Below are 72,089 nucleotides of genomic sequence, written 5' to 3'. Positions count from 1 at the left end.
TATGAAACTATTTCTATCGACATAGTACCTTTTTGCTAACTTAGCATAGTACTTTTGGTGTCCCGTAGGATTCTTGCTTGTCGTGTGCCTTAGTCGAGCCTTGGGAAATTTGAGTAATACCCAATCATTTTCTTTAAAGGCTTGGACTCCTCTGTGCTTGTCAGCAGCAACCTTTTGCCTTTGCTGTGAGATAGAGATAGCATCCTTAATCTTTTGGAAAGATTCTTGTAGGTCTCGACTATACTCATCTCCAACGAAGATCTTCCCGTGTACCTTAAGTAGCAAGGGACTTTTTTATCTTCCCTCAATTACCTCAAAATGTGCCTTTCCCGTGGAAGTATGTACAATGTTATTGTAAGCATACTCCACTAAGGGTAAGTACTTCTCCCATTGGGATCTTTGATCTACTTCCGTTACATAGGCTTTTAGTAGATCGAGAATTGTTAGGTTAGCTATTTCACTTTGGCCATCCGTTTGCGGGTGATAGGCCAAAGAGAAGTTTATCCTTGTTCCTAAATTCTCAAAGATACCCTTCCAGAAGTTACTGGTCATTCTAGGATCTCTATCTGACACTATGGAAATTGGCAAGCTATGGTACTTGTCGATTTGTGAAATGAAGATGGTTGCCATTTGATAGGCTTTGATAGTATTTTTGACAGGTATAAAATGAGCTTGTTTACTGAATCTATCTACTATCATCCATATTCTCGTAATCCCATGGATAGACTTAGGCAATTCAAAGATAAAATCCATGGATATGCTCTCCCATGGTGAATTAGGGATTGGAAAAGGTTGAATCAATCCAAGTTTCTTCCCTCTATCAAACTTCGTCTTTTGGCATACCACACATGCAAACATACTCTTGTATGTTTGATTTCATGGTAGGCCAATAGAAATATGTTTCAATCCCCTTTAGGGTAGACTAAATCCCTCTATGTCCTACATAAGGAGGAGCATGAGATTCATACATTACTTTCTCACATAGTGAGCTAGTAACACATAGTCTATTTCCATATAGAAGATAACCATCTTATAAAGTAAATGGTTCCTCTTTCTTCCCTAGTGCAAGCGATGAAATCACATCTTTAAAATCGGGATCAATAGCATACTCATCTATCATAGAAGATAGATCATTGTGAGTTGCTATGGAAACCACATTCACTCTCGGCCGTCTTGAGAGTGCATTGGCTACTTGATTATGCTTGCCAGTAATGTGAGAAATATGAAAATGAAATTGCAAAAGAAAATTTGCCCACCTCATTTGTTTGTCAGAGAGCTTGGTCTACGTCATGAAGTACTTAAGACTTTGGTGATCCGTTCGAAGAATGAAAGGAGTCCCCAATAAATAGTGCTTCCATGAGTCTAAGGCATGTTGAACTGCAAGGAGTTCCTTTTCATATATTCCTAGAGCTTGCTCAACAGGGTCGAGCCTTCAACTTTCATAGCCTATGGCGTTCCCTTCTTCAAGCAAAACAGCTCCAAGGCAATCACCACAAGCATCACATTGGACCTCAAATGGCTTTGAGAGATCCGGTAGTGTAAGCACAGGTTGAGATATAAGCTTTTGAAAGCATTGTTCTCCTTGGTAGACCATGTGTACCTAACATTTTTTTTTGTTAGTTCATGTAATGGTCCTGCTATTAGTGAGAACTTTTCTATGAAGCATCTATAGTATGCACACATACCTATAAAGCTTCTTAATTCATGAAGATTCCTTGGTTTAGGCCATACTTTTATTACCTCTAACTTTGATGGATCCATTTGGATGCCATCTTGAGAGATAGTGTGACCTAAATAATGTATCTCTGGTAAGAAAAATTCACTTTTGTTTTGATTAACATAAAGTGTATTCTCTCTTAGAACTTGAAATGTTACCTGGAGGTGTTGCTTGTGTTCATCTAATGAATTAGAGTAGATGATGGTATCATCAAATAAAACTCTAGTAAAGGTTCGATGAGGCCTAAAGAGCTTCTCCATCAAGTGGTTGAATGTGGCTAGTGCATTGGTTAAGCCAAAAATCATGACAATGTATTCGTAAAGACCAAACGTAGTGCAAAATGCGGTCTTTACAATGTCTTGATCAACTATCCTTATTTGATGATAACCACTTTTTAGGTCAATTCTACTGAAGTAGGTAGACCCTTGTAGCTTATCAAATAGGTCTTCTACTCGTGGAACGGGAAACCTATTCTTGATAGTGATCCTATGTAGTGCTCTATAGTCGACACACATACGATATGTGTTGTCTTTCTTTTGCACTAGTAGCACAGGAGAACAAAATGGAGATGAGCTAGGCCTAACCATGCCCTTCTCAACTAACTCATGCACTTTCCACATAATCTCCTCTTGTTGAGCTTGAGAAACTCTATAAGGAGGTTTGTTAGGCGGTGAACTTCCTGGAAGAAGTTCAATTGCATGGTCATCATTGCCTCGTTTAGGAGGTAGATCACAAGGGATGTCGTCAATAAATACATCTTGAAACATATCTTTTTCCCTGAACTTAAAGGAGATTCTCCTTTCAGGGAATTTAACATTGGCAGCCATGCAATCAAACCATGGTGCCCCTAGGATTACATCCTCATGCTTGAGAGGAGAGATAAAGAAGTCCTCTTTGTCCACATAGCTTTGGACATGGAGCCTCAATTTCACAATTAAGGGAGTGACTGAAGCTTCTTGCCCCTTGAAAGCACCATCTGCGGGTAGGACATCTCCCATCTCGTAGGTTTGTATGCCTAGCTTGGTGGCCAACTCTATAGATATAAAATTATGAGTAGAACCGGGATCAAAGAGAATAAAAGCATCATGTTCTCTTACCTTTCCCCAAGCATGGCATAGAGGAGATCCTTTGTTGTGAGTTTCCTCCTCTTGGATTTCGACCAAGGTAGCTCTAGGAGGATCGTGTCGGTTGTTCTTTTGGGGACAAGTACGGTACGCATGCCCTTGTTCGTCGCACTTGAAACACCGGTTATCCTTGCGATAACTCTCAAGCTCTTCAGGAGACAATTTATTTTTGCCTTTGTAAACTCCCTTCTCCTTAGCTTTGTTGGAATTTCCCTTAGGAGACTTTTGGACATTGTCCTTCCCCTTAGGCTCATTGGAACCCTTGTTTTCAGGGGGCTTAGAATTCCTCTTAGCCCCTGTTTGGAAATTGATTTGAGAGGCCACCATAGTATGATGTATTACCGCCGATATGGTGTGTGGCCTTTGGGAGTTGACATACTCCACCATTTCTTTGGTTAAGCCCGCACAAAATTGCTGCTTTTTCTCTCCAAAATCCAACTTTTTGAAGACAGTGGCTTTGAGTTGTAGGTCCAAAACTTGTCTACATATTTGTGGATGGATTCATAGGGAGAGAACTTCAAGCTTCGCCATTCGGTGAGTACTTTTTCTTTGGCATCGGTGGCCAAAAACTGCTTCATAATGGAAGATCTTAAAGCTTTCCATGTTCGTGGAGCTTCATCGTTGGCCCGTAGGCTAGACCACCATTGTATGGTGGACTTTTGAAAGTTCATAGATACATGGTGTAGCTTAGAGGACTCCGTAAAGCCCTCATCTCGGAACTCCGCATCAAATTGTTGAGACTTTGCCTGTAGCACCAAAAGTGCCATCATAGGTAAGGAAAGAGATGCTCTTCCCTCCCTCTTTGAATTTCTTGAGCTTGGACGACCTCTTCCATGCGGCATAGGATTTCGTATAGCCTCTTCTTTTTTATGGTGCAACTTTCTTCAAAAGATGAAGAATTTGAGGAAGATGGAGAAGGGGGTGACCTCCTTCTCGCCTTTTTCTTTCCTTGATCTTCTTTGTCTTCACCATCACTTTCATAAGAGGAAGAGGATGAAGAAGATGGAGAAGAGGGTGTCCTCTTTCTCTCCTTTTTCTTCTCTTGCTTTTTATCATCCCTCTTTGAAGTATGGTGTCAAGAATTATTCGATGGTCTTCTCTGTTCTGGAGGTGATGGAAAGCGTTTAGCCCACCGTCTTTGTGGAGCCATCTCCTCCGAGGTGGTGGGAGACTCACTTCTTTCTCGTTCCTACGGTGGAGGCTCTTAAATTCTCCTTTGAGAAGGAGATGCATCATCAAGGAGCAAATTTCTGAGCCCTTCATAGGGATCCTCTTCTTCTTCCCGAATCGGAGAGAGACCTCTTTTGGAAGTCTCACAAGGAGGATTTCTAGGTGTTGTCTCTTCATGGTGGGGAGCTTGAAGAATCCCATGAGCACGAAGCTGCCGTTGCACTTCACTTTGGACGGATGGATTGCCTATGGCTTGTTGAAGCCTAGAAACAAGATAGTTAACAAGCATCGGGGCATCATTAGTATCTTGCTCATTAGCAAAATCAAAGTTATTAACATTAATTTCACTCTCTTTACTATTGTGATCCATTCTAACAACTTTTAGGTGTACTTTGGCACTCCAAGCCCTAGTTGCTACTCCTCTTTACCCTTTTAAAAAAGCACTCAAGCTACTATACCCGTGGCTCGAATACCATTAATTGCAAGGAATAGAATAGAGGGTCGTTCAACACCGAAACGGCATCAGCTCCTATCACGCTTCTAATAGCTCAATAGTGGTTAATCCTTAGGAAAGCCCCGTAGGACTCCACTATTAAGACCATAGCTCTCGACGGTGATGCCCCATTAACTACACAAAGGCAGGCACACTGCAAGGCTGAAAAATCCCTATTCTACTTACTCACATGCAATTAATAGTACCAACCATTTATAGCTAGCTTGAGGACCTCCCTTCTTGAGCAAGAAAAGAGGAACCTTGTGCTCTGATACCAATGTAACATTTAATGGCCTAGTAACTTGTGTGTAGCGAAAAATAGCATGAACATAGTGAGCATTTCATAGAATAGATTCCTAATGAGATTAACAAGAGTGCTTGGGTGGAGAGAGCAACAAAAATCATAACACCTAGTTAGATAGCATGAACAATACTTCAAAAGAGAGAGAAATTAAGCAATTGACAATGGTTGGGGATTGGATTTGCATGGAGCCAGTTCCCCCTCCAATAGGATTTGTATTATGGTTTCTCCCATCAAGAGAGACATTTTACAATACAATTTCTTGTGTTCCTTCAATACTATCTAGTGCAATGAAGATGGAAACTTCATGCACTACGCAAAACACTTCTCAAACACTACATCAATTCCCTCACGGTCTCAAACCCAAGACCTCACACACCTTTGAAGATGGTGAGAGCTAGCGGGGTATGAGAGTAGATTGAGAGGAAGAAGGAGTATTCTTACGAGAAAGATGTACATCTCCTCACATTATCACTCATATTAGCATATCTTATCTTAGTAATTAGCATGGTAGAGGAGATGAGCATGCATTGAAGCTGGGCTCTTGGTTGGATTTGCATCACAAAGCCAAGAGTTGTTGGTGTAGGCCTTCCTTCTCACAAGCTTGGAGTAGGTGATAAGCTTTTCATTAAAGCTTGAGAAGGAGAGAGATTCTTCTTACTCAACACATGAGCTAGTGTGAGTGTGTAGGTGATAATGCCTTTGAAAAATCAGCCCCCTCTCTCTCTTGGTCGACCCCTCTTGCTAGCATCCTATTGGACCTCCCCATGCTTAGCCAATGGTAATTAAGCAGCATAAGTGATAGCCTTTTTACATGTGTCCCCCTTTCCCCTTTTGTGAGAGCTTTAGGTAATCAATAAATGCAACTAAACCCTCATTGGACCCCTTTGCCTCCTAGCCAATAGGAATCAGGCAAGCCATTGGGTGCTCAATGCTAATTGGACCCCTTGGGAGACTGTCCAATAGTCTTCTAGAGAGCTTAATTCCCATTGGTTATTTTATTAAGTGTTTTTAAATTAATTAAACTAGATTTACTCTAGCCTAATTCTCATTGGTCCACCTCCAAGGCCATCCAATAGGAATTGGGTAGACCTTGTGGGCATCTGGGCTAGGGAGCTGACATGTGTCCTTCATTCCCTTTCTGTAAAGGGAGCTTGTGTGTGTGTGTGTGTGTGTGTGTTTCTCTCTCATCCCGTACTTGCTAGGCTTGCCACCTCCTATGTAGGGATTGATAAAGACTTTTGGGACACACACAAAGCATGCAATTCCCCCAATGTTTGACCTTTGGACACAACCTTAGCATTTTGGAAGTCTTAATGGGCTTAACCTTAGGGTCTTTTAAGCCCATTGTTGCACATGTCTCTTTCACAAATGGCCCCCCCTTTGGATCCCTATTTTTCTTCCTTTGGATCTCTACTGTGGCCAGTCTGCTAGCTTAACCAATTTCTAGCTTTTTCTCCCCTGGCACTTCCCCATATTAAATGATCAGTTTAACATGAGAAAATCATTTAGGAGATTTAGATATTGATTATTATGATACACTTTACAGGACAAACGCACCCACACTACTCAACTCACCCTCTCCGACTCACAAGACACCCCAATTTTGCCCTCTTGGTAACACCCTTCAAGCTGCAGGAAAACCCTCTACAAGCATTGGCAAGTACACAAAGAGCGAGAGAAAAGGACGGGGATGGGGAGAAGCAACACAAGAAGTAGGGGCAAAGGTTTGGTAGTATTGCATAGGGAGATAGTAAATTCAAGTATGAAGCTCCAATGGCAAGCTTACAATACACACGCTTGAAAAACTCCAATCACTCACTTTGGCAAAAAAACCCTCTTGGTCCAAAGATCCCAAAAAATGAACGTCTACCTCCTTTTATAATGCTTGGCTAAGGCTAAAAAGGAAAAAAACAAAGAGCTATCTAGCTCGTGCAATCAACTGAAGCTTCATTTAGAATTTTTTTGCATTGCCACCACTTGACACACTTGGTATTTTGGTATCTGCATGGCCCACATATATGTCCATTATCTGCCCCAGCTCGGCCGCCCGGCTAGACTTGCCCTCTCCGGCATCTTCCTCTTGATTTACCATGGGATGGCCCCCCTTTTCATTAGCCCTGGAAGCCTTTGACCTCCCTCTATCACTTGCTCCATTGTTTGCTTTGCATTGGGCCCTTGGCCACCTTGGACTTGCCTCCTCTCTCTCTCTCTCTCTCTCTCTCTCTCTTCATTGCACTACCATGGGACACCCCTCCCAGGCAATAGAGACATCGCTATTGGGGGGGGGGCCTAACCCTCAAAAAACTTGGCCTCATGGGCACGCGCACTGACCCTTACGGGCTTCCACATCCTCATACCAACGAAGGCAGCGCCGCTGTCGATCGTCGGTCATCAATGCCAGCGTGCGCCACCGACCACCGTCATCCCTGCACCATCAGGCCCAAAACAGCACCGCCCCGCCATAGCCAGGGAGCTCTCAAGCGCACAGCTTGCTTCTCATACCTCAAGAGGGTGCTAGACTTTCGGTGATATAGCTTGCAATCTATGGGGCATGTTGCGCATATGGGATTGATTTGCTTGCCACATGGCAACCCAGGCTAAAACGGCCTCCATGCCCTCTTAAAACACTTTACAAAACCCCATTTTTTTCCCCACACTTCACCAACCTGCAGGATCCCAGTCCACGGTCAGATTTTGAAGCCGCAAAAACCCGACAATAATTCATCATGTCTACTTGGACATACCCGGCTCAAGCTGCTCCTCACAATTTCTCAAGCCCCCAAATCGAGATCGCAAAAATTGAGCAAAGCATCTGTAATCAACTCGGGATAAGTGCACCCAATCTTTCGGCTTCATTACCTTTCCACTCCGGGCTCCGTTTGATGTGCAATCAATTCCTGCTAGCTCCGTATGACACATATCTTACTCTAGAACCTTGCCACAACTCAAAAGATGCCAGATCGTACGATTCCCCATGTGGTCAGTAGGCACCAACCTAGCCCCCGGTAAACTTTCAACAGGCCATAACTTGCAATCCGTGGCTCCTATCTCCAACCTGAAAAGATGGGTAGGCTCCATAATTTGAGCACTACACACTTGTATTCTAACTTCCACTTGGACCATTTGTGCCCCAGCTACCCTGTCCCACAAGAATCTGCAACACACTAAACCTTCAACTTGCAATAACTTGGGCTCCGTAGCTCTGTTTGACGAGCTGCTTGGACCTGCTCCTTTAGCACTTCTACCTCTACATTCTTGGACCCAAAATTTGCACTTTGCATCTCCTTCACTTGCTCCCCAAATTAGCCCCTTATGGAGCCTTCCTTGGCCTATAAACCGCATCAGTCATACACCTCGCTGCTACCTGTCATCCCATGATCCTCCTAGCTGCTCCAGCCTTTTGCCAAGCTACGACTATCCTGCACATGTCTGTCCATGCCATCTTCTATGGTCGACACACTTTGGATGTACCAACGTGTGAAGATAGATAGAGTGTATTGTAGGTCACCGTTTCTTGTCATGTATGGTCCTAACATGTAGCTCTACTCACCGTGATCCCATCGTACAAAGAAATCACAAATAGACACATGGCTAGCAAGAAAACTCACTCAGTAATGCTTTCTATGAATAATGGATGTCCTTTTTTTGAAGCATTGTTTCTAATGTCCAAGATCTACTCGAGATCGTTGGTATAGAGATCGTTTGTATAGAGGATGCTCATGCCATTGACCCTACTGAGAAATATTCTATCAATATCCATGTCAACCAAAGAGTTTTTGAAGAATATGACAAGAATCTACAATTTTTTGAAGGTCAATCACTTTAAAGGTTGGAGATAAATTTAAAGAGTAATCCAATGGAAGAAGACAGTGAAAGTTCCAGAACATGTGCAAGGCAGGAAGAAGAATCCAGTAAAAATATTTTAGTAGCCTAAGATTTGGGAGTTGGATTGCATGGCAATACAATGGAAGTAGAAGGCAATGCAAGTTCCAGAACATGTGCAACGCCACAAGGAGAATCCAACACAAATATTTTTGCCCCCCTAGGATTTCCAAATCAAAGTGCATGGTGAGCCAGACCTTCCATCCACCAATAGATCGATGCATTTGTGAATTAAAGTACTTAAAATTTTGATTTAAATGTTTGAATGTTATGTCGACATTTGGAGGCAAAGACCCCTTCAACTGTGCGCAAAGCAACAACTGTATGATGTATGATAATGATTCAATTTTGTATATTGGATTGCGTATTTACCACAATATTAACTCACACTATTTAATAAGATCGTAAATACATTGAGATTTTATAAAAAAACACTTGGATTTTTTCATGACTATTTTATTATGAAAACTTTTAATAATGTGTATTCATCCTTGAAAATTATGTCAAAAAGTATATCACCTATATAGATGGTATTTAAGATCACTAAAAGAACTTGACTTTTTTATTGAAATTACTATATCAGAAAGAATGCTATGTGCTTTAATGACATAGTAATCAAAATACGTTTGTGAATGTACCTATGTACCTTGGCCACCCTATGTCCCTTGGGCCATATGATAAGAACTTAGAGCATATAGTGTTGCTTATTAGCATTGAAGACACCCTTTGGCCCATAGGCCAACTTAGAGCATGGAGGATTTCCTTTTAGCATACAGGGCACCTTGTGGTCCTGGGGCCGTAGGGCGCCAACATAAATAAGAGAGGGCACATTGTGGCCTTGGACCCATAAGGTGTCAGCATAAAGGATATAGAGTTTCTTTCTAGCATAGAGGGCACCTTGTGGCCCTGGGGCCATAGTGTGCCAGCATAAAGCATATAGAGATTTTTGCTAGCATAGAGGGCACCTTCTGGCCCGAAGGTCATAGGGTACCAGCATAAAGCATATATAAACTCTTGCTAACATGAAAGGCACCCTATGGCCCCAAGAGTGCTAGCAAAGATTATAGGATCTCTTACTAGCATAGAGAGCACTCTTTGACCCTAGGGACATAGGGCTCTAACACAGAGTCTCTAAAGAGGCACATAAGCCACTCAATATCCATAGAGTACAAACTTAGAGTCTCTAAAGGTACACTTAGGTCACTCAATGGTCTTCGGGCCATAAAGTATTCTATATGTATGTAGTTAGGAACACTCTTCAAGGACACCTTGGCCACCGTATGGTCTTAGGGCCATAGGGTCTCAACATAGACAATACAGTGGTTTCTTATGATAGCACCCTATGGCCCTACGGACACAGGGCTCCAACAAAGAGCATATGGTGTTTCTTACTAGCATATAGGGAACCCTAGGTCCATAGGGTGTGAACATAGAGCACACAAGGTTTCTTCCTAGCATAGACAACACCTTGTGGTACTAGCACCATAGGGTGAAAACATGAAACATTACGGGTTTAGCTCTAGGGCCATAGGTTTCCAGCATAAATCATATTGAGGTTCTTATTAGCATAGAGGGACCCTATGGCCCTGGGGCCATTGGGTGCCTATATAGAGCGTGGAGGGCTACCTTACCACCCTGGGGTTATAAGGTGCCAGCATCAGGCATAGAGGGTTGTCTAGCATAGAGGACACCCTATTGCCCTAGGACCATAGAGTTGAAAAAGAGAGCATATATGGTTTCTTACTAGCATAGAGAGCACCCTACGGCCCTGGGGCCATAGGGTGTCAACATAGTCCCATGGGGTGCAAACATAGAGCAAATAGGGTTTCTTACTATCATGGAGGACACCTTAAGTCCTCGGTGCCATAGGGTTTAAACATACAACATGGAGGGTTTCTTGCTATCATAGAGAGCACCCTATGGCCTTGTGGCCATACGATTTTAACAAAGAGCATAAAGGGTATTTTGCTAGCATAGAGGATATCTTGTTTGCATGGGGCCATAGGATACCAAAACGGAAGAGTCTTAAGAAGGGTACATAGGCCACTAAACCACCTTAGGGCCATAAGGTGGTCTTTGTGAGAAATTCTCTTGAAGGGCTCCTTGGACACCCTATGGCCTTTGGGCCAGAAGTTACCAACATAGAATCTAGATGGTTTCTTACCAGCATAGAGTGCACCTTGTGGCCTACGATCTTTAGATGCTAATATAGAGATTCAATGGTCTCTTACTAGGCATAGGGGGCACCCTATGGCCCTGGGGCCAAAGGGTGTCAATGTAGAACGCAAAGGTTTTCTTTCTAGCATCGAGGGCACCTTGCAGCCTAGGAGCCATTTGATGCACCCTATGGCCCAAGGGCTGTAGGTTGCCAATGTAGAGCGTAGAGGTTTTTTTTTCTAGCATAGAGGGCACCTTGTGGCATAGGGGCCATTTGATTCTTGCAATGTAAAGCATACGTGGTTTCTTAGTAGCATTATAAATTTAACTCTGTGGCCCTCAAGTTGCCACAGGGTGCCAACATAGAGCATAGAGGGTTTTTCTTACTACCATAGAGGACACCCTATGGCCTTGGGGCTATAGGGTTTCCATATTGAGCATAGAGGATTTCTTACTAGCATAGAGGGTACCTTGTGTCCCTAGGTCCATAGGGTGAAAACATAGAGCATAGAGGATTTCTTACTAGCATAGAGGGTACCTTGTGTCCCTAGGTCCATAGGGTGAAAACATAGAGCATAGAGGATTTCTTACTATTATAGAGGGTACCTTGTGGCCCTAGGTCCATAGGGGGCAAACATAGAGGATAGAGGATTTCTTAGTAGCAGAGAGGCACCCTATGGCCCAAGGGCCATAGAGTGACAACATATAACATAAAGGGTTTCTTACTAGCATAAGAGGCACACCTTGTGGCCCTCGGGCCATAGGGTGCCAATAGAGCTCATAGAGGGCATCTTGTGGTCCTATGACAACCTATGGCCTTAGGCCCATAGGGTGGCACATAAATAAAGTACCATATGGATTTGAAGCCATAGGTCTATTTATATGTTGGGGCCTACTAACAATCCTAACCCTTTGGCCTTGAGGCCATTAAGAGAAATATTTTGGATTATCTTAAAGTCATAGAGATATCTACGAAGATCACCCTATGGCTTGAAGGCCATAGGAAACTTAATAAAAAGTTTTTAAGGAAATCATCCAATGCAAGAAGATAGTGCAATAGAAATAGGGACTTGTGTTCTAGAGCTTAAAGGCATAAATGTTTCTCCAAGTATACTTCTAGTCACCACCATCATGGACAAAGAACTAATGTAGCTAGATAAAGATTAGGAATCTGTAGACAATGAGGAGCATAAAAATAGATTTATTGTAGATGTCCTGTCATTTAGTAAATTTGTTATTTGCGATTAGTTTTTTCTAAGAGTGTGACAGAAAATATTTATGAAAATTGAAGATACTTTGGAATCTAGAAACAGGTCTGCTTTAAACTTGCAGTCCTTCAACAAGATATTGTGGTTGGCAAAGTTTTACTTGAGATCATTGGTATAGAGGATGCTCATGCCATTGACCCTACTGAGAAATATTATATCGATCTCCATGTCAACCAAAGAGTTTCTGAAGAAGATGACAAGAATCTACAAATTTCTGAAGGTCAACCACTACAAAGATTGGAGATAAATTTAAAGAGTAATCCAATGAAAGAAGACAGTGAAAGTTCTAGAACATGTGCAATGCAAGAAGAAAAATCCAATAAAAATATTTTAGTAGCCCAAGATTTGGGAATTGGATTGCATGGAAATACAATGGAAGTAGTAGGCAATGCAAGTTCCAGAACATGTGCAACGCTAGAAGGAGAATCCAACACAAATATTTCAGTACCCCAAGATTTGGAAATTGAACTGCATGGTGAGTCGAACCTTTCTTCCACCAATAGACCAATGCTGACTATAATAGTGAGATTGTGTGGATTTTTCCTGAGGAGATGCTGCCAAAAGTCCAAGAAAATGAAGAGCTTAAATTTTGGACATGACCATATTGTTCTTTGGCTAGGATGCATTGAGTTTCTAAAGGCTCTACTTAGCAATTTCAATGTAGGGATATGGTGAGCTGCTAATGACATGCATGTTGTGGACATCATCAAGATTTTAGAACAGGAATCTAAAGCAAAATTTCCATTCTTTATGATTTGGGGGGAAAATCCAATGTCAAGCATGCGTAGAATCAAGGATCACTCGCTTAGATAATCCAGGAGTAGAAGCACTTTTCAAATCATTGCCTATTACATCATCAAAATTTGGTATTGATGCAAGAAGATTGCTTCTTGTAGATGATGAACCATTAAAGGGATGCGTGAATCTTGCATTGAATTGTATTTTTCCACCATCATTTAATGTCGATGATGAGGAGGATAATATCCTCTTTGGGGAGCTGCTACTATATATCAAAGCTCTCAATCATGTTAATGACATTCGCACAATTACATGGTCTCATTTATATGGACAAGCACCCATAGTTCAAGGTCATGAGCTTTATAACCGTATACACAAGGTTCTTGCAGAGTGGGAGGAGAGAAATCTAATTTTTCTAGGAAAAACCTACTCCATGGGTAGGCTATCAAAAGTTTCTTGTCCTCTTCACGATGAGAAAGCTGCAATATCTAGCACTAGTGGAATGTCCACTTGAAGTCAAGACAAGAAACTTTCAGCACATGATCGAGAAAAAGTAAGGGTCTTAAAGAATATCAAATTGTTATCAGCCTTGAATGGTACAAAAGTAATTATGCTTGCCCAAAAATTGGGATACAAGGAGTGTGTGATCAAAGTACATGAAGCCAAGAATTATATAAAGAATCTAGAAATTCAATATGATCTCAAATAGCCCTACATCAAGAAATGATGGAGCAATGTTTTGTAACATTTTGTCATTTACAAAGATCTTTATGTACTCAGAGACTTTGTTAGAGTGCTTAGGGTCTCAAGATATATGAAGATGTAAATGATTAATAGTTTTTTAATTTGTCTTTCAATGCTATAAGTTACTTTTGAGTTTCATGTGTCAAATGAGTTTTTCTTTAAAAAGGTTTTATAGTTTTTTGCTTTGAAATTTGAGTTTATTGGGCCATCAAGGACAATCTACATGGTCATAAGGTCAAATCTTGCTCTATGACCTTAGGGGATTTTCACTTTATGGTCTCAATAGGTCATAAGTTGGCATGTGTTCTTTCATAAGACTTACCGAGTGTAACCACAAATTAGCACCCTATGTCCCTAAGGTCTTCAACACAATTAAGATATCTATATTAACCTTTTTTTTAAAACATTTCAGGGCTTCTAAGATTATTGTTTTTTCTATTAGATGTTCACAAAATTGAGGAGCTCCCTCTCATATTACATCAAATATCGCATTCAAATCAACAGCAACGGTTTCATTATCTACTAGCATCTTTCAAACAGGATAAAAAAATGCTTATCCTGGATTTAGAGGGTGTGCTTCTTGCAACATTTGAGCTTCACTCAAGGCCAACCTTGACCAAGTACATGTGCATTGTAAAAGATAACAATGAGATGCCATCAATGAACTCAAATTTTTCTTTGAAATTTTTCATTGTGCCATCAAGGACAATCTACATGGTCATAAGGTCAAATCTTGCTCTATGACCTTAGGGGATTTTCACTTTATGTTCTCAATACCCTATGCTCTAAGGCCATAGGGTCATAGGTTGGCATGTGTTCTTGAACATTTTAGGGCTTCTAAGAAAAAATGTTTTTCTATTAGATGATCACAAAATTGAGGAGCTCGCTCTCATATTACATCAAATATCACATTCAAACCAAGAGCAATGCTTTCATTATCTACCAGTATCTTTCAAACAGGATTAAAAAATGCTTATCTTGGATTTAAAGGGTGTGCTTCTTGCAACATTTGAGCTTCACTCAAGGCCAACCTCGACCAAGTACATGTGCATTGTAGAAGATACCAATGAGGTGCCATCAGTGAACTCAAATTTTGCTTTGAAATTTGTATTCATTGTGCCATCAAGGACAATTTACATGGTCAAAAGGTCAAATCTTTCTCTATGACCTTAGGGGATTTTCACTTTATGGTCTCAATACCCTATGACTCCAAGGCCATAGGGTCATAGTTTGGCATGTGTTTTTGCATAAGAATTACTAATGTGTAACCACAAATTAGATGTGCGGTGCATCCAGATGCAGAGTATTTCTTAAGATTTTGCTTCTTTGAGGTTTTGATTTGGAGCTGCCATTGTTTACAAAATGCTAAGCACATAATCAAGACTTGTTTTCCTACACAAAGTCACAAATTCAAGATGATTATAAATAACAGTTGCTGCCAAAATTCAAATTTCATGATCGGTTACAAAAGAGCCTATCACAAAAATCTTTCGACCATATGGAAGCTATTTGATTATTTAGATGGGGGAAAAACTATAATATTTGATGATAGTCCATAGCGAGTGATGTGGAATATGCAAGGAACTTTTATGATTTTTCCAAAGTTTTGGAACCAACCTACTCAATTGCTTCAAAAAAATTTAAAAGATGGAATTGTTCCATGGTTATGTGGGTGGTTGTATGCTAAAGACCAGAGAGACTATTCCCTAAGAAATTTTGTAATGTTCCTTTCAGAGCCTGAGACTCGCTATGTAATGCAATGCTATATGTCTGAAAGGATTCAAAATCCTAAGAGAAGGAAGCTATCTTAAGTGTACTAGCTAAGTATTCTAAATAGCATCTACCAAGTATTTGGCATTGTGTAATTTTCAAATTTTAAACGTGATGGAAAGTTGTGCAATAGCTTGAAAAATCTTTAAAATATTTTTTTATGAAGTGCATCCTATTGTGAGGAGACTTCTCTCATTCAAGTTTTTTGGTTTCATTGTTTGATGCTTCTATGGTATTCGTAACTTTTTCTTCTTAGTAATTGTCTTTATTAAGAGATGCAAACAATCAGAATGTTCTTGACATTTGGTAGTGTTACAAAACGGTGTTTTCTAAACACCCTCAACCTTGGAGATATCATACTCTTTCTAATTAATACTTTGTTGTACATGTGATGAAGACCATCATTTTTATGAAACTGTCAAGTTGTTGGTGGTAATATTTGTGTCTATACTTTATACTATTTTTATTGGGGTTGCCACGGGCTATGGAGGAGGATGCCGAAGGCTTGTCATGGCGTGCTTGGACGTGCAGAGGATGAGAGAGAGAGAGAGAGAGAGAGAGAGAGAGAGAGAGAGAGAGAGAGAGAGAGAGAGAGAGAGAGAGAGGGACTCATACACAGTAAAAGTGATACGCTATTCTCTTTTTTTTATTGTAAAACCTTACATTTATATAAAGCTAAAAGAGGCCATGCAAACTGGACTTGTAACTAAAAATGAAATGCATGCTATAGGCGGGGTTCCCGCGAGCTTGACACCGGACACTAGATATTCCCACAATTGAGCTTGTATACCCAACAACCCCCCCTCAAGCCCCAACCACTGACAATGGACTCGAGACAGACAAACCATGGTAGACTTCATTCACCTCAAACCATAAGTAGAAGTCCCCCCCTTGACTATAGCATAGGTGTGTGTTTGTGTACTTTCCTCAAACAACCATCAGTGTGAGACAGACCAGAACCCGACCAAACAACAAAGGGTGGTCTTACCACTTGTATTTTTTGGCAGTGTCTATAACCCATACAAAAGTTTGGCATGATAGTAACCGACTATCGAGAGGCTAAAACAAGGCTTTGAAATTGATATTGACAAAACAAGACTATAACACAAAAGTGGTAAAATAATTTGTGAAAGTTTGTACTATAGTCGTGAAGTAGTTCTTCATGTATCGGTCTTTGACTTCTTGAAGAAGATCTTCTTGTGAGATGTGTAGCATTTGTTGATGTATTTGAGCATGTCGTACACCTAGCTTGAAGCAAAACCATGGAATATCACCTCTGTCTTTCTTTCTCAAGAAGCTTAAATGTTTTGAGATTTATCAACCACTTCAAAACCATTTGCATGATGCTCATCTTGTAGCTTTGGAGGCCAATTTGCAGCCTTTGAGAGACAGCTTTGATGACTCCACACCCTTGCTGATATGCTCCTTTTCAATCTGCTATTAATGAGCATCATCGAGTACCAAATGTTGAGCCGATCTAGTGGGAACCCGTGCTTTGATAGGAGGTTTTAATTAAAACTTTGTTTTATTTGTGTAAACATTCTGTAGTGGCTCTGCTGAAGCACTGCCCGTAGCAAGGATGGCACCGTGAGCAGACCAATGCCCGCAACTACTCAACGACACTCAAGTGCATTGGGTTTGAGAGTCGATTGCCTTGTCTCATGCACCCTCCTTACTTTGATGGCCTGTTGCATGCGGCTTTCCTTGGAAACCTGTTTGCTTGCGTCAAGTTCTCCTTGCCAACGGTAGTTGCTACCGCTACCTCAGGTTGCCTTATAGCGCCAACAAAACCACACCTACGTGCAATGTTAAGTGTGTCAACAACGTTGTGAGAAGCGCCCTGCACTTATAGCCCCCTGTTCTGAAGCCTGCGTCTTCACCGCCTACTGGCTCTCAAGCTATGCCTGCCTCTAGAGAGCACCTAGATCTGATACCATGTGTTGGGGTTGCAAGGGGCTATGGAGGATGATGATGAAGGCTTGTCATGACGTGCTTGGACGTGCAGAGAATGAGAGAGAGAGAGAGAGAGAGAGAGAGAGAGAGAGAGAGAGAGAGAGAGAGAGAGAGAGAGAGAGAGAGAGAGAGGGGGGGGGGGGGGGGGGGTGGGGACTCGATACACATTAAAGTGATACTCTATTCTCTTTTTTTTATTGTAAAACCTTACATTGTATATAAAGCCCAAAGAGGCCATGCAAATTGGACTTGTAACTAAAAATGAACTGCATGCTATAGGCGGGGTTCCCACGGGCTTGACACCAGACACTAGATATTCCCACAATTGGGCCTGTATACCCAGCACTATTTTGACATAATCAATGTATATGCTTCTTATTATTCACATCAAATGGTGTTTTTACACACCTCCTTTTTTTGAGACACCATCTCTAAAACATTTGAATGAAGTTCTAAAGCATGTACTTGATGTAAAAAATTTTCACTTTTAAGATAGATTCTTTGGCACAAACTTATTTTAAGAGTTTTTAGATTGTATGTTTTTGTTAAGTAAAAAATTCAAAGTTAGAATCATGATAGTTTATCTAGTAAGTGCCTCATTTAAATTTGTATAGTTAAATAAAATACCAATTGGAACTATAGGTGCAATAGATGAAATCTTATGGTCTTAGGGCCATAGGATACTCTATATTATTTTAGATTTTTTATTTGTTTGTGAACACAGAGCATAGAGGGTTTTTCTCACTACCATAGAGGATATCCTATGGTCTTGGGGCCACATGTTCTCAATATTGAGCGTAAAGGGATTTCTTACTAGCATAGATGGTACCTTGTGGCCCTAGGTCCATAGGGTGCAAACATAGAGCATAGAGGATTTCTTACCACCACAGGGGGCACCCTATGGCCTAAGGCCATACGGTGACAACATATACAATAAAGGGTTTCTTACTAGCATACAAGGCACACCTTGTGCCCTTGGGGACATAGAGTGCCAACATAGAGCATAGAGGACTACCATAAATGACATCTTGTGGCCCTAAGACAACCTAGAGCCTTAGGGCCATAGGGTGTCCCATAAATAAACTCCCATATGGCTTTGAAACCATGTATCTCTTTATACGTTGAGACCTGCTAACAATCCTAACCCTATGGCCTTGAGGTCATAAAGAAACATATTTTGGATTATCTTAAAGTCATAGATATATATACAAAGAGCACTATATGTCCTTAAGGACATAGGTGCAACATATGTCATCTTATGGTCTTGTAGCCATAGGATACTCTATATTATTGTTTAGACTTTTACCTTTGAAATATTAGTTTGAATGCTGTTTAGTTTATTGTGTATTTAAAACTTGACAGCATGCTACAAAACCATGACCAAGTATTTTGTTATACGTGGGTTAAGGTCATCAAATTTATGACAAGAGAGTTTAATAATATTTGTCTTTACATGTTATCTTTTTTAATTATTGTAATCAATCTATATGTTTCTTAACAACTATATCAATTGGTTTTTTTGACACCTCATTTTTTGAGAAGCTACTTCTAGAAACATTTGTTGAAGTTTGAAAAGCATTGATGTCATACAAATTCGTTTTCAAAGAGCTATATTGGAGGTTTATTTATAAATTTTATAGTAGAGAATTTAAATTGACGCATACAATCATGATAATTTATCTAAACTAAAGGCAAATAGAGCTTAGAAATTGTTAAATAACACAATCCTAGCATACATGTTTAGAATTTGGGAAACGGGATTTTCTCAAATTATCTAAAATGGTGCTATATAATTCATGTGCCTGTGTCTTTGTCGTGGAAAATACCGACCTCCTTTAAAATGGCACATGTAGAGGATACCAGCACATCTTCCTCTCCAACATGCATCAAGTGTGCTTAGATGGCCGCAATGCACAAAGGAATATAGAAGAGACATGGGAAGACATACCAAGAACGTATATGACTGGCATGAGAATACTCTAAATAAGCAGCATGTACCCTATTGTTTAGGCCTTTCCATCCACAAAAAAATCATTACATACAAAATGGTTGCTACTCTTAGTATCCAGAAGCATGAAGAGTAGGTAGAATTTCAAGTAAAGCATTCAAGATAAATTCTTGCAAAAGTCATTCTTAAACAGTAGTGGTTAGACCAACACAAGGCCTACAAAGAAGATACAATGCTATTAATCTCTTTCCAAAGTGGTAGTAAGCAACATTTATAGGTACCATTGATGTTGGATTCAGAGTTGCAATTGTCACGAAGATCAAGGACAAATCTTACAGACAAAGCTAAAGCTAATGTGGACCTTCCACCTACTAACACAAAAGGTGTGACATCTTATGCCTCTATATTGAAGAACCCTCATGGATCAGCTTCTTCAAACAAGTAAGGCTTTAAAAACTTCAAGTCAATTGCTCAAACAAATAAAACGTCTAGGGAGACACCTAGAAGAGCAAAGATATATTAACCCAAGTATTCACTAAAGCAAAAGAAAGTCAAGAAAGTGTTTGTTATGATTTGTCTAGTAAAAGTCAATGATCTATTGTGGATTGAAAACGAAAGATCAACACAAAAAAGTCACACATATGGGATGAATAGCATCACAATGGAGTTTAAAAGAACAAGAGTAATAAAGAGATAATAGACAGATATGGTAGCAAATCAAAGATCATGGCATACAAAGTGGAATTGAGACCCTCTCAAAGTAGAAGTACAAATATATATCAACATGGACAATATCCTAGGATACTTAAGAAGCGGTTAAATAATAGAACAACACCAAATGGTGCTAAATTCTGCCACAACTTGCAAGAAGATACATAACAAATATGGACTTCAAAGAATGTTCTTCTTGGACAAGGATTCTACACAGGCTATACATACAAACATCGGGCTACCAGTCAACCACATGCTAATTTCCATTACAATAGAACTACATGAATATCTGACAAGACCTTATGTCACAAAAAGTCAACAAAGAAGCTATGAAGGTGATGTAGAGATTTGGATACCTAAAGCTTCTAATGCTCCAAGTCAAAGGACAAATGTTGACGGTCAAAGACTCCTTACAACATGTCTAACTAGAGAATCAAACAGATAATGGAGTCTTCATGGCAATCAAAGAAGGACAACCCAACTATCACAACTATAGATTCAAAGATTCAATGATGATGAAACAGGTATGTCAAAAGAAACCTTCAATGCCAACTTGGTCCTTTAGTAACTTAGCTTTTGAAGATTCAAGCTTACTTTTACCTGAAGAAATGTTTATAGTAAGCACAAGAATGTAAAAAGTCAAGTCATCAAGACAAAAAAAACATTGTTTGGTATAGTCAGAGTTGGGATGTTGTGCCACAAAATGAGCTTCTTGCAATTCCTTTTGTTTAAGTCCTCAAATTTATTCATTTTTTGTGAATCTAGTTTTTTTTAGCTCTCCTAAATTTTCAAGTCTCTTACAAAGGTGTGTTCACAACTAAGGAAGAAAAAAAGATTGATAGTTTATCTATCCTTTTTTTAACCCTTCAACCTGATTCTTACAGGGGCCTTCTATGTTAGAGAAGCAAAAAAAATCACACATCCTTTTTGGGCTTTTAAAAGAAGCCTAAGAGGGGAAGAGAGGTAGGTGGACATTTGAACTTTTTAATGTTCTAAATATTGATTGGACATGCCTTTTCATGTGAACCATTTATTTCTTCTTTTGTTTACTTTTTCAGTGGGTAGACTTTTTGTCATTTATTTCTTCTTTTGTTTACTTTTTCAGTGGGTAGACTTTTTGTTTCACTGTCGTATATGAATTTAATTCTATCTCATTTTATTTCTCTAGAATGCCAATGTGAACCTTCACCTTTTTCTTTTGCCTCCAATGGCATATCTTTGAGGTCTTTTCATGGGATTGTTTCTCCGGCCTTTAAAAATATATTCTCCTCTTTACTATTGCACAAAATGTCAATTGAATGTTGTGCATACAATATTTGTTTTGAATACTTTTGTCAACTAGTAAGCATGGCATGATGTATCAGGGCGAAAGTAGCATAATGATAAGCTACAATTTGATCTCTAGAGAATCCCCTATTTAACAAGCTAATATTAATTACTCTTACAACCCATATCATTTTGATAGGACCATGTATATTGCAAGTACGATTACAATTCAACAATCAAAAGGATCAGATCTCTCTCTCTCTCTCTCTCTCTCTCTCTCTCTCTCTCTCTCTCTCTCTCTCTCTCTCTCTCTCTCTCTCTCTCTAGCATAGAGCAAACCATCAACGTTCTCCTCAATCCTCCCTTGGGCGAAGGGCTACCGTAGCACTAGGTTGGTAACCTAACAGGACATAAAAGTGTCCTTTCAGGGTTTTGAAAAAAACCTCCAAAACCATAGTAGATCCACTCATTTTGTAAAATCCATTCATGAGGTTATAGTTCAAGTCCTACACATGGAAAAAATAAAAAACTTGTAAAATTTCTCATCTTTTGGTCACACCAAGCCTCCAAAGTTGACGGACCAGTGCATTTTCATCAAAATAGTCATTTCTTACGTTTTGTTGCATAAAAATAAGATTAGGGATTTTTGTAGGACTTGAGATAAATTCCCTAGTTAACTTCAATGGGTTGGTGATCACAACATATGATTGCTTCTCACTCACTATTTTTTGTTTTGCCAAAATAAATAGGTACAAAATTGTTGAATTTTTATCATTCTGCAAACCTATCATCAAAGTTTCTATAGCCACGCGCAATACAAATAATATATGCATGTTTTCTTAGTTCCCTATTTTCCTTTATGTTCATAAGGAGCCATAGAGCATGTCAAAAGAATAATACATCTCTTACCAAGGGGAATCTTGGGGACAAAGATGAAGTGTTAAATACAGCAAGCATGAAAAAACTGGGTTCAACATTATGAGTTGTAGAATCCCATAGAAACTATTCAATATCTAGCCAAATTTGACCCTTATGACTAGATGGTTACTACCTACAAAATGCATGTAGTTGTCACAAGAAATAAACAATATTGAAAAAGCTATACTTGATATACTAGAATGTTTCGTTTTCTTCTATAATTGAAAAAATCAACCATCGTTGTGTACTATGCAAAATAGGGTATTAGGTGCCCCAAAACTCAAGGAATATTAGCTTTATGTTACAATATGCGACATAGAAAATCGAAAAAGCATTTGGATATCATAAAATCCAACAAAAAAATCATAGAAGAGCTAAAATTGGCTAAAAAACAGGATTTGACAATTTTTGTAATTTGGTCATAACTAACAACTTTAATATTTATTTCTCCCTAGAAGCATCAGAACATGTTGAGGACTACTAAATACAGTTCTCTAGCATTATAGACCTCACAAACATGAATTCTAGAGTGGTATAGTTGCAAAAAGCTGAAAAAAGCCAAAAACAGGACCCGTTTTTTCACACAGTTTAGGTTGTGAAATGTTGTGCAAGGACAATGTTAAAGATGGAATTGATATTCCAAAAAAATGTCGAGTTTTTTTCAGCTCATGAGACAAATTTCTAGATAGATAGCACCTCAAAAGCCATTTTGAAACTCTTGACATAATTCAAGGAAAATGGTCACTTAACAGGACATAAAAGTGTCCCAGGACATAAAAGTGTCCCATTACCAACCTAGTGCTAGGGGAGGCGTTAAGCCTTAGCCTAGCCCTACTCAACATCAAGATCTGTCCCTGGGAGGCTACCGCCCCGGTTTAGCCCTCCAGTGCTTCAGCCCTACGAAGTACGCTGTTTTTGTTGTCCTTGGAAAGCTTTGCCCTGCGAGGTTACGGCCCTGCGGCCCTGGTTTTGGCTCTACGCAGGTTGGGGTGCTCTTCACGCAATACTCAGCAGGGGATAGACTTGTGAATCACGAAACAAGGTTGAGCCTCTCGACAGGGTTGCGCAATTGTAGCAGGCCGTCAACAGAGAGTCTGCTTTGAGCATTTTCAAAGGTTGAAGTTTTGAGCAATCTGCTCTCCTCCCATCGTTTGCAAATTAGTGAGTGGTTCCTTTCTACCTCCTCAAGCACAGGGATTTCTACCCCAAAGACCCCCGCCAAAACAAGACCGAGTTTTGCAACAGTGCTGGCAGCCCCTAGCAAACTCGATCGCATCACGCAATTGCAAGCAACTCTTGATCGAGTCCTGGAAGAATACTTTGAACTCAAATCTCACCTCAACAAATTAGAAGAACAATTCAATTCTATGGTTGACCTTACCACCGACAAGGTAAAGGAGGTTGAGGCTAAGGTTAGCCAAGCTCACTCAACATCCATCGCCCAAGTGAAGACGTCTGTAACAAAGAAAATCTCCGAACAAAAATTGCAAGAAGATAATGCCCTCAAGGTACACATGGGTGGGCTCCCCTTGCAGTGGTGCACTGTTGAGGATACCCTTGAAGAGGTAATAATCAAACTCAACAACATTATTGAGCGAGCCAACGTCAAGCCAGAGAATTTTGCTTGGATCAATGATAGACATGGCTATGTGTGTCCCGAGCATTGTGTCCTTACTTTCAAGAACAAAGAGGAGCGGGTGAATCTTCTACGTCAATCCCGCCTTCTCAAAGAAACCAAGCTTTGCATTGCAGAAGAACTGACCATGAATCAACTCAAGAGTAAAGCGAGTGAGCTTAAGAAGGTGCATGAAGCACGTAAGCAAGGCAAATGGACAGTCTACCGAGGTGGTAAAGCGATCATCCAAGAATTTTGAAATCCCAAACCGGCTCTCCCCTCAGCCGACCCTTAGGTTTTTGTTTTCTCTTTTTTCCTACTCTATCTTGATGGACCCTCAGTCCTTAACTGATATGTATTAGCCCACACTGAGAATGAATCATTATAATGTTGTGTTTTTTGTCCCATAGGTCATATTTGACCTCCATGGACGATAATCCAATCTCTCTCTCTCTCTCTCTCTCTCTCTCTCTCTCTCTCTCTCTCTCTCTCTCTCTCTCTCTCTCTCTCTCTCTCTCTCTCTCTCTCTCTCTCTCTCTCTCTCTCTCTCTCTCTCTCTCTCTCTCTCTCTCTCTCTTGCGCGCTCTCGCTCGCTTGCTACCCCTTGCCCCGGCTCGCAATGGCTTTGCTCCCCCTCCCCCCCCGATACTCGCTGCTTTTTCCCGTAGCCCTTGCATAGAGAGAGAATGGGCATTTTTCCCAGCATAGAGAGAGAGAATGTGTTCCAAGAACATATAGAGAGAGAGAGAGTGTGTTCCTAGATTGTAGAGAGAGAAGGAGTTCTTTAGGCATAGAGAGAGAAAGAGAGGCATTTTTAGGCATAGAGAGAGAAAGAGGGGTTTTTCGAGCGTAGAGAGAGAATAGGTCTTCACGCGTGTAGAGAGAGAGAATTGCGAGCGTAGAGAGAGAAAGAACCAGCATGCGTAGAGAGAGAGGGGAAAAAACCTTTGCTTCGCCTCTGTCTCCCTCTCCCTCTCTCTTGCTGCGGCCTCTCAATCATGAGAAAGCAAAATAGCAAGGATGATCAAGTGGAGCATGCCATCCGAAAGTGCAAAGAAGAACTAAGTGAGTCCATCAACCAAATCAACCGCCACCTCTTAGGTACTATTAACGAACTTGATGCAAGAGTGGAAATACAAGAAAGCAGATACAGACTCTGGAGGATCGTGTGAAGGCCCAAGATGAGGAAATCACACTACTCAAGAAAGAGCTTGCAGAGGTGAGATCACAGAATGTCCTCGAGGAAGAAGAGCTTCAACCCTCTGTCATTGAAGAGCTTACCACGATCAAGGAACAAGTGCGAGCCATCAAAGAAGGTGGGGAGCAACAAAAAGAAATGATGACCTCATGGGTAGATGTCATTACAAAGACCCAACAAAAAGCGAAAAAGGCCAAAAAATGGATCAAAACTGTCAAGAAAGGGAAAGGCAAGGAAATAGCCCCCACTCCCATGCCAACCATCATCAACTCAACACTATAAGAAGAGCAAAGGAGACATGTACGGGCCTTACACATAAGGATATGTGGCCTCAAAGACCAAGATAATGTGGATAAAGAGGTGAAAGAACTCACGACTCTGGTGGGAGTCAGCGAGTAGACGCACACGAGGGCTTGGAGAGTGGGCACTAAGAAAAGTCAGAGCAACAGAGAAACCTTGAAGGAAAGGGCACTCATTCTCCATTTCCCCTACATGAAAGCGAAGAAAGACTTCTTGAAGAAGAGACCGACTCTAAAGAAGACTGCCATCTTTCTTGGAGATGACCTCACCTCTCGCTATCGGGGGATTTGAATTCAAAAGGTGAGCCGGGAAGGCACGAGTCCCCTAGCTGTGAGAGGTCCGAGGGAACGAGTTGCAGCAGATGAAATTAATGGGAATAGATCTTAAAATAGACACTTTAACTTAAACCAAATAATCAACAGTATCCCTGCTTAATCAAATGTCAATGGAGGCATTTATACTCCTTACAAGGATTATCCTGCTTTAGTCCCGATGCTAAGAAAATAAAAAATAAACCGCCTTGTACTGCCTTCTACTTCTTCCCGCCATGGCTTAGGAGCTTCAACTTCCAATGGCCTTAGGTGGTCCGAATTGGTTTAAGCTTATGGGCTTAAATCCGGGTTTGAACGGGCTTGGAGATTATGGCTTAGAGAGCTTAAGATTACAATTATCGAGGCTAATTTTGGCTTAATGAAATTGGAGCTTTGGCTATTGATGGATGAGAAGATTAGCATAAGGAGATTAGAGATTAGGCTTGGCTTAAGGAGCTTATGGACTCTTAGCTTAGAGATTAAGATAAGATGGCTTCAATTGCTTAAGCTTTTGATGAGAGAGCTTATGATTAAGAGCTTAGGAAAATTTGGCTTAAGCGAGATTAGGATTAGGCTCGGCTAACGAGTTTGAGATTAGTCTCGGCTAATGGTTTAAGATTAGGCTCGGCTAATGGTTTGAGATTAGGCTTGGCTAATGAGCTTAAGAAATCCGGGCTTAGGCTTGGGTAATGAGATTAGAGCTTAGGCCTAGCTTGGCTTAAGGAGCTTGTGGCCTCTTAGCTTCCTTCCCGGGAGAGAAGGCAGTCCATTGAAAAAGAGGAGAGAAGAGAGCCGTCCCCTTCCCTTATAGGTTGCATGCACCTTTCTAAAATTAGATAACCCATTAGCGATGTCGCTAATGGGTAGCCACCCTATGATGTGGCAGTTGCCAGTACCGACCCCCTCAAAACCACCCAAGCATGGCATCGAAATACGCATGCTGATCCAGGCAGTTTGCACTCCATGCTCGCATACATCTAAGCCCCATGCAAGTGGTTGCGTGCCTTTTCCTTCCTGCATAGCTCTGTTCGCAGCCCCTGCCCGCCATCTCCCTTATTTTCTTTGTTCACACCCCTTCTTAAAAGTAAGGGTGGCCCTCTTTTAATGGGCGGCCTTTAAAATTAGTTATGGGCCCTTGGGCCTTCGGGCTATGGGCGACCAGCTTCCCTCATATGGGCATCACATTTGGCATAAATGGCAGGCAAGCATTGTCAAGCACAACATCTTTCTCCAGTTGCCATCGATTAGCAATATCATCGTGAATTTTTATGTCGTAAAAGTCTTCAATAGTGCTACATGCCTGCAAGATGCAAGTGTAAGTGATTGCATTTGAAGACTTGTCCCGTCTTGGCATTTGTCAAAAATAGCTAGCTTCATGACCCTGCCTCTGTTGGGTTAATTCTTCAATCATTGCATTCCACGATCCGTTCGAGAGCCAAAAACACTGAGATGGCACTCCAACTGCGTGGACCGGACTGGTGCAGAACCGGCCCCGGTAAATCTTTAATGGTCAATAACTTGGCAATAATAAATCTGATCACCGATCTGAAAAGACCGACACGCTCCAGAAGGTGAGCACTTCAGGCCCATGCATTTATATCATCCTTGACCTTCTATCAGTAGGTGCCCAATCCGGTACGGATCTGCTACTGACTCACCTTAAAACTGTCATAACTTCTTATTTATAGCTCTGATTGACGAGCTGTAAAGACACGCATGTAGAGCCCTTCAAGTGCTTTAACTTTGATCAATAAAATCTCAGCTATGACTGCTTCAGGCATTACGAAGACATCTTTTGACCCTTTAGAGCCGCATCTGGCATACTTTTATCTTAAAGTTGGCTTGTTAGCAAGCCCTTATTACTGTTGAATAATCCTGTAGAATTCAAATAAACCTAATTGTCATTCCTTTGCTCATTTTCTTATCATGGAAGCGGAGTGGCACAACATCCACCCCCTATGAACCTCCACAAGTTTTGGTTTGTTCCAACAGGTCTTCAAGTTGCATCTGATATAAACACCTTAAGCTACTTGTCATCAAGCTCACGAGTTGGTAAAGACATGTAAAACAAAAGAAGGTTCAAATCATAGCATCAATAGTCTAGCTTAATTATCTGGTAGCTATCCCATCACAAATATTTGAACCGTAGTGGTCGTATCTCCAAAGCATTCAATTATGAAAAATCTGTTTAGTGAACCCAGCCAAACTCAAGTGATCCAGTTAATTATGCACACAGCTTGATCTTCAACTCGCTTTAGGGAATCCTATCAAGCTCAAGTATGCCTTACTCTGTCTGCACACGGAATGTTCGTCAAGTCCCTTACTTCAAGTTGTGGTAGCAGAACCATCTCAAAAGATGCGAAGATACTATAACAATTGTCCAAAGATGTCAACTGGAAGCTAGCCATGTAAGCTTATTGATCATATAACCAAAAAACACTTCTATATTAGCATACATCCAAAAAAAAAAACTACTGCCAAGTAACCTGCTACAGGAAAATAAATGATATCTTTGAATCTGCAAGTTTCTCTTCAATAGCTCCCAGGATCAAATGGGATAATAAGAAATTGCCCCAATAGTGGTGCATCATAATATACACATGAGCATACATATCCTGAATCGATCAACTTCAAGCATTTTTGCTCCAAATATGCTATTCCTGGATCTAGCAGAAAGAAACCACCATGTAGACCCAAAAATAACCATCCATAATGAACCTACTTTTTGAAGATCTACCAAATCACCTGGATCAAATACCATTAAGATCACATAGCATTGATGGGCTCTGCAATATACTAGAGCTTCACCTGAAGCATAGTGTAGCACCCACATCTCATAAACTTTTGGTAACTTAAGGTCATTACCAACAAGAATGAAAGAATTCTGACTCCCTTTTATTGGTAGCCAGGACATCATTGACATAGGAATTATTAGGAATAGTATCCAACTCCAGCCACATTTGGCACATTGTCCAAATAAATGAAAAACCTTGTGCACTTTATGCAGTATCAAGGATGATTTAGCATCATCACCCCCTCTAGCTTCATAGTCATTACAAAAAACCTTAGGACTTTTTGGACCTGTATCATCAAAGAGAATTTTACCTGGGTTTTGAGTTTGATAATGGAAAATAGATTTATCTTGAAGATCTTCATCCATAGCATCCTTGGGAATATCACCCTCCGAAGTCTCAACATTCATCAAAGCTATAGGAGCTGGCTCCTCTTGCAGTCCCTATATAACCATCGATGTAAAATCCATGTCAATATCCTGTTCACAATCAGCATGATCTAGGAAATCCTTAATATCGTCCTCTGCTTCCTCACCTGCATCCATGCTACTTAGCAAGCCATTATAACTTTGAAAAGGTTCATCAAGCACCCCTTCTGAAGGGGTACATGCATCACAATGCTCTCTTATAATGCTATAGCCTTCTCCTTTAGATTGGGCCAAAAAACCTTCAATTATGGAATCTTCTTTTGTGATGATAGAATCGGCAAGCATATTGCTAGGAGCAACCTTAGGTTCTTTGGCATCTTCAGGCTCATCGTGTGTAAGGTCCACAATCTCGGCCACTTCATCAGCTATTGTATATAAAATAGCTTTATTTATGCAATCATCTATAGTAAATCTGTTGTCCTGCTCAACTATAGTGTCGATAAATCCATTAGAAACCTGTAATGGCTCATCTTCTTGATAGACTTTTTGAGAGCATCCCATGCCAAGGTCTGTACCTTGTAAAATTTTTGTTGTACAGTCTAGCTCTTCACTAGAACCATTATTCGAGGTAACTTCCATGCAAGCTATCTTTGAAAAAAATCGTATATGTCTGTTTTAGCATTAAATTCATTATTTACCTTTGATAGGTTGCTCAAAATATGGTCCTTTGAAGTTGAATCTGCTATTTCCAAACTTGTATTTGCCTTAGCTTTACTTCTTGCAGAAATATGATCCCAAAATTGATCATAATTAAGGAATTGTATGTGATCCCCTTCTTCTTTATAGAAAACAATCTGGCTTTGTTCGTTTATCTCCTTCATTGCCAACTCGATTATCTTTGAGCTTTCGTGAACAAACCCATCTACAAAATAGTCCCATTGTGTGGGATATGTTTTTGCCAGTTCTCCAACCTTATCTTTAAACTCAAGGGTTACAACATCTTCAAAAGTAGAAATCATCGGACCTTTTGGAATTCCTCGGCTCTTGATATCTACTTTACAACATGCAAAGAGTCCATCTGGATTATGTTCTTGAAAAATTCCACAATGTTCATTTACAGCATCAAGTGCCATCTCCACTGCATCATCAATCTGTTCTTTCATCTTCATAGCTTTTACTTCTTGCAAACATCTCTGAACTAAGCCCAACATTTTTGGCAGATCTACAGCCGCTAGATTTTCACCAAATCTATTGAAATTGTAATCTTCAATAAATTACATCAACTCTGCTGGAATCTCCATCTTTACCTCCCACCCGGCTCGTTCGCGTTGGGTTCACCAAGAATGTCGAGAGATTTGTATTCGAAAGGTGAGCAGGGAAGGCACAGGGCCCCTGGCTGTGAGAGGTGCGAGGAAAACAATTGCAGGATACGCAAGTAATGGGAATAGATCTTCAAACAGCCAGTTTACTTAAACCAAATAATCAACAGTATCCCTGCTTAATCAAATGCTAATGGAGGCATTTATGCTCCTTACAAGGATTATGCTGTTGTAATCCCAATGCTAAGAAAATAAAAAATGAACCGCCTTGTACTATCTTCTGTTGCTTCCTGCCATGGCTTAGGAGCTTCAACTTCCAATGGCCTTAGGTAGTCCGAATTGGTTTAACGTTACCGGGTTTGAACGGGCTTGATGATTATGACTTAGAGAGCTTAAGATTACACTTATCAAGGCTAATTTTTACTTAATGAAATTAGAGCTTTGGCTATTGATGGATGAGCGGCTTAGCTTAAGCAGATTAGAGATTAGACTTGGCTTAAAAAGCTTATGGACTCTTAGCTTAGAGATTAAGATAAGCTAGCTTCGATTGCTTAAGATTCCAATGAGAGAGCTTGTGATTAAGAGCTTAGGAAAATTTGGCTTAAGCAAGATCAGGATTAGGCTCAGCTAGTGAATTTGAGATTAGGCTCGGCTAATGGTTTGAGATTAGGCTTGGCTAATGAGCTTAAGAAATCCGGGCTTAGGCTTGGGTAATGAGATTAGAGCTTAGGCCTGACTTGGCTTAAGGAGCTTATGGCCTCTTCCCTTCCTTCTCGGGAGAGAAGGCAGTCCATTGAAAAAGAGGAGAGAGATTCCCCAAAAGAGAGCCGTCCCCTTCCCTTATAGGCTGCATGCACCTTTCTAAAATTAGATAACTCATTAGCGACGTCGCTAATGGGTAGCCACTCTATGACGTGGCAGTTGCTAGACCACCGCAAAAGTGCCCAAGCATGGAATCGAACGTGCATGCTAGCATTCCAAGCAGTTTGCGTTTCATGTTCGCATGCATCTAGCCCTGTGTAGGCGGCTGTATGTCGTTTCCTTCCTATGCAGCTCTGTTCGCAGCCTCTGCCCGCCATCTCCCTTATTTTCTTTGTTCACACCCCTTATGAAAATTAAGGGTGGCCCCCTTTTATTGGGCAGCCTTTAAAATTAGTTATGGCCCTTGGGCCTTTGGGCTATGGATGGCCGGCTTCCCTCGTAAGGGCATCACATTTGGCATAAATGGTGGGCAAGCATTGTCAAGGACAACATCTTTCTCCAGTCGCCATCGATTAGCAATATTATAGTGAATTTTGATGTCGTAAAAGTCTTCAATATTGCTACATGCCTGCAAGATGCAAGTGTAAGTGATTGCATTTGAAGAGTTGTCCCGTCTTGGCATTTGAAGAGTTGTCCCATCATCATGACCCTGCCTCCGTTGGGTTATTCTTGCAATCATTGCATTCCAAGATCCGTTCGAGAGCCAAAAACTATGAGATGGCACTCCGACCGAGTGGGCCGGACTGGTGCGGAATCGGCCCCGGTAAATCTTTAACTGTCAATAACTTGGCACCCGTAAATCCGATCATCAATCTAAAAAGATCGACGCGCTCCTGAAAGTGAGCACTTCAGGACCATGCATTTATATCATACTTGACCTTTTATCAGCAGGTGTCCAATCCAGTATGGATCTTCTACTCACTCAACTTAAAACTGTCATAACTTCTTATTTATAGCTCCGATTGACGAGGCGTAAAGACAGGCATGTAGAGCCCTTCAAGTACTTTAACTTTGATCAATCAAATCTTAGCTATGACCACTTCAAGAATACTCACTGTTTAGCATTACCAAGACATCTTTTGGCCCTCTAGAGCCTCATCTTGCGTACTTTTATCTTAAAGTTGGCTTGTTAGCAAGCCCTTATTACTTCTGAATAATCTTGTAGGATTCAAGTAAACCTGATTGTCACTCCTTTTCTCATTTTCTTGTCATGGAAGCGGAGCGGCACGACATCGCAAATTGCTCATATGCAAGAAGTAAGAGCAGCAAGGGAAAATGGGAAGATTGCTTTTTACAGGGATGGAAAGGTGGTGATATTGGAGCGACGACCCGCATGACGAAGTGAGACCTATGGGACCACACTAAAGATGGCAACTTGGAATTGTAATGGGTCACTCCGTCTTGACGTAGGGGCCTTTTGAGGATAGCTTCACGGGGAGAGACATCATTTTCTACTCTGTGATGCATCAAGAACCTGGACAATCCAGGCCACAGGTGAGAGGATATAGATGTGAGACAGCCTGCAAACAGGAGACCAGATCGGAGCATCAAGTAAGGGGCTTAGAGGGAGTGGGAATCTTATTCAAGGAGGTGTTGAGCTATATATAGTATCTTCCCTTGAGCCCCCAAGGGTTTTTTCATCCATAGTTAGGGACCTTCATTCGAGTGGGGGTGTTGAGCTATATATAATATCTCTATATATAGCACCCTAGTCCCCTCTATATAAACGCATCTCGCGTGATCAGTAGACACACTTTGGGGATTGCATATGATGGCCTCATCTCTCGTCTCCCTCGTCAACATGGTATCAGAGCATAGTACAATGATAAGCGCTCGCACAAGAATAGAGAAAAGATAAGTGCTTGCAACTTTTTAATTACATTTTGATGTTTCTGCTGTAATATCTCTCACGATGATCTACGTGCCTTTAGCATGTAGTGTTTGAATTCATTTTGTTACCTTTAATTGCTTACTTTCTTGAGCATACAGCTTTTAATCACGTTTTCTTACTTCTCATGGCCTGTTTGAGGGCGGCGAACGTACACGTGCACGTCTAGCAGGGCTCGTTGTAGGACCTATACTCTTGCTTCCTTGATGAATTTGGATCTCCAAGCAAGGTGTGCCGCCCTGCACTTGCGACAAGGTTGCAAGCATAATCCCTTCACATGTGCGCTAGAGATATTGTTTCAGAGGCCTGCAAGCTTTTCAGAGGCCGAGTTGCTAGCCAGTGAAGCTAAGAGTTTGGAAAGAGGAAAACTCTGTAGTAGCGCTTTTATTAGCTGCTACGCTTTTAATTTGATGCTATTTTAAGCATCATCGCTATCGTAGGCATGAGCTTTGTGCTTTTTAATTGTCGTGTTTTTTTCTAATGACCAGCTTCTAGCTAGGAGCGGTGAGGTCTGCATATTAGTGCTAGCGTAGATTAAAATGGAAGCCGGACTCTTAATTTCACTCAACAAAAGGCTGCGAGGTCTGCATATTAGTGCTGTTCTGTGCTGACCCAATGCTCCCATGCTCACAAAGTCTCTCTTCCACCTCCCATGCTAACGAAGTCCGTTTCGGCTGGCAACATGATGAGTTTTCACCATGCTTTATTTAACGTACTACCGAAGACAGATTATGTTGGCAACACGATGAGTTTTCAGCAGCAAGGAGCCACGTATAGTACACCATGCTTTATTTAACGTCTTATGGTTAGTACCTCTAACTCTCTCAAGAAAGTGCACTGTCAACCACGCAATTTTTAAGATTGTCGACCACTCACAGCTTTGGTAGTGCCCCATGATGGCTACGACTACCAGACCTGGATTAACAAGTGCCTCGAAAGGGCTACGACCACCGGCCCCAATCAACAACGGGTCGAGGAATGCTATTTTTATCGTGATCTGTTTTAACTTGCATGTGTTTTAATCAAAACAAATACCATGTTAGATTTTCATGGATGTGCTTGTGCGTATTTGCTTACTAAAAGAGACTCTAGTGTCTATTTCCTCATGGTTTTTTATAGCGTCCAAAAGCAAGGCAAATGGACGTAGAACTATCGGAGGATCAATATAGAGACAATTTTGCCATGCTATGCGTAGCAAGCTTCAACCTAGTATAGTGTGGGTTTCTTTTGTCTTCATTCACATAGCCTAGTATAACGTGAGATGTTCTCCACATTCTTCATGTGCAAATTGACGTAGAAACGACAAGGTTCACCAAATCGAGCACCATGGTTCATGGGTGAAGTTGCATGATGCGTCTTTATTATCTTCATCCATGGTTCAAGGTGATATTATTTGTTGTGTTTTTCTTTTCTCCATTCATCATGGCTTTGGTTCTTGATACATGCTACTAATCTTGTCATGAGTTTTCATGAAATATTTCACATGATTTTACAAAGCAGTTATCTATTGACTAGTCATTGTCTTGAGGTTTTGTAGATTTTGCACAAAACTAGCGTCTATGTTGCCATGCTACGTAAATCCATGATGATTATTCCCATTTCAAAGTTTTTGTATATAACGTCCATAGGTCTCACTTCGTCATGCGGGTCGTCGCTCCAATATCACCACCTTTCCATCCCTGTAAAAAGCAATCTTCCCATTTTCCCTTGCTGCTCTTACTTCTTGCATATGAGCAATTTGCGATGTCGTGCGCTCCGCTTCCATGACAAGAAAATGAGAAAAGGAGGAGTGACAATCAGGTTTACTTGAATCCTACAAGATTATTCAGAAGTAATAAGGGCTTGCTAACAAGCCAACTTTAAGATAAAAGTACGCAAGATGAGGCTCTAGAGGGCCAAAAGATGTCTTGGTAATGCTAAACAGTGAGTATTCTTGAAGTGGGTCATAGCTAAGATTTGATTGATCAAAGTTAAAGTACTTGAAGGGCTCTACATGCCTGTCTTTACGCCTCGTCAATCGGAGCTATAAATAAGAAGTTATGACAGTTTTAAGTTGAGTGAGTAGAAGATCCATACTGGATTGGACACCTGCTGATAAAAGGTCAAGTATGATATAAAATGCATGGTCCTGAAGTGCTCACTTTCAGGAGCGCGTCGATCTTTTTAGATTGATGATCGGATTTACGGGTGCCAAGTTATTGACAGTTAAAGATTTACCGGGGCCGATTCCGCACCAGTCCGGCCCACTCGGTCGGAGTGCCATCTCATAGTTTTTGGCTCTCGAACGGATCTTGGAATGCAATGATTGCAAGAATAACCCAAACGGAGGCAGGGTCATGATGATGGGACAACTCTTCAAATGCCAAGACGGGACAACTCTTCAAATGCAATCACTTACACTTGCATCTTGCAGGCATGTAGCAATATTGAAGACTTTTACGACATCAAAATTCACTATAATATTGCTAATCGATGGCGACTGGAGAAAGATGTTGTCCTTGACAATGCTTGCCCACCATTTATGCCAAATGTGATGCCCTTACGAGGGAAGCCGGCCATCCATAGCCCAAAGGCCCAAGGGCCATAACTAATTTTAAAGGCTGCCCAATAAAAGGGGGCCACCCTTAATTTTCATAAGGGGTGTGTGAACAAAGAAAATAAGGGAGATGGCGGGCAGAGGCTGCGAACAGAGCTGCATAGGAAGGAAACGACATACAGCCGCCTACACAGGGCTAGATGCATGCGAACATGAAACGCAAACTGCTTGGAATGCTAGCATGCACGTTCGATTCCATGCTTGGGCACTTTGCGTGTGGTGGTCTAGCAACTGCCACGTCATAGAGTGGCTACCCATTAGCGACGTCGCTAATGAGTTATCTAATTTTAGAAAGGTGCATGCAGCCTATAAGGGAAGGGGACGGCTCTCTTTTGGGGAATCTCTCTCCTCTTTTTCAATGGACTGCCTTCTCTCCCGAGAAGGAAGGGAAGAGGCCATAAGCTCCTTAAGCCAAGTCAGGCCTAAGCTCTAATCTCATTACCCAAGCCTAAGCCCGGATTTCTTAAGCTCATTAGCCAAGCCTAATCTCAAACCATTAGCCGAGCCTAATCTCAAATTCACTAGCTGAGCCTAATCCTGATCTTGCTTAAGCCAAATTTTCCTAAGCTCTTAATCACAAGCTCTCTCATTGGAATCTTAAGCAATCGAAGCTAGCTTATCTTAATCTCTAAGCTAAGAGTCCATAAGCTTTTTAAGCCAAGTTAATCTCTAATCTGCTTAAGCTAAGCCGCTCATCCATCAATAGCCAAAGCTCTAATTTCATTAAGTAAAAATTAGCCTTGATAAGTGTAATCTTAAGCTCTCTAAGTCATAATCATCAAGCCCGTTCAAACCCGGGTAACGTTAAACCAATTCGGACTACCTAAGGCCATTGGAAGTTGAAGCTCCTAAGCCATGGCAGGAAGCAACAGAAGATAGTACAAGGCGGTTCATTTTTTATTTTCTTAGCATTGGGATTACAACAGCATAATCCTTGTAAGGAGCATAAATGCCTCCATTAGCATTTGATTAAGCAGGGATACTGTTGATTATTTGGTTTAAGTAAACTGGCTGTTTGAAGATCTATTCCCATTACTTGCGTATCCTGCAATTGTTTTCCTCGCACCTCTCACAGCCAGGGGCCCTGTGCCTTCCCTGCTCACCTTTCGAATACAAATCTCTCGACATTCTTGGTGAACCCAACGCGAAACGAGCCGGGGTGGGAGGTAAAGATGGAGATTCCAGCAGAGTTGATGTAATTTATTGAAGATTACAATTTCAATAGATTTGGTGAAAATCTAGCGGCTGTAGATCTGCCAAAAATGTTGGGCTTAGTTCAGAGATGTTTGCAAGAAGTAAAAGCTATGAAGATGAAAGAACAGATTGATGATGCAGTGGAGATGGCACTTGATGCTGTAAATGAACATTGTGGAATTTTTCAAGAACATAATCCAGATGGACTCTTTGCATGTTGTAAAGTAGATATCAAGAGCCGAGGAATTCCAAAAGGTCCGATGATTTCTACTTTTGAAGATGTTGTAACCCTTGAGTTTAAAGATAAGGTTGGAGAACTGGCAAAAACATATCCCACACAATGGGACTATTTTGTAGATGGGTTTGTTCACGAAAGCTCAAAGATAATCGAGTTGGCAATGAAGGAGATAAACGAACAAAGCCAGATTGTTTTCTATAAAGAAGAAGGGGATCACATACAATTCCTTAATTATGATCAATTTTGGGATCATATTTCTGCAAGAAGTAAAGCTAAGGCAAATACAAGTTTGGAAATAGCAGATTCAACTTCAAAGGACCATATTTTGAGCAACCTATCAAAGGTAAATAATGAATTTAATGCTAAAACAGACATATACGATTTTTTTCAAAGATAGCTTGCATGGAATTACCTCGAATAATGGTTCTAGTGAAGAGCTGACTGTACAACAAAAATTTTACAAGGTACAGACCTTGGCATGGGATGCTTCAAAAAAGTCTATCAAGAAGATGAGCCATTACAGGTTTCTAATGGATTTATCGACACTATAGTTGAGCAGGACAACAGATTTACTATAGATGATTGCATAAATAAAGCTATTTTATATACAATAGCTGATGAAGTGGCCGAGATTGTGGACCTTACACACGATGAGCCTGAAGATGCCAAAGAACCTAAGGTTGCTCCTAGCAATATGCTTGCCGATTCTATCATCACAAAAGAAGATTCCATAATTGAAGGTTTTTTGGCCCAATCTAAAGGAGAAGGCTATAGCATTATAAGAGAGCATTGTGATGCATGTACCCCTTCAGAAGGGGTGCTTGATGAACCTTTTCAAAGTTATAATGGCTTGCTAAGTAGCATGGATGCAGGTGAGGAAGCAGAGGACGATATTAAGGATTTCCTAGATCATGCTGATTGTGAACAGGATATTGACATGGATTTTACATCGATGGTTATATAGGGGACTGCAAGAGGAGCCAGCTCCTATAGCTTTGATGAATGTTGAGACTTCGGAGGGTGATATTCCCAAGGATGCTATGGATGAAGATCTTCAAGATAAATCTATTTTCCATTATCAAACTCAAAACCCAGGTAAAATTCTCTTTGATGATACAGGTCCAAAAAGTCCTAAGGTTTTTTGTAATGACTATGAAGCTAGAGGGGGTGATGATGCTAAATCATCCTTGATACTGCATAAAGTGCACAAGGTTTTTCATTTATTTGGACAATGTGCCAAATGTGGCTGGAGTTGGATACTATTCCTAATAATTCCTATGTCAATGATGTCCTGGCTACCAATAAAAGGGAGTCAGAATTCTTTCATTTTTGTTGGTAATGACCTTAAGTTACCAAAAGTTTATGAGATGTGGGTGCTACACTATGCTTCAGGTGAAGCTCTAGTATATTGCAGAGCCATCAATGCTATGTGATCTTAATGGTATTTGATCCAGGTGATTTGGTAGATCTTCAAAAAGTAGGTTCATTATGGATGGTTATTTTTGGGTCTACATGGTGGTTTCTTTCTGCTAGATCCAGGAATAGCATATTTGGAGCAAAAATGCTTGAAGTTGATCGATTCAGGATATGTATGCTCATGTGTATATTATGATGCACCACTATTGGGGCAATTTCTTATTATCCCATTTGATCCTGGGAGCTATTGAAGAGAAACTTGCAGATTCAAAGATATCATTTATTTTCCTGTAGCAGGTTACTTGGCAGTAGTTTTTTTTTTTTGGATGTATGCTAATATAGAAGTGTTTTTTGGTTATATGATCAATAAGCTTACATGGCTAGCTTCCAGTTGACATCTTTGGACAATTGTTATAGTATCTTCGCATCTTTTGAGATGGTTCTGCTACCACAACTTGAAGTAAGGGACTTGACGAACATTCCGTGTGCAGACAGAGTAAGGCATACTTGAGCTTGATAGGATTTCCCTAAAGCGAGTTGAAGATCAAGCTGTGTGCATAATTAACTGGATCACTTGAGTTTGGCTGGGTTCACTAAACAGATTTTTCATAATTGAATGCTTTGGAGATACGACCACTACGGTTCAAATATTTGTGATGGGATAGCTACCAGATAATTAAGCTAGACTATTGATGCTATGATTTGAACCTTCTTTTGTTTTACATGTCTTTACCAACTCGTGAGCTTGATGACAAGTAGCTTAAGGTGTTTATATCAGATGCAACTTGAAGACCTGTTGGAACAAACCAAAACTTGTGGAGGTTCATAGGGGGTGGATGTTGTGCCACTCCGCTTCCATGATAAGAAAATGAGCAAAGGAATGACAATTAGGTTTATTTGAAATTCTACAGGATTATTCAACAGTAATAAGGGCTTGCTAACAAGCCAACTTTAAGATAAAAGTATGCCAGATGCGGCTCTAAAGGGTCAAAAGATGTCTTCGTAATGCCTGAAGCAGTCATAGCTGAGATTTTATTGATCAAAGTTAAAGCACTTGAAGGGCTCTACATGCGTGTCTTTACAGCTCGTCAATCAGAGCTATAAATAAGAAGTTATGACAGTTTTAAGGTGAGTGTCAGTAGCAGATCCGTACCGGATTGGGCACCTACTGATAGAAGGTCAAGGATGATATAAATGCATGGGCCTGAAGTGCTCACCTTCTGGAGCGTGTCGGTCTTTTCAGATCGGTGATCAGATTTATTATTGCCAAGTTATTGACCATTAAAGATTTACCGGGGCCGGTTCTGCACCAGTCCGGTCACGCAGTTGGAGTGCCATCTCAGTGTTTTTGGCTCTCGAACGGATCGTGGAATGCAATGATTGAAGAATTAACCCAACAGAGGCAGGGTCATGAAGCTAGCTATTTTTGACAAATGCCAAGACGGGACAAGTCTTCAAATGCAATCACTTACACTTGCATCTTGCAGGCATGTAGCACTATTGAAGACTTTTACGACATAAAAAATTCACGATGATATTGCTAATCGATGGCAACTGGAGAAAGATGTTGTGCTTGACAATGCTTGCCTGCCATTTATGCCAAATGTGATGCCCATATGAGGGAAGCTGGTCGCCCATTAGCCCGAAGGCCCAAGGGCCCATAACTAATTTTAAAGGCCGCCCATTAAAGAGGGCCACCCTTACTTTTAAGAAGGGGTGTGAACAAAAGAAAATAAGGGAGATGGCGGGCAGGGGCTGCGAACAGAGCTATGCAGGAAGGAAAAGGCACGCAAACACTTGCATGGGGCTTAGATGTATGCGAGCATGGAGTGCAAACTGCCTGGATCAGCATGCGTATTTCGATGCCATGCTTGGGTGGTTTTGAGGGGGTCGGTACTGGCAACTGCCACATCATAGGGTGGCTACCCATTAGCGACATCGCTAATGGGTTATCTAATTTTAGAAAGGTGCATGCAAACTATAAGGGAAGGGGACGGCTCTCTTCTCTCCTCTTTTTCAATGGACTGCCTTCTCTCCGGGAAGGAAGCTAAGAGGCCACAAGCTCCTTAAGCCAAGCTAGGCCTAAGCTCTAATCTCATTACCCAAGCCTAAGCCCGGATTTCTTAAGCTCATTAGCCAAGCCTAATCTCAACCATTAGCCGAGCCTAATCTTAAAACCATTAGCCGAGACTAATCTCAAACTCGTTAGCCGAGCCTAATCTAATCTCGCTTAAGCCAAATTTTCCTAAGCTCTTAATCATAAGCTCTCTCATCAAAAGCTTAAGCAATTGAAGCCATCTTATCTTAATCTCTAAGCTAAGAGTCCATAAGCTCCTTAAGCCAAGCCTAATCTCTAATCTCCTTATGCTAATCTTCTCATCCATCAATAGCCAAAGCTCCAATTTCATTAAGCCAAAATTAGCCTCGATAATTGTAATCTTAAGCTCTCTAAGCCATAATCTCCAAGCCCGTTCAAACCCGGATTTAAGCCATAAGCTTAAACCAATTCGGACCACCTAAGGCCATTGGAAGTTGAAGCTCCTAAGCCATGGCGGGAAGAAGTAGAAGGCAGTACAAGGCGGTTTATTTTTTATTTTCTTAGCATCGGGACTAAAGCAGGATAATCCTTGTAAGGAGTATAAATGCCTCCATTGACATTTGATTAAGCAGGGGATACTGTTGATTATTTGGTTTAAGTTAAAGTGTCTATTTTAAGATCTATTCCCATTAATTTCATCTGCTGCAACTCGTTCCCTCGGACCTCTCACAGCTAGGGGGACTCGTGCCTTCCCGGCTCACCTTTTGAATTCAAATCCCCCGATAGCGAGAGGTGAGGTCATCTCCAAGAAAGATGGCAGTCTTCTTTAGAGTCGGTCTCTTCTTCAAGAAGTCTTTCTTCGCTTTCATGTAGGGGAAATGGAGAATGAGTGCCCTTTCCTTCAAGGTTTCTCTGTTGCTCTGACTTTTCTTAGTGCCCACTCTCAAGCCCTCGTGTGCGTCTACTCGCTGACTCCCACCAGAGTCGTGAGTTCTTTCACCTCTTTATCCACATTATCTTGGTCTTTGAGGCCACATATCCTTATGTGTAAGGCCCGTACATGTGTCCTTTGCTCTTCTTATAGTGTTGAGTTGATGATGGTTGGCATGGGGTGTGGGGGGCTATTTCCTTGCCTTTCCTTTCTTGACAGTTTTGATCCATTTTTTGGCCTTTTTCGCTTTTTGTTGGGTCTTTGTAATGACATCTACCCATGAGGTCATCATTTCTTTTTGTTGCTCCCCACCTTCTTTGATGGCTCGCACTTGTTCCTTGATCGTGGTAAGCTCTTCAATGACAGAGGGTTGAAGCTCTTCTTCCTCGAGGACATTCTGTGATCTCACTCTGCAAGCTCTTTCTTGAGTAGTGTGATTTCCTCATCTTGGGCCTTCACACGATCCTCCAGAGTCTGTATTGCTTTCTTGTATTTCCACTCTTGCATCAAGTTCGTTAATAGTACCTAAGAGGTGGCGGTTGATTTGGTTGATGGACTCACTTAGTTCTTCTTTGCACTTTCGGATGGCATGCTCCACTTGATCATCCTTGCTATTTTGCTTTCTCATGATTGAGAGGCCGCAGCAAGAGAGAGGGAGAGGGAGACAGAGGCGAAGCAAAGGTTTTTTCCCCTCTCTCTCTACGCATGCTGGTTCTTTCTCTCTCTACGCTCGCAATTCTCTCTCTCTACACGCGTGAAGACCTATTCTCTCTCTACGCTCGAAAAACCCTCTTTCTCTCTCTATGCCTAAAAATGCCTCTCTTTCTCTCTCTATGCCTAAAGAACTCCTTCTCTCTCTACAATCTAGGAACACACTCTCTCTCTCTCTATATGTTCTTGGAACACATTCTCTCTCTCTATGCTGGGAAAAATGCCCATTCTCTCTCTATGCAAGGGCTACGGGAAAAAAGCAGCGAGTATCGGGGGGGGGAGGGGGAGCAAAGCCATTGCGAGCCGGGGCAAGGGGTAGCAAGCGAGCGAGAGCGCGCAAGAGAGAGAGAGAGAGAGAGAGAGAGAGGAGGAGAGAGAGAGAGCGAGAGAGAGAGAGAGAGGAGAGAGGGAGGAGAGAGAGAGGAGAAGAGAGAGGAGAGAGGAGAGAGAGAGAGAGAGAGGAGAGAGAGAGAGAGAGGAGAAGAGAGAGAGAGAGATTGGATTATCGTCCATGGAGGTCAAATATGACCTATGGGACAAAAAACACAACATTATAATGATTCATTTCAGTGTGGGCTAATACATATCAGTTAAGGACTGAGGGTCCATCAAGATAGAGTAGGAAAAAGGAGAAAACAAAAACCTAAGGGTCGGCTGAGGGGGAGAGCGGTTTGGGATTTCAAAATTCTTGGATGATCGCTTTACCACCTCGGTAGACTGTCCATTTGCCTTGCTTACGTGCTTCATGCACCTTCTTAAGCTCACTCGCTTTACTCTTGAGTTGATTCATGGTCAGTTCTTCTGCAATGCAAAGCTTGGTTTCTTTGAGAAGGGGGATTGACGTAGAAGATTCACCCGCTCCTCTTTGTTCTTGAAAGTAAGGACACAATGCTCGGGACACACATAGCCATGTCTATCATTGATCCAAGCAAAATTCTCTGGCTTGACGTTGGCTCGCTCAATAATGTTGTTGAGTTTGATTATTACCTCTTCAAGGGTATCCTCAACAGTGCACCACTGCAAGGGGAGCCCACCCATGTGTACCTTGAGGGCATTATCTTCTTGCAATTTTTGTTCGGAGATTTTCTTTGTTACAGACGTCTTCACTTGGGCGATGGATGTTGAGTGAGCTTGGCTAACCTTAGCCTCAACCTCCTTTACCTTGTCGGTGGTAAGGTCAACCATAGAATTGAATTGTTCTTCTAATTTGTTGAGGTGAGATTTGAGTTCAAAGTATTCTTCCAGGACTCGATCAAGAGTTGCTTGCAATTGCGTGATGCGATCGAGTTTGCTAGGGCTGCCAGCACTGTTGCAAACTCGGTCTTGTTTTGGCGGGGGTCTTTGGGGTAGAAATCCCTGTGCTTGAGGAGGTAGAAAGGAACCACTCACTAATTTGCAAACGATGGGAGGAGAGCAGATTGCTCAAAACTTCAACCTTTGAAAATGCTCAAAGCAGACTCTCTGTTGACGGCCTGCTACAATTGCGCACCCTGTCGAGAGGCTCAACCTTGTTTCGTGATTCACAAGTCTATCCCCTGCTGAGTATTGCGTGAAGAGCACCCCAACCTGCGTAGAGCCAAAACCAGGGCCGCAGGGCCGTAACCTCGCAGGGCAAAGCTTTCCAAGGACAACAAAAACAGCGTTACTTCGTAGGGCTGAAGCACTGGAGGGCTAAACCGGGGCGGTAGCCTCCCAGGGACAGATCTTGATGTTGAGTAGGGCTAGGCTAAGGCTTAACGCCTCCCCTAGCACTAGGTTGGTAATGGGACACTTTTATGTCCTGGGACACTTTTATGTCCTGTTAAGTGACCATTTTCCTTGAATTATGTCAAGAGTTTTTCAAAATGGCTTTTGAGGTGCTATCTATCTAGAAATTTGTCTCATGAGCTGAAAAAAACTCGACATTTTTTTGGAATATCAATTCCATCTTTAACATTGTCCTTGCACAACATTTCACAACCTAAACTGTGTGAAAAAACGGGTCCTGTTTTTGGCTTTTTTCAGCTTTTTGCAACTATACCACTCTAGAATTCATGTTTGTGAGGTCTATAATGCTAGAGAACTGTATTTAGTAGTCCTCAACATGTTCTGATGCTTCTAGGGAGAAATAAATATTAAAGTTGTTAGTTATGACCAAATTACAAAAATTGTCAAATCCTGTTTTTTAGCCAATTTTAGCTCTTCTATGATTTTTTTGTTGGATTTTATGATATCCAAATGCTTTTTCGATTTTCTATGTCGCATATTGTAACATAAAGCTAATATTCCTTGAGTTTTGGGGCACCTAATACCCTATTTTGCATAGTACACAACGATGGTTGATTTTTTCAATTATAGAAGAAAACGAAACATTCTAGTATATCAAGTATAGCTTTTTCAATATTGTTTATTTCTTGTGACAACTACATGCATTTTGTAGGTAGTAACCATCTAGTCATAAGGGTCAAATTTGGCTAGATATTGAATAGTTTCTATGGGATTCTACAACTCATAATGTTGAACCAGTTTTTTCATGCTTGCTGTATTTAACACTTCATCTTTGTCCCCAAGATTCCCCTTGGTAAGAGATGTATTATTCTTTTGACATGCTCTATGGCTCCTTATGAACATAAAGGAAAATAGGGAACTAAGAAAACATGCATATATTATTTGTATTGCGCGTGGCTATAGAAACTTTGATGATAGGTTTGCAGAATGATAAAAATTCAACAATTTTGTACCTATTTATTTTGGCAAAACAAAAAATAGTGAGTGAGAAGCAATCATATGTTGTGATCACCAACCCATTGAAGTTAACTAGGGAATTTATCTCAAGTCCTACAAAAATCCCTAATCTTATTTTTATGCAACAAAACGTAAGAAATGACTATTTTGATGAAAATGCACTGGTCCGTCAACTTTGGAGGCTTGGTGTGACCAAAAGATGAGAAATTTTACAAGTTTTTTATTTTTTCCATGTGTAGGACTTGAACTATAACCTCATGAATGGATTTTACAAAATGAGTGGATCTACTATGGTTTTGGAGGTTTTTTTCAAAACCCTGAAAGGACACTTTTATGTCCTGTTAGGTTACCAACCTAGTGCTACGGTAGCCCTTCGCCAAGGGAGGATTGAGGAGAACGTTGATGGTTTGCTCTATGCTAGAGAGAGAGAGAGAGAGAGGAGAGAGAGAGAGAGAGGAGAGAGAGAGAGAGAGAGAGAGAGAGAGAGGAGAGAGAGAGAGAGAGAGAGATCTGATCCTTTTGATTGTTGAATTGTAATCGTACTTGCAATATACATGGTCTATCAAAATGATATGGGTTGTAAGAGTAATTAATATTAGCTTGTTAAATAGGGGATTCTCTAGAGATCAAATTGTAGCTTATCATTATGCTACTTTCGCCCTGATACATCATGCCATGCTTACTAGTTGACAAAAGTATTCAAAACAAATATTGTATGCACAACATTCAATTGACATTTTGTGCAATAGTAAAGAGGAGAATATATTTTTAAAGGCCGGAGAAAACAATCCCATGAAAAGACCTCAAAGATATGCCATTGGAGGCAAAAGAAAAAGGTGAAGGTTCACATTGGCATTCTAGAGAAATAAAATGAGATAGAATTAAATTCATATACGACAGTGAAACAAAAAGTCTACCCACTGAAAAAAGTAAACAAAAGAAGAAATAAATGACAAAAAGTCTACCCACTGAAAAAGTAAACAAAAGAAGAAATAAATGGTTCACATGAAAAGGCATGTCCAATCAATATTTAGAACATTAAAAAGTTCAAATGTCCACCTACCTCTCTTCCCCTCTTAGGCTTCTTTTAAAAGCCCAAAAAGGATGTGTGATTTTTTTTGCTTCTCTAACATAGAAGGCCCTGTAAGAATCAGGTTGAAGGGTTAAAAAAAGGATAGATAAACTATCAATCTTTTTTTCTTCCTTAGTTGTGAACACACTTTTGTAAGAGACTTGAAAATTTAGGAGAGCTAAAAAAAACTAGATTCACAAAAAATGAATAAATTTGAGGACTTAAACAAAAGGAATTGCAAGAAGTCATTTTGTGGCACAACATCCCAACTCTGACTATACCAAACAATGTTTTTTTTGTCTTGATGACTTGACTTTTTACATTCTTGTGCTTACTATAAACATTTTTCAGGTAAAAGTAAGCTTGAATCTTCAAAAGCTAAGTTACTAAAGGACCAAGTTGGCATTGAAGGTTTCTTTTGACATACCTGTTTCATCATCATTGAATCTTTGAATCTATAGTTGTGATAGTTGGGTTGTCCTTCTTTGATTGCCATGAAGACTCCATTATCTGTTTGATTCTCTAGTTAGACATGTTGTAAGGAGTCTTTGACCGTCAACATTTGTCCTTTGACTTGGAGCATTAGAAGCTTTAGGTATCCAAAATCTCTACATCACCTTCATAGCTTCTTTGTTGACTTTTTGTGACATAAGGTCTTGTCAGATATTCATGTAGTTCTATTGTAATGGAAATTAGCATGTGGTTGACTGGTAGCCCGATGTTTGTATGTATAGCCTGTGTAGAATCCTTGTCAAGAAGAACATTCTTTGAAGTCCATATTTGTTATGTATCTTCTTGCAAGTTGTGGCAGAATTTAGCACCATTTGGTGTTGTTCTATTATTAAACGCTTCTTAAGTATCCTAGGATATTGTCCATGTTGATATATATTTGTACTTCTACTTTGAGAGGGTCTCAATCCACTTTGTATGCCATGATCTTTGATTTGCTACCATATCTGTCTATTATCTCTTTATTACTCTTGTTCTTTTAAACTCCATTGTGATGCTATTCATCATATGTGTGACTTTTTTGTGTTGATCTTTCGTTTTCAATCCACAATAGATCATTGACTTTTACTAGACAAATCATAACAAACACTTTCTTGACTTTCTTTTGCTTTAGTGAATACTTGGGTTAATATATCTTTGCTCTTCTAGGTGTCTCCCTAGACGTTTTATTTGTTTGAGCAATTGACTTGAAGTTTTTAAAGCCTTACTTGTTTGAAGAAGCTGATCCATGAGGGTTCTTCAATATAGAGGCATAAGATGTCACACCTTTTGTGTTAGTAGGTGGAAGGTCCACATTAGCTTTAGCTTTGTCTGTAAGATTTGTCCTTGATCTTCGTGACAATTGCAACTCTGAATCCAACATCAATGGTACCTATAAATGTTGCTTACTACCACTTTGGAAAGAGATTAATAGCATTGTATCTTCTTTGTAGGCCTTGTGTTGGTCTAACCACTACTGTTTAAGAATGACTTTTGCAAGAATTTATCTTGAATGCTTTACTTGAAATTCTACCTACTCTTCATGCTTCTGGATACTAAGAGTAGCAACCATTTTGTATGTAATGATTTTTTTGTGGATGGAAAGGCCTAAACAATAGGGTACATGCTGCTTATTTAGAGTATTCTCATGCCAGTCATATACGTTTTGGTATGTCTTCCCATGTCTCTTCTATATTCCTTTGTGCATTGCGGCCATCTAAGCACACTTGATGCATGTTGGAGAGGAAGATGTGCTGGTATCCTCTACATGTGCCATTTTAAAGGAGGTCGGTATTTTCCACGACAAAGACACAGGCACATGAATTATATAGCACCATTTTAGATAATTTGAGAAAATCCCGTTTCCACAAATTCTAAACATGTATGCTAGGATTGTGTTATTTAACAATTTCTAAGCTCTATTTGCTTTAGTTTAGATAAATTATCATGATTGTATGCGTCAATTTAAATTCTCTACTATAAAATTTATAAATAAACCTCCAATATAGCTCTTTGAAACGAATTTGTATGACATCAATGCTTTTCAAACTTCAACAAATGTTTCTAGAAGTAGCTTCTCAAAAAAATGAGGTGTCAAAAAAACCAATTGATATAGTTGTTAAGAAACATATAGATTGATTACAATAATTAAAAAAGATAACATGTAAAGACAAATATTATTAAACTCTCTTGTCATAAATTTGATGACCTTAACCCACGTATAACAAAATACTTGGTCATGGTTTTGTAGCATGCTGTCAAGTTTTAAATACACAATAAACTAAACAGCATTCAAACTAATATTTCAAAGGTAAAAGTCTAAACAATAATATAGAGTATCCTATGGCTACAAGACCATAAGATGACATATGTTGCACCTATGTCCTTAAGGACATATAGTGCTCTTTGTATATATATCTATGACTTTAAGATAATCCAAAATATGTTTCTTTATGACCTCAAGGCCATAGGGTTAGGATTGTTAGCAGGTCTCAACGTATAAAGAGATACATGGTTTCAAAGCCATATGGGAGTTTATTTATGGGACACCTATGGCCCTAAGGCTCTAGGTTGTCTTAGGGCCACAAGATGTCATTTATGGTAGTCCTCTATGCTCTATGTTGGCACTCTATGTCCCCAAGGGCACAAGGTGTGCCTTGTATGCTAGTAAGAAACCCTTTATTGTATATGTTGTCACCGTATGGCCTTAGGCCATAGGGTGCCCCCTGTGGTGGTAAGAAATCCTCTATGCTCTATGTTTGCACCCTATGGACCTAGGGCCACAAGGTACCATCTATGCTAGTAAGAATCCCTTTACGCTCAATATTGAGAACATGTGGCCCCAAGACCATAGGATATCCTCTATGGTAGTGAGAAAAACCCCTCTATGCTCTGTGTTCACAAACAAATAAAAAATCTAAAATAATATAGAGTATCCTATGGCCCTAAGACCATAAGATTTTCATCTATTGCACCTATAGTTCCAATTGGTATTTTATTTAACTCTATAATATAAAATGAGAAACTTACTATATAATTTTAGATATTATCTACTTCTTATTTAAATATACTAATAATCTAAAATTCTTAACAAATACATTCCAAAAAAACTCTTAAAATAAGTTTGCCCAAAGAATCTTATCTTAAGTGAAATTTTTTACATCAAGTACATGCTTTAGAACTTCATTCAAATGTTTTAGAGATGGTGTCTCAAAAAAAGGAGGTGTGTAAAAACACCATTTGATGTGAATAATAAGAAGCATATACATTGATTATGTCAAAATAGTGCTGGGTATACAGGCCCAATTGTGGGAATATCTAGTGTCTGGTGTCAAGCCCGTGGGAACCCCGCCTATAGCATGCAGTTCATTTTTAGTTACAAGTCCAATTTGCATGGCCTCTTTGGGCTTTATATACAATGTAAGGTTTTACAATAAAAAAAAGAGAATAGAGTATCACTTTAATGTGTATCGAGTCCCCACCCCCCCCCCCCCCCCCCTCTCTCTCTCTCTCTCCTCTCTCTCTTCTCTCTCTCTCTCTCTCCTCTCTCTCTCTCTCTCTCTCTCTCTCATTCTCTGCACGTCCAGCACGTCATGACAAGCCTTCATCATCACTCTCCATAGCCCCTTGCAACACACAATCACAGTATCAGTATCTAGGTGCTCTCTAGAGGCAGGCATAGCTTGAGAGCAGCCAGTAGGCGGTGAAGACGCAGGCTTCAGAACAGGGGGCTATAAGTGCAGGGCGCTTCTCACAACGTTGTTGACACACTTAACATTGCACGTAGGTGTGGTTTTGTTGGCGCTATAAGGCACCTGAGGTAGCGGTAGCAACTACGTTGGCAAGGAGAACTTGACGCAAGCAAACAGGTTTCCAAGGAAAGCCGCATGCAACAGGCCATCAAAGTAAGGAGGGGTGCATGAGACAAGGCAATCGACTCTCAAACCCAATGCACTTGAGTGTCGTTGAGTAGTTGCGGGGCATTGGTCTGCTCACGGTGCCATCCTTGCTACGGGCAGTGCTTCAGCAGAAGCCACTACAGAATGTTTACACAAATAAAACAAAGTTTTAATTAAAACCTCCTATCAAAGCACGGGTTCCCACTAGATCGGCTCACATTTGGTACTCGATGATGCTCATTAATAGCAGATTGAAAAGGAGCATATCAGCAAGGGTGTGGGAGTCATCAAAGCTGTCTCTCAAAGGCTGCAAATTGGCCTCCAAAGCTACAAGATGAGCATCATGCAAATGGTTTTGAAGTGGTTGATAAAATCTCAAAACATTTAAGCTTCTTGAGAAAGAAAGACAGAGGTGATATTCCATGGTTTTGCTTCAAGCTAGGTGTACGACATGCTCAAATACATCAACAAATGCTACACATCTCACAAGAAGATCTTCTTCAAGAAGTCAAAGACCGATACATGAAGAACTACTTCACGACTATAGTACAAAACTTTCAAAATTATTTTACCACTTTGTGTTATAGTTTGTTTTGTCAATATCAATTTCAAAGCCTTGTTTTAGCCTCTCGATAGTCGGTTACTATCATGCCCAAACTTTTGTATGGGTTATAGACACTGCCAAAAAATACAAGTGGTAAGACCACCCTTTGTTGTTTGGTCGGGTTCTGGTCTGTCTCACACTGATGGTGTTTGAGGAAAGTACACAAACACACACCTATGCTATAGTCAAGGGGGGGACTTCTACTTATGGTTTGAGGTGAATGAAGTCTACCATGGTTTGTCTGTCTCGAGTCCATTGTCAGTGGTTGGGGCTTGAGGGGGGGTTGTTGGGTATACAAGTCAATTGTGGGAATATCTAGTGTCCGGTGTCAAGCTCGCGGGAACCCGCCTATAGCATGCATTTCATTTTTAGTTACAAGTCCGTTTGCATGGCCTCTTTTAGCTTTATATAAATGTAAGGTTTTACAATAAAAAAAGAGAATAGCGTATCACTTTTACTGTGTATGAGTCCCTCTCCTCTCTCTCTCTCTCTCTCTCTCTCTCTCTCTTCTCTCTCTTCTCTCTCTTCTCTCTCTCTCTCTCATCCTCTGCACGTCCAAGCACGCCATGACAAGCCTTCGGCATCCTCCTCCATAGCCCGTGGCAACCCCACTAAAAATAGTATAAAGTATAGACACAAATATTACCACCACCAACTTGACAGTTTCATAAAAAATGATGGTCTTCATCCACATGTACAACAAAGTATTAATTAGAAAGAGTATGATATCTCAAGGTTGAGGAGTGTTTAGAAAACACCGTTTTGTAACACTACCAAATGTCAAGAACATTCTGATTGTTTGCATCTCTTAATAAAGACAATTACTAAGAAGAAAAAAGTTACGAATACCATAGAAGCATAAACAAATGAAACCAAAAAAACTTGAATGAGAGAAGTCTCCTCACAATAGGATTGCACTTCATATAAAAAAATATTTTAAAGATTTTTCAAGCTATTGCACAACTTTCCATCACGTTTAAAATTTGAAAATTACACAATGCCAAATACTTGGTAGATGCTATTTAGAATACTTAGCTAGTACACTTAAGATAGCTTCCTTCTCTTAGGATTTTGAATCCTTTCAGACATTATAGCATTGCATTACATAGCGAGTCTCAGGCTCTGAAAGGAACATTACAAAATTTCTTAGGGAATAGTCTCTCTGGTCTTTAGCATACAACCAACCACATAACCATGGAACAATTCCATCTTTTAAATTTTTTTGAAGCAATTGAGTAGGTTGGTTCCAAAACTTTGGAAAAATCATAAAAGTTCCTTGCATATTTCCACATCACTCGCTATGGACTATCATCAAATATTATAGTTTTTTCCCCCATCTAAATAATCAAATAGCTTCCATATGGTCGAAAGATTTTTGTGATAGGCTCTTTTGTAACCGATCATGAAATTTGAATTTTGGCAGCACCTGTTATTTTAATCATCTTGAATTTATAAACAGTTGACCATTCTCAAGGGTCGAGGGGGTCCCAAGTAGAAAAGCTAGGTTTTTGGTTGATGCCAAAACTGCATTCTAAGTCCACAGACAGCTTGCATACGAGGTCTATACACAATGTATATGATTGGTTTCATAAAATCAATCAAGCCAAGCCCTCAAAAAGAAAAAATGGCTTGAAGGCTACAAAGTGTCAATTTTGATATACAAGGTCAAATTGACTTTCAATGGGCCAAAATTAGATGAGTTGCTTCACGACTATGTTGCAGACAAGTTCAAATCCTTAAAAGTGACTAACCAATGACGGGAGCAAAGCGAACCCCGAACCCGAAGGCTGTAGGTGTGCATCCGTAATTTTCTTTGCGCCTTCCGGTTGAAACGGAAGAGAGAGAGAGAGAGAGAGAGAGAGAGAGAGAGAGAGGGGATGAGGTGGTGTGGATAGGAGAGAGAGGGTTCTATGGCTGTCTTATTCTCTGTCTTGCATGGTGTCTCAAAGACGAGAGGGGGGGGGGGGGGGGGGGGGGGGGGGGGGGGGGGGGGGGGTGGGGGGGGGGGGGGGGGGGGGGGGGGGGGGGGGGGGGAGTCAATGGTGTTTGGGGGGGGGGGGGGGGGGGGGGGGTGGGGGGGGTGGGTGGGGGGGGGGGGGGGGGAAAGAGGGTGGGGATAGAGGCCAAGGGAGGGGGTAATGAGGCCGAGGGGAGGATGAGGCGAGGGTTGGGGAAGAGAGGGGGAGAATATTAGCGGGCCAAGGGAGGGGGGGGAATGAGAGGGGGTGGGCTGTGGATAAGAATACGGGAGAGTGGGAGTTCACATGCGGCTCGACACAGAGGGAGCATGAGAGGGAGAGAGAGGGAGGGTTCGGGGTGAGTGCTCGAGGCCACTCCTAGCCGAGGGTCACCAGTAAGAGGGGGGGGGGGGGGTATGGGTGAGAGAATGAGAGGATATTAGAGAGAGGGTTTGTAGGGAAAATGAGAGAGAGAGAGAGAGAGGGGGAAAATATTTCATTCAATGCCCGCTGGGGAAATAAAGTACGAGGAAAGGGAGAAGGGAGAGTGAAACCGAGGGCGGCCAGCTAGGCTGGAGCATAGTCTAGCGGAGGCATGAGGGTGATAAGGCCGGCCAATCGAAAGGGGGGGGTGTGACATGCCCGTAGAGGTGTCGTGGGGTTTACCAGGCGGTGCCGAGCCTTCCAACAGTGTCGCCAAGGCTCCAACAGAGAAAACATAAGTTTTTTTTCTTTTTTTTTCCTTTGATTTTCAAAAATCGGCCATCATTAGCCCTCTCCCTTTGGCTAGAGGCATTCATGCTTCTAGCCCTTCCTTTGTATCTTCAACTGTGGAGTTAGAGGGTTCTCCGTCTTTTGGAATGTCTAGCATGCATTCTGGATCAAACCTAGGAAAATACCTTTTCAGTTTCCATCCATTGACCCTAGTCTTGTGAATTCTCCCATCTGCTTCCATCAGCTTATAGCTGTCGTTGTCATAGCATTTCTTGATGATGAATGGCCCTTCCCATCTAGGTTGAAATTTCTTGTCCTTCCTGGTATCGAATCTACTGACGTATCTCAGCACTAGCATACCTTTTTTCAGTCCCTTTTCTTTAAGCCCTTGATTGAAAGTGACCCGGCGTCATTCTACCTGCGCTACGTAGTGATTAATTGCTTCTTCCCTATCTAGTTGGAGTCCCTCCAGATCCAATATGTTTCGGAGATTTACAATCGGACGATGTATTTGGCTAGCCAAAACTCGTAAGATGGCTATCTGTACCTCAATGGGTAGAATTGCCTCCTTCCCATAAACTAGATGGAAAGGGGTGAAATCTAGTGATGTTCGGAACGTTGTTCTTTAGGCCCAAAGAGTTGCCATGAGATGTTTATCCTAGTCCCCTGTGTGATTGTTCACTTGCTTTGTGATGATTTTGCAAATCATTTCGTTTACCTTCTCTACCAAACCATTGCATTGTGGATAGTATGGTGTGGAATGTCGGCATGCGATGCCTAACTTCTTCATCAGTTATCCCACCAAATCACCTCTGAATCCTAGTCCTCTATCTGATATTATCTCAAGAGGAGTGCCAAAACAGCAACAAATATGCTCAAAAATGAACTTTGCTACCTCTCGGGCTGTAATGGGGGTGGTGGCTGTTGCTTCTGCCCATCGAGTCATGTAGTCTACACCCACTATGATGTACAGTTTACATGATTGGGCCCTTGGTAAAGGACCGATTGCATCTATTCCCCATTTCTCAAATGGACCATATGAGATGATAGGAGTTTGTGGCTCGTAGGTTAATGTGCGATCGCTGGCCACTTGCCAAGCCTTACATGTTTTGCACCAATGGTGTACATCCCTGTTCAAGCTAGGCCAAGAGTATCCCGCTTGTAGAATCTTCCTACTGGTGATATCTAGAGAAAAATGACCGCCACAGACGCCATCATGGCAACTTGAAATTACCTCTGTGATCTCACTGGAGGCTGGCACCCACCTGAGAATTTGATCCTTGCCCTTACAATACAAGTGGTCGTTTACAAGGCGGTACCTAGTAGCCTTCCTTACCAGCCACTGTTTCTGGCCTTTGATGTATCCTTTCGGACATTCTCCCGTATCTAAAAAATTGACGATATCAGGCATAGCATCACTACCTTGGAAGAGGGGTAGCTTTAGTTTGATTGCTCCTACGGAAACGTCTTGTATTCTTTCTTTGGCTAGAGCATCTGCCTCCTGATTTTCTGCTCTCGGGACATGAAATAGTTCCACTACTTCAAACTTCTTTAGAAGGTCCTTAACTTGGCGTAGTTGCCTAAGTAAAACCTGATTCTTACAAACCCACGTGCCATTTATATGCTTTATCAAAAGCAAAGCAGCACCAAACACATTTAGGCGTTGAATTCCTTGTGAAATACATTGTTCCAACCCAAGAATTAGGGCTGCATATTTTGCTTCGTTGTTGGAGTGGGAGTGTAATAACTGCCCAATGGAGAACATTCTTTCTTGCTGTTCATTGAAAATGACTATGCCTGCTGCAGACTGATCCATTGTTCTCTTGTATGCTCCATCAAAGAAAAGAGAGTGAGCTCTTTCCAGCCTAGGACTCTCTACCATCGGTGTTTCTTCCTTTGCTTCCATGTTGACCTTCAGCTTCTTCTCATAATGGCGATGAGTGAGAATTCCCGCTAAAATAGCCCTGATGGAGTTTTCTACTTGCATGGTGTAGTCAAACTCTTGTAATCTAATCAACCACTTTGAGATCCTAGATGAGACATCCATGTTTCGCATTACATATGTAAAAACCTCTTTCATTGTCAGGATTACAAAGGGTCTAGGTAGGAGATAGGAGCGGAACTTTGTGGTAGAAAACATTAGTGCTAGAACCATGTGTTCTACTTCGGTAAACCCTTTTTTTGACGTGGTCATGACCCGACTAGAGAAGTAAATAGGACGCACGAAAGAAGTTTTGGGGTCCTTTTGCATTAGCACGGCTCCGAGTGTATCACTTCCCACACTAGGGTTCACATAAAATGGCTCATCCCACTTAGGAGGTGAAATAGTGGGAAGCTTAGCTAGGATTTGCTTTACCTCATTAAACTGTTGCTCATTCTCTTCACTCCATGAGAAGACATCCCTCTGGTTGAGTTGTTGTAGGGGAAGGACCACTTGAGATAGCAAGTGAATGAACCTGCTTAAGTATCTTACCTTTGAAGGAAAGAAACTAGCTGATTAGCGGTGGTGGGTGACGACAAAGATACCAGGGATTGAATCTTGCTAGGGTCAGCCTCGATCCCTTTTGCTGAAATTACATGACCAAGGAGAGTGACTTTTCTTTCACCAATATGACACTTATCCACATTGAGCTGGCCACCCAAGGTTTGTAACCTGGTTAAGCCATCATAGACTTTGCTTTATTGAAGGTCTCGTGAACTATAGATGCAAAAATCATCTATGAAAACCCGTATTGATTTTCCAAAGTAGGGTTGGAAAACAAAAGTCACAAAGCGCTGAAATGTGGCCGGGGAGTTAGTGAGGCCAAACGGCATCACTCTGTAGGCAAAACATCCCCAATGTGTGATGAAGATTGTCTTCTTCTGATCTTCCTCTGCAATGCTAATCTGGAAGTATCCTGAGTAGCCATCGCACACTGTGTATCACTCGTGACCTTCCACCTCAATGAGTATTTCATCCTAGAATGGGAGGGGAAAGTAATCCCTCTTTGTGGTTGCATTGAGAGGTTTATAATCCACAGACTCTCCACTTACCTTTTTTTTTGGTGTGACTACTATTGAGGAGACCCATTCTGAGTCTTCGACAGGGTAGATGAAACCTACTTGTAGCAAAATTCTCACTTCTTTAAGAAATGCCTCTTGTTGGATTACTCCAAGTTTCTGAGCTTTTGTACTATGGGTTTACTACCCTCCTTGAGTTTTATGTGGTGTTGCACTACTGTAATTCCTGTGATCTTATCATAGTCATCAATGAACAAAATATTTAGGTTACCTAGCATGGAGACATACTCCTTCCTTTCTTCATTGGTTAACTCATTTGAGAGCATTTTTCTGTAACTTACCTGCATCCTCCAAGGATTGCATACCTGATGATCCCTCTTGGTTTGTAGGGGTGTTTCAGATTGTGTCAATCTTTTTGGGTCTTTAAGAATGACCCCCATCACTTCGATGCTACTGTCACTTCCATTGTTGGTGGTCGTCTCCTGAGGTAGACGAATAGTCGATGGTGGACTCATCTTCTGAAGCCTCCAAGATCATGTTGCACTGCTTTCCAGTCCTCATGTCGTAGAATATGGACTTACCTTTAGCGTCCTTCATTTGAATCATCCCGGTGCTCCAGTCTTGTTTAGCTTCCATAGCCATAAGCCAAGGCCTCCCAAGAATGATGGGGTAGCCCTCCCCTTTGTGTGGCATGACGAAGATGTCTACTTCCACTTCTGTATTGAATGCTTTTACTTTTACCACATTTACAATGCCCACGCATTTCACTCTTACATTGTTTGCCATCTTGTCTTGGCAGGGTGCCAGCCTACTTACCTCTACACCTAGATGGTGTATCATCTTTTCACTCATGATGCATATTTGCGCGCCGCCATCTATGTAGACATTTGAGACTCGTTTCCCCTTGATGTGAGCGTCCATGGTTGGTAGGATGTCGTCGAGATCCCGTCTAGAGATAGCCCCAGCTATCCTGGGTCTTGATTTCCTGGTACTTACCATTTTTGTCCATTGCCTCCTCATCCTTGGTGCAAGGTGGAGTAATTGGGGCCAAGTTATCTTTGGGCCCTGCATTAACACATCCTGAACTAAGTCATAGGGTTTTGCATACTCACCTAGTGAGAAGTCCACGATGTCTATCTTCCGTTGTTGTTTAGCTGCTTGCTTGCTAGACTCGGCCTTCCCTTTTATATTCTCTTCCCTTTGAGATGCTTCCTCGTGCCAGGCACGCTTCACTCCCATAGCATCCACTTCTTCTACCTTCGCTTTCCCTTTGTGCTTCTCTCAAACTGATTGTTCTACCTTTGCCTTTCCTTTAGCCTCCAAGCTAATAACACTCATCGCTTGTCGTTCACAGCAGGTGGTGGGCGTAGTGGTGGAATGAGAGGTTGGGGTGGTGGTTGTTGGGTCTTGGTGGATTTTTGACCGGTGGGATTGGTCTTGGTTGCCTATGGTGGTGGTGTTTTGCTTTGTGGTGGGTTGAATTCCGTCTCCCCCCTCTATTGAAATTCTGTCTCCTTGGGTGTGGGCAGTAGTACATTTCATGGCCATCTTCCCCGCGGTTGTAATAGTGGTACTCTTGGTTCTGTCTTTGTTGTCCTCTTCCTTGTTTTGGATTCCTACCAGGTGCATGCCCTTGCTGCACCAGATGCACAGATAAACTCTCTAGTTGGATGGTGATGCGACTCAGTAGGTCTTGCTACTCTTCTGATGCCTCTTGCGGTTGGACTCTATGATTGGCTGTTGCAGTCACTGGGGTTGGTCGGGCCGAGCTTGTTTCCTTGGACGCGTTTACTCTTGCTTGCATGCGCAGCTTCTTGTCTTTAAGGCGGGCTACTTCGACTGCCAACTCATATGTTGCAAGAAACCTTCCCTTCACCTTCTCTCTAAGCGGCGACCATAGACCAGCAATGAAACGGTCCTTCTTTAGGAAATTAGGTGCTCCTTTGCCTCCTCCAGTGAGGCAACCCATCTCTCCCATAAGTCCACAAATTTGGACTCGTAGGTGGCATACTCCAGCAGACCCTCCTTTAATTCTGTCAGTATAGCTTCTCCGAGGTTGTGCCTCCACCAAACCTCTTTACAAAAGCAGCCCTTAACACATCCATGCATTCTTGGTAGCCTGGGGCAATGCATTATACCAAGACTTGGCCTCTACTTTCATTAGTAGAGGAAAAATTCTAAGTCGTGAAGCGTCATCATCTTTGTTGGAGATGACACAAGCAATGTCGAAATCATCCAAAAAGTCGGTGGTGAGATCCTCTCCCTTCTTTCCACTGAACGCGGGGAAAGAAACACTTGCCATGGTAGTGACTCAGGAAATTAAAACTTTTTTTTTTATATACCATTAACAACAGTAGCGGCTCATAGCGTCTTTTTACAGGGGTGGGTGGATAGGTTAAAACAGGATAAAGATAGAAACAATAAAGAAATGATGGTAATCCAATATGGGGATAATGATAGGGTTCGGGGAATTGAGGATTTCTCCTAGTACCGCCGCACCGAATAGGTATACAATCTTCTGTTGGTAGAAGACTTTCCTATTTACATAGATATTCACATGCATATGCTGCAGGAATCTAAACGGGAATGCCGTCGGCCCGTTTTCCATCATGCACAGAGGGTGAAATACTTACTTATACTCTTACCATGCCAGTATTGATGAGTCGACACATCCATAAGAGGTCGTCGCCTTTCATGGGCTCTACCTTTCCTTCGTTGCTCAGCACGTACGGGGTGATGGCGACGCGTCTGACCACTCCCAGCCTCTTAGCTAGTAGCAATTGCAGGTAATTTCCGTAGTCGGCGTGCTGCATGAATTCTACTCCATTTAGTTGCAACTCATCCCCAGCCCACTAGGTTTCACCCGTGGTAGAGAGATTGTTCAGGATAAGTTGTACAGGGAGAGGAGGAATGTCCTCCACTCGCTTTCCAAAACAGCGAGAGTAGTAACCGAACCACTCTTTCGTAGGACATGGGAATCTTCTTACCACTTCTTCTTCAGGATTGTCGAAGTGGATTGGTAGCACTCGCATGCGTCGTGCAAATCGGTAGGCGACCTTCCGCCGCTTAGCTTCGGATGACTTCCTCTTTGGCAAGTTGGGTACAACCCGGCTTTCTGAGCTTGAAGCACTTGCTTGGCCAGATGATTCTCCCTTCGGGGTCATGTGTTTCTAGATTGTCTTAACTTCTCCTTACCTTTGGCTCCAGCAGCCCCTTTAGGCCACTTTGGAGTTATAACTTTGACTGCAGTTTCTTTAGGGAAAAGAGGCCTCACCATTTTCTTCCCTTGTTTGATGTGAATGACTTCTTCGCGATGAATGTCAATGTAGACAATTTCAGCCCTTTCGCTGCCTTCGTTGCTGGCACTCATTGACAACGTGTCTTGGTTGACAATAGTGATGGAACTTCACCGACCTCCCACCTGATGCTCTCAATTTATGGTTAGAACGAGCAAGACAAGATGGAGAATTTACCTCTTGAATACTGGAGACGTTGTTGAGATGTCAAGCTCTACATCTTAAGCTGGCATCCACTACGGGTCTTGGCCACTTACGACATTTACTCACTAGAGTGTTAGGTGACCGACATGGCGGATCTCTGCCAGTGATTCTACAGCTGGACTACACTTATAGTGCCAACCTAGTACGCTTCTAGCGAGTTCACACTTAGTGACCGCATGTACATATGTGCTACTTTTCAATTTTAGCACTTAGTCATTTTGTACTCTCTAATCTGTACGAAGAAGAAGAAGCTTTCCATCTCTGTGTGCTTTGTGCTTGTCTTGTGTAGCTCTCTTGCATCCTCATTCTTTACATGGTATCAGAGCCTAGTGCAGGCAAGAGAGGCTAAGAGAGCAAGAGCATCACAATCCCTTCGTTCGTAATCCACGACCAGATGCCGAACAAGTCTTTAGGGGTTTTTCGTACAAGTTTCTAAACAGGTCTCCAAAGTGTAGTACACAGAGATTTAATGTACAAGTACAGTGGTTGTATGTACGCTTGATTGTGGACACTCGTTGAGTGTAGAAAGCGTTACAGGTACCACGATAGCAGGTTCAGCAGATTGCAGGTTTTTGCAGATTGCAGTTATTTTGTCTTAGTGCTTCAAGATGTCTGATGGTTTCAGTCAGATTGTTACTGAGAAGCTTGAGAAAAATAACTACCCTGCATGGAAGTTCAGAATAAAAAAATTCCTAAAAGGAAAAGGCTATTGGGACTATGTAGAAGGAGACAATGAAAAGGAACCAGAGATTCCCGAGGCAAATGCTACAGCAGAACAAAGAAAAGCTTTGAGGGACTGGAAACAAGGCCAGAGCAATGTGATGTATTGTCTTTCTATGAGCATCACAGTGATGGGCTATCTACAGGATGCTAGAACCCCCGCCATTACATGGAAAAACTTAGGCAGAGTGTTCGAGGTGAGCACCAAGGCCATGAAGCTTCAACTAAAGTCGGAGCTAAATCAGGTTAAGAGGAACAACCTCTCCATCAATGATTATGCCTTGAAGATCAAGAGTATCATTGAGGCTCTTGGATCTATTAAAGTCTCAGTGGAAGACGATGACATTGTCCATGCATGCTTGGATGGTCTAGGAGATGAGTATGTACATTTTAGGTCTTCCATGAATACAAGAGACGACATCCCCGTGTTCCAAGATTTGATTTCTATGCTTATTCTTGAGGAGAAGAATCTTGATACATCTTCTTCTCATGGCAGAAATAATTCTGAACAGGCCTTCTATTCTAACTCCAACAGAGGTAGAGGTAGAGGTCGTGGTCGACGCCTAAGGGGTTGCAAGGGCCAATTTCAAGAAGGTCAATCAAATCAAAACAATACAGGTGGCAGGGGAAACAAGTCTCAAGGCAGGGGGAGTCAAAGAGGTCGTGGTGCAGGATCAAGCAGGCAGCAACATACTCTAGATAGCAGAGAATGTTGGACTTGTGGTGAAAGAGGTCACATGTCACATGACTATCCAAAGGGAAAAGCAAGTGGAAAGAGAGAACAGGGCAACTATGCATCTACTAGCAGAGATGCAGATGACAGCAAAAGCGAGCGCATGTTTGTTATGCAGCATGTAGTGAATACAATCACTGCAGAGAATTCCACCCAAGATGATGTTTGGTATGTGGATTCAGGTGCCTCTAATTACATGACATCTCCTGGAGAGTGGTTTAGAGATATGCGCAAACCAGATGTGACAGGCTATGTGCAGACAGGAGATGACACAGCTCACCCCATTGCTGATGTAGGGGACATACCCCTACATACAAAGAGTGGAAAATCAAAGTAATTAGCAAATGTACTTCATGTCCCAAACATTACAAAGAATCTTGTTTTTGTTGGACAAATGGTTGAGCAGGGTTTGCAGGTTCACTTCAATCCAAATGGCTGTTATGTAGAAGATTTCCAGAATGGCTGTAAGCTCATCACAGAGGGCAAATGTGTGGGCAGAATGTTTACGCTGAATGTAGACATGCCTGAGGTAAAAGCTTCCTTATTTGCACAGGGCACAAGTGTTGTGGCTGATGTTGACATTTGGCACAAACGCATTGGCCATGTCAATGAACAAAGATTGTATAGCATGCAATCAAAACAGATTGTAAAAGGCTTGCCCAAATTCAAGGTAGATGGTATGCATAAAGTGTGTGCAGCATGCCAGTTTGGAAAATAGTCAAAGGGCTCATTTCCACATGAGCGCATTGTATGTAAAAATCCACTTGAAGTGGTGCACACAGATGTTTGGGGTCCAACCGATACTACAAGTATACATGGTTGCAGGTATTATGTCTCTTTCATTGATGACCATACAAGGAAAGTATGGGTCTACTTCATGCGTAACAAAAGTGAAGTGTTTGGTCACTTTCAGGACTTCAAAGTCATGATTGAGAAGGAGACAGATATGCAAATCAAGACATTGAGGTCAGATGGAGGGGGAGAGTACTTCTCCAATGATTTTTCAGATTTTCTGCGAATGCATGGTATACGTAGGCAATTTACATGCAGATATACTCCATAGCAGAATGGGGTCGCAGAAAGGAAAAACAGGCACATTGCAGAGGTTGCACGTGCATTGATGAATGAGAAGAACATGCCTCATCATTTCTGGGTTGAAGCTGTAAATACAGCTGTGTACATTATGAACAGGACACCTACAACGGTGGTGCATGATGTAACACCTGAGGAAAAGTTTACAGGTACAAAGCCTGATTTGGCACACTTGGAAAGTGTTTGGATGCATAGCTTACGTGCATGTACCAGATGAGTTGCGTAGGAAATCGGATCCTAAAGCAGAGAAATGTATTCTTGTGGGATATTCCCTTGAACAAAAGGGGTACAGGTGCTACAATCCTACTACACGAGAATTACGAGTGAGCAAAGATGTAGTCTTTGATGAGATGAGCAGCCGGTACAGTAATGCACATGGCACTATTGGGGCTGATGTAAAAGATGATGTGGTGGTACAAAATGTGAGGCCACAGTCACAGGTTTTGAGTGGACCACAAGAGTCCTCTTCTCGTGGCTCTGTTGAGAAGCCATGGAATGGTAGACTACGTACGCAGGTTACTCCACCAGCAGGTACAGGGAATGTATCATGAAAAGTAAAAGAAAAGATTGATGAACCTCCCTTTATGGCTGATGCATCATCAGGTTTTTCACATGTAAACATGGATTCAGATGGTTCTGAACAAAGTCTTGATGAGGAATTTGGAATTCCGGCTGTCAGGACACCTGGTGTAAGGAAAGTACAAGAAGATGCTAGAGGACAAAGGAGTGACCCAGGACCGCGCAGATCTAACATAGTCAGAAATCTAGTTCAAAAATTGACTTATGATGGGTATCTAGCGCATCACCATGACTACATGGCTAAGGTGATACAGGATGTGGAGCCCACATGTTTTGAGGATGCAGTTGGACATGTGCATTGGGATGATGCAATGAATGAAGAGATGGCTGCATTGGAAGCAAATGACACATGGGAGTTGGTGCCATTGCCAAGTGGCAAGAAAGCTATTGGCTGTAAATGGGTGTATAAAACCAAGCATAAGGTTGATGGTAACATTGAGTGTCACAAGGAAAGGCTGGTCGCAAAGGGTTATGCACAGACGTATGGCATAGACTATGAGGAGACCTTTGCTCCAGTGGCAAAGATGATGACTATGAGAGCTGTCATAGCAGTGGCTGTATCTAGAGGATGGATTATGCATCAAATGGATGTAAAGAATGCCTTCTTGAATGGTGAGTTGCAAGAGGAAGTGTATATGGATTAGCAACCTGGTTATGTCGATCCAGGATTCCTAGATTATGTATGCAGACTTCTCAAAGCTTTGTATGGTTTGAAGCAAGGCTCTAGAGCATGGTATGACAGGATTGCCAAGTATCTTGTCAGTATTGGTTTTAGGAGAGCTCATGCTGATCATTCACTCTATGTACGTGAGAGTGATGTGGGGATTGTGGTCATTACTATATATGTAGGTGACCTTATTATTGTTGGTGACAATGCTATGGAGATTGACCATGTGAAGGGTCTTCTCAAACAGGAGTTTGAAATGAAATATTTGGGCGAGTTGCGCTACTTTCTTGGCATTGAGGTGATTAGGACTTCAAAGGGTGTATGGCTGTCACAGAGACAGTATGCTTTGGACATGTTGTCAAAGTATGGTATGGCTTATTGTAAGCCAATTTCTATTCCCTTGGATGTGAATGCAAAGGTGAGTGCAGAGAAGGGTGATGTTGTTGAGGATGTCAAGATGTACAGGAAGATTGTGGATAGTCTAATCTACTTGACTATCACGAGGCCAGACTTGATCTACACAATAGGCTTGGAGAGTCAGTTCATGCAGCTTTCGAGGAAGCCACATTTGGATGGAGTACGACGCACACTTCGGTATGTGCAAGGGACTCTTGACTATGCATTGTTCTATGCAGAAGATGCCCCATTAGCATTGTATGGGTATACAGATGCAGCAGATGCATCATTAGCATTGTATGAGTATACAGATGCAGATTGGGTAGGTAGCATTGTTGATAGGAGATCTATGAGTGGCTTCATGTTCACTTTTGGGAGTGCTGCTGTTACTTGGAGCAGCAAAAAGCAGCCTACGGTTGCTTTATCGAGCACAGAGGCCGAGTACAGAGGTGCAGCAGTTGCGGCATGCGAGGTAGCTTGGCTACGCACATTACTTGAGGACTTGGGAGTGCAGGTGGACCAGAAGATTGTCATCCATTGTGACAACCTCAGCAACATGCAGTTGGCTAGGAACCCAGTGTTCCATGCCAGGACCAAGCACATAGAGGTCCATTACCACTACGTTCGAGAGTGAGTGTTGGCGGGAGACATCGACTTGGCTTACGTCAGCACAAAGGAGAAGATAGCGGATATCTTTACCAAGGCCCTCGGAGATGAGAAGCTTTGACGTTTCCGGACTATGCTTGGACTCTGCGACATGCAGAGCTCGTGTGGAGATTCCGGGCTCTACATCTTGAGCTGGCATCCACTACGGGTCTTGGCCACTTACGACATTTACTCACTAGCGCGTTAGGTGATTGAAACAGAGGATCTTTGCCAGTGATTCTACAGCTGGACTACCCTTATAGTGCCAACCTAGTACACTTCTAGCGAGTTCACACTTAGTGACCGCATGTACATATGTGCTACTTTTCAGTTTTAGCACTTAGTCATTTTGTACTCTCTTTTCTGTACGAAGAAGAAGAAGCTTTCCATCTCTGTGTACTTTGTGCTTGTCTTGTGTATCTCTCTTGCATCCTCATTCTTTACAGACGCTGCAGCATGGTAGTAGTACTTCAATGAAGGCAGCTAGTGCCTCCTTCATCTCCTCTTCTTCCCTCCTCCAATTAGAAAATTCCTTCATCCATTCGTCCATGATTGATAGTGGGTATCACTTTCACCATTGTAACCAAACGGTCTTAGAAATCCCTCCTTAGTGGGGGCACCAAATGACGGGAGTAAAGCAAACCCCGAACCCCGACGGCCTCTAAAACACCGGGGGCCAAATGGTGCGCCTCGAACCTGTCACGATAAAGTGAACAAGGGGCACCACCTAGCTTTGAGCGGCTAGGATGCAAACCATGATGATATGAACACCGCAAACTTACACACGGAGAGAGAGAGAGAGAGAGAGAGAGAGAGAGAGAGAGAGAGAGAGAGAGAGAGAGAGTGAGAGAGGGTGGGCTGGAGCCATAATAGAGCGCAAGGGAGGGAGAGGGGATTGGAGGTGAGAGGGAGAGTGTGACGGAGGGAGTGGGTGAGGGTGAGTGAGTGTGTGGTGTGGGTGTGCATCCGTAATTTGCGTTGCGCCTTCGGGCTAAAACGGAAGAGAGAGAGAGAGAGAGAGAGAGAGTGGATGAGGTGGCGTGAATAGGAGAGAGAGAGGGTTCTATGGTGGGTGCCCACCATGGGGGGGAAGAGAGTGTGTGAGTGATGGGGGGGGTGTCTTATTCTCTGTCTTGCATGGTGTCTCAAAGACGAAAGGAGGGGGGGGAAGTCAATGGTGTTGGGGGGGGGGGGAAAGAGGGTGGGGATAGCGGGCCAAGGGAGGGGGTAAATGAGGCCGAGGGAGAGTGAGGCGAGCGGGTGGGGAAGAGAGGGGGAGAATACTAGCGGACTAAGGGAGGGAGGGTAATGAGAGGGGGCGGTGGTGTGGATAAGAATACGGGAGAGCGGGAGCTCACAAGCGGCTCGACATAAAGGGAGCACAAGAGGGAGAGTGAGGGAGGGGTCGGGGTGAGTGCTCGAGGCCACTCCTAGCCGAGGGTGGCCAGTAAGGGGGGGGGGGAGTGTGTGGGTGAGAGAGTGAGAGGATATTAGAGAGATGTTTGTAGGGAAAATGAGAGAGAGAGAGAGGGGGGGGAATATTTCATTCAATGCCCGCCGGGGAAATAAACTACACGGAAAGGAAGAAGGGAGAGGGAAACGGAGGGCAGAGGGCTAGGCTGGAGCATACTCGAGCAGAGGCATGAGGGTGATAAGGCCGGCCAATCGAAAGAGGGGGGGGTGTGCCATGCCCATAGAGGTGTCGTGAGGTTTACAAGGCGGTGCCGAGCCATCCAATAATGTCGCCAAGGCTCCAGAAGAGGAAAAATAAGTTTTTTTTCTTTTTTTTCTTTGATTTTCAAAAATCGGCCATCACCAACACTACAGGCCAAGTAGTCACAAAAATCGGTGATTTCAAAGTCGACAAAGCACGAAGTGATGCCGGCAAGACCAAACTTCACCAAATTCAATTTAGGACTTGTTTTAGGTGTATAGAATGTGTTTAGGTCAAAATTTACAAGTTTTGCAAGGAAATGATGACTGCTATAAATAATGGCGATTATTTACTTTTGTAAAATTTTGGCTTGAGGATTGTATCATCACCTTAGCTATCACTTGTACACACCTATTACATGCCAAATTTCAAGTATGAACCGGAATGATTAATTAAAACTTGGAAAATTGCCAAAAAACAAAAACAAGTCCTTGCAAGCCAATTTCTGAGTTATGAGCCACACTTTTTGATTCAAATCACCTCATATCACATACACAGAGTTTATACCATGCCTACAACCATCTTGTACCAAAAAATGTTCATTTTGATGAAAAAGTTAATAATCAAAAAATGGGAAAAATTTGCAATTGTGCCATCATGGGACCAAAGTACATGATGTCCTAAGCCAACTAGCCAAGTTTGAACAAAATTGGAGCTCAAAATCTCAAAATTCCTTCACATCTACTATTTCAGAGACCTAAAGCCTAAATATGGCACCATTTTCATCCTGTGCCCCCAAATGAGCCCATATTTCACTCAGAGTATCTATTTGGTATATACCTCAAGCCTATGATGTCACATTTGCAAAAAGTTACAAAAATTACTCAGCTGTAAATAATCACGATTATTTACTTTTGTTGCAATTTTTTGTTTTGACTTCATAAATTCGATCTTTACATGTTTTTATGCATCTATGTATTTTCAAAAATTTATTTGAAGCAAATTGGACTCAAGTTGTCAATATTTCAGACTGAAGGACAATTCAGAGAAGAATCTGCCAAAATTGCTAACTTTGACACTCTATTCACTTAACCAAAGCCATCAAGATGCAGAGAAGGCTAAGAAGAAGCTCTCGCAAAAGGAGAAGTTGCAAGAGCTACCACCCTACAACTGGACCCCAGTTCAGTCAAAAATGCCAAAGCAACCTACCTGTCGAAAGAGCAGCTTGAAGAGCATAACACAACAATGTTCACAAGTAGATTCAAGAGCAAAGAAGTACATCAGGTAGAACTGTAGCTTCTACCAAAAGAAGTTTATGATGTCGCCACAAATCCCGACACAAAAGAAGCCAACAAAAGGCTTGGGCTCAGAGAGTTTTACGAACAAGAGCCATGTGGAGTGGATTTCCAAAAAGCTTATGAGCTCTTGTCCAGAATCAAAGAAGATGGAACCGCTCAGATATCTGACCAGCAAGGAAACAAGGTCAAGGTAATCATTACAAAAGAGATAGTGGCAGATACTCTCAAACTGCCAACAGAAGGAATAACCATGAGGCAAGGGATAGGAAGACGGTAGGAACTTTCACCAAGGAAACCGTTGCTGCAATATTTGCCGATCTCATCCAAAAATAGGTGGAAGAGCCTACAAGATTGTATCATCAGCACTTTCATTTCCTCGCCAAGAGACCGCGAAGGTATACGAAACCCAACCATGCGGTTGCCACAACCTTTACACAAGTTCTCAAATCAACAACCACGCAACCAATTGACCATGCATAGTACGTGTTGTCCACATTGAAAGGGACAAAGAAAGAGAGTAAAATTTTATATCTAGGAGCACCAAAGGTTTTGAGCAGAATTGCCTACCATGCTATTGGCATGGCCCACAACTTGCCGCCTTCCCCAAATCATAACACTTGGATAGTGTCAGTACACCCTTCCCCTTGAGCCACAAGATCTACCAAGAGAATACAAATTTGATGAAGAGTCTGTTGAGAGCTTGCTAGAATGGCATAGTAGTGAAAGCTCTAATAATGAGGAAAGAAGAGCACGAATCACGAAAATGGAAAGAAAATCCATGGTAGCACATCAGGAGGGGCCGCAACAGAAGCAGGCGAGGTTTGGAAGAGAAAAAACTCCTATGAACGCAACTGCCAAGCACAAGGCAAGGACCTGGCAAAGTGGGTAACAATTGAATTGAAAGGACCACGAACAAAGCAGCATGCCACGAAATAGGCAAAAGATCCCATCGAGTTACTAGAAACAATGTATCAGGAAGCAGAAGCTTTGAAGCTGAAAGAAGCCCAAGAAGCAGAACGGAAAGCTAAGGAGGCGGCGGAGCAGTAAAACAAGGCAAAGGAAGCAATTTCACAAGGAGAAGCACAGCATAAACGAGGTGATATATCTCCCCAAATTTCTTCACCTGCTTTAGAACATCATGATCACCCCATGCCAAGACCACCACCATCCCCATCAGATAAAGCCACAGATACTAAGCCCATAAAGGATATGGATCCTGAGAAAAGAGAAGCAGCTGAATCTGCACAACAAGCAGCTACTACACAAGAGCAACACAAAGAGTAAGAGCTAGAGCCAAAATGGTCAGCAAGTCCTGCACCAGAGGACACCACAAAGTTTGAACGAACAAGACAACACGATTTCAAAAAAACACCTTCTACCTCTACACAGCAAAATGAGGGTGAGGCATCCACAAAGCCTCAGGATGACAAAGCGGAAGAAGACCAGCCACAGTCTGAAGGGCAAGAACAACCAGTCACCACAACGCAGCCAAGAGAGACACAAGAGACTGCCGACGAGACATCTAGGCAACTAGCAAGAAATGAAGATTGGAAATCAAACAATGAGGTAATCCTGTAAGTTAGCAAATATGCAAAGAAAATGTAGGACTTGACGGAAAGACTCCGGTCAGCAGCACTTAGCCGTAGCACATAGGCTAAAGAACTAGAGATGGTGATTGACTCTCTCCAAGGAGAGTTAGAAGACAGATTAAACATCATCACTGATCTACAAAAGCAAGTACAGGAATTGAAAGCTGAAGCTGAACAACATCAGCTAGCAAGGGATAAATAGTAAAAGGAGATGGAAGAGCTCGGTGACCTACTTACAAAGTATTAGAGAAAAAGAACAAGGGCCTTGAGCTAGAGCTTAAACTGGAGCAGTCTCAACGTAGAGACTTGGCCTTAATGCGGATGCAAAGAGAGGAAGAGCTGCAAAAATAAATAGCCAAACTTAAAAGAGTTAGTGAGGTGCTAAGAGATGGACGACCAAAAACTCAAGAAGAGACGAGAACTTCAGAACAGCCACAGATATAAATTTCCTCAATATCTTTGGCTGAGATGTAAACACAGCGAGCAGAAGGGCTAGGTGGCGAGGATTAATTCTAGGTACAAATAATAGAAACTGATACAGTGTCAATGGTCTAGCTGTCAAAAGCTGAGGAAGATGCACTGAGAGAAAAGATTACACGAGAGGTGGATGAGCAGTGGAAAGCAACAATGGATTGGGAGTTGAGAGTACTTCACTTTGTCAATGTTACACAACTCACTCCCAATCAAATCAATGTGCAATGGCATCGAACAATCCCTACCATATCCTTTGATAAAGGTGGAGTTGCTCCAAGTCAAAGAGAGGCTTTACAAAGACATGCAAGTAGAGGGTGCAGATCAAGACCACCCCAAGTGGAGGCTGAGTTGGTTGAACAAGAATCCAAGGTATTTGATTCTGTTCACAAGAGCACTAATGGGTCTACAAAAAGACCCCATTTTCTGTCCTATACCAAGAGTAAGGACTTGGAAAGCACACGAGGCACTAACAAAGAAGTGGCCAACTTGGCTGAACTACCAGAGATTGCCAGATCCAGAAAAGGGACCAGCCATAAAGGAATACATGGTGAAAACCCTAATGGGCGCCATGTCCTTCTTGAAGAGTCTACCAGATTTATCATGTGCAATGTTACATAAAATCTGCCAAATGCTGCTCACCTGTATCAAAGTATTTCATGAGCCAGAGCAAGCAAGTTCCCCGTGGATGTCGTTCCTTGAGGGTAATAAAGGTTTATGCTACAATCTTAGTAGTCAACCTTCCAAAGAAGTCCTCTATGGCTTCTACGCCCAATGAATGTTCTTACCATCATATAATATGTTGGCGTTTGAGGAAGCATTCTACACAGGGTTCTTCACTTGGCAAACGAAGATATTTGGGCAAGTGATCACCAACCTGACTTCGAGATTCGTTGGCTACTCCGCAATAGAGCTAGAGAACAGAGTCACTATGCAGTTTCTACAAGTGCCAGATCAAATATGAGAAGGCTCTAAATGCACTTAAAGACTTCCTCGCTAGCTAGCCGTCAACCCAAAGACTATTTCAGCCCATAAAGATGCGTCAAGGGACAACACAGGCGAGGAGGGGAGAATGTTAGTAGCAAGCTAACTCAAATACCATTTTTCGAAGCTCTTATTGTAGAAACACTTATTATTTTGATAAATCCGGAATATTGTAACTCCTATTTTTTGAATAAACCTTGTAATTGATGAGCCGCAGCTACAAGCTTTCAGATTGTATCAGCCTGTCATTACCCATCTTTGGTAGAGCTCCTAGATTATTAGTTTTGACCACCAAAAACCTTGGCTAAGGTATAAAAGCCAATTTCTGTAAGCTATTTGTAAGTTTTTGGATAATGAAATACACAGCGTGAGCTAACGGCGCTCACTTCTCTCCTTCTTGCGCTTCCTACTCCCTCCCCGGTTGTCACATTGTAATCGTGTTTGTTGCATTGCAACCGCAGGTAAGAGCTCTACGCATTGACGTAAGCATTTCACAGCATTTCGTAGCTTTTGGTGTCGTCGACCCGCGGCCTAATTTCATGAGTGGGAGCACATTACCGTTGAATCTACTGAAGATGTTGAACCTGATGATGAAAGTGATAATCTTGCATATGAAGGCCACCACAATGTTTTGAGCGCTGCCCTCCGCCTAAGTGACAATTTTGTTGTCATAGCACCTCATGGAGGAGCTTGCAGATTTCTTTGTCTTGAAATGCATAAGTGAGGAGGACTTTGGTATGATCAAGAAAACAAAATCCCTACGAGTTCAAACTATTATGAAGTAAGCCTCAAGCTAGCTTGCAATCCGACCTTGTAAGAGCCATCAAGATACCAATGGAAAAAGCTCGATCTGGGAGAACATTCTTGATGTCCTCAGAAGCATACGAGGCTATTTATAATAGCACTCCATATGATCTGTAGCTTTGATGACCTTAATTCATTTTCTCTTTTAACTATGCACACAAATTTCCCTCACTTTATGTACTGGTTCACTGATCTACTTTGTTTTTCATAAAAGATCCAAAACGTAATCTCTCTTGAAGTTTCTCAATGATGTATGCATTACTCTCTTTGTACACAAACATATATGCACAATACTAAATACCATTTCATATAGTAGAAGCAGGAAGTAAGCGAATTTTGAAAGTACAGTGACACCACACCACTACCTCACACACCCCAAGGAGAATTTTAGCTGATTTTAGGGAAGAGTTTCTTGGTTGATGCACTAGCAGAGATTCACTTGTTCTTTGAGGAGATGGATCAGATCCAGTCTTTATGCTCATAACTACATGCTACCAGAGGGGGACTCTCAGCATACAGCATATGCCTCGGTATCTCTATAGCTTTTTAGGACTATGGTCAACATTACCCTTTGGAACGTATGCTACGCTCGCTGCCACCACGCCCTAGGTACACATCAATCAACTAGAGTGGGCATTCTAACTAACATTTGGGTTGATAAGATACATACATTGCATAGTCAGTGGGAGTCGCCCTCAGGATCGTCAAGGGCAGTTGGGGAGCGCATGCATGCTTTTATCAGATGATGGGCCAAATTACCTATGTTTTTCAATTTGTTTAGAGGGTAGATCTAGTGTCCCTTTTGGCCACCCCAGTAGTTTATTTTTCACTCCTCCCATATGCCACCTTGAGGAGGTAGACATAGTAGCATATATGTTATGATCCACTTGTTTCTCAATATGGTACACCCTCGGCGATGGGCTACATTTTTTGCATCTCCAAGGCTCTCTTGTACACAGTGGTATAGAGATGTTTCTTTCCTTCTTAAAAAAATAAATTTAGGAGATCTATACATGGTTACTACCTAGATGCCAGAGGAGTACAAAAAGGTATAATTCCTCCGATTCTATAACAAAAGGTGTATACTATAATAGGATAAAGAAATATTTTCCATCGGTAAACACATTGTTCCATCACAAAGAAAAGTAATTACAATGT

This window comes from Adiantum capillus-veneris, chromosome 29 (genome assembly GCF_014529385.1).
Source record: "Adiantum capillus-veneris isolate H3 chromosome 29, ASM1452938v2, whole genome shotgun sequence".
NCBI classification, from domain to species: Eukaryota; Viridiplantae; Streptophyta; class Polypodiopsida; order Polypodiales; family Pteridaceae; genus Adiantum; species Adiantum capillus-veneris.
The sequence above is the reverse complement of the archived record's forward strand: the minus strand, read 5'-3'. Positions refer to the sequence as shown.